General features: G+C 42.6%; 2 protein-coding genes and 1 long non-coding RNA gene across 3 annotated transcripts; 1 reads left to right on the top strand and 2 right to left on the bottom strand.

The window, feature by feature from the left end:
* Positions 1-12,379: 12,379 nt before the first annotated feature.
* Positions 12,380-35,875, bottom strand: LOC117885971 (protein-glutamine gamma-glutamyltransferase E-like). Its single transcript, XM_034787572.1, has 13 exons — positions 35,869-35,875; positions 34,720-34,893; positions 34,239-34,478; positions 25,973-26,091; positions 23,465-23,593; positions 23,112-23,292; positions 22,432-22,567; positions 19,999-20,102; positions 19,666-19,908; positions 17,055-17,372; positions 16,068-16,231; positions 14,853-14,977; positions 12,380-13,534 (listed from the first exon to the last, which is right to left on the bottom strand). Exons 1-13 carry the CDS (start codon positions 35,873-35,875, stop codon positions 13,381-13,383), a joined length of 2,094 nt encoding a protein of 697 aa, XP_034643463.1. The 3' UTR covers positions 12,380-13,380.
* Positions 35,876-46,000: 10,125 nt separating this feature from the next.
* LOC117885657 (protein-glutamine gamma-glutamyltransferase E-like) lies at positions 46,001-61,102 on the bottom strand. The gene is made up of 13 exons (XM_034787005.1): positions 60,954-61,102; positions 57,672-57,845; positions 57,081-57,323; positions 56,288-56,406; positions 55,515-55,643; positions 54,096-54,273; positions 53,749-53,884; positions 51,541-51,644; positions 51,134-51,379; positions 49,803-50,108; positions 48,601-48,758; positions 48,192-48,325; positions 46,001-46,588 (listed from the first exon to the last, which is right to left on the bottom strand). Exons 1-13 carry the CDS (start codon positions 60,958-60,960, stop codon positions 46,441-46,443), a joined length of 2,082 nt encoding a protein of 693 aa, XP_034642896.1. The 5' UTR covers positions 60,961-61,102; the 3' UTR covers positions 46,001-46,440.
* Positions 57,164-71,183, top strand: LOC117885659. Its single transcript, XR_004647806.1, has 3 exons — positions 57,164-57,173; positions 57,437-57,439; positions 71,024-71,183. It is a non-coding gene; the product is annotated as an uncharacterized LOC117885659 (long non-coding RNA).
* Positions 71,184-71,837: the final 654 nt, after the last annotated feature.

The following is a 71,837-nucleotide window of genomic DNA, read 5'->3' as shown; positions in this document are numbered from 1 at the left end:
TTAGTCCTTTTGGTATGATGTCCATTTGCTTGCATTTGACACAGCTGCTACTCTGAAACTTAGCAGTTACAGAGTTTCTGAAACACTATTCACACTAGACCATTTCTGCGTAACAGAGACAAGATAGTACTTTCCTTCCTACCTAGATGTTTGTACTGTGCTTGTGAGCATGATAGCTGGGTGCCTGAATCAGGAGAGACAAGTGTGTGTGGCCCCGGAAGGGTCACATGGCCCTCCTCAATTGCCTGGGGCAGGCAAGGGCCCAGCAGGAACCAGAGCTTGAGTGTGGAATGTGATGAGTTCTGTGCTGCTAAGAGGCAGGGTGATTAAGATAACAAAAGGCTTGTCATTAAATTAAGGATCATTAAATGATCCTGAAAGCCTTCCCAGGCACTTCAGTTAAAAGACAGGAAACAAAGAATAGGAATAAGTGGCCCATTTTCAGAATGGAGAGAAGTAAATAGAGGTGTCCCCAGGGATCTGTACTAATCTGGGATCAATGCTGTTCAACAGATTCATAAATGATCTGCAAAAAGGGGTAAAGATTGAGATGGCAAAGTTTGCAGCTGATACAAAATTACTCAAGACAGTAAAGTCAAAAACAGACTGCAAAGAGTTACAGAAGGTTTGCACAAAATCGGGTGACTTGGCAACAAAATGGCAGATGAAATTCAATGTTAAATGCAAAGTAGTGCACATGGCAAAATATAATCCCAACAATACATACAAAACGATGGTTCCTAAATTAGCTGTTACCCATCAAAAAAGAGATCTTGGACTCATTTTCAGTAGGCTGGAAGCACTATGTTTCCAGAGTACTGCAAATGTATAAGAATCCTTCTCTTTGTGCCTGTATCATCCTGAACTCATTCTCCAGCTTCAGAAGACTTAAAAATTATCTCCAGTCATCAATGGGACAGAGACAACTGAATAATGTAGCTGTCCTTAACATGCAAATCAAGTGTGTGTGTGTGTGTGTGTGTGTGTGTGAACACTTGCCCCCGTTTGTATTCCTCCAACATGGTGCCTGTAAAATTACTGCACTTCCTATCTCTCTTCCACGTATGGCCTCTGCAGAGCAACATTCTATAGATCGGGGTGGCCAAATTTACTGACTCTCCAAGCCGCATATGACAATTTCCAGAAGTTCAAGAGTGGGGATGCGCCTGTTTGGGGCTCAGGGCTTCATACCCATGAGAGGCACCTGCAGGAACAAGAGGCTTCAGCCATGCTCCTGCTGAAGCCCCGAGTCCTGGCAGGTGTGCCTGGGTCTGAAGCCCCAAGATCCCTCTTCCCACTGGGCAGAAGCCAGAGGCGATGCATGGGGGGAATGTGGAGACACACACAATTTTTGCCAGGGTTTTCTGGCCCCACTCAGTCACATGGTGCCGCCTGGCCCCCTTTCTGCATGGCAGCTGCAGGAGCTGGCAAGCTGGGAGCTGCAGCCATGAGGAGAGACAGCAGCAAACAGGAGCAGCAGGGAGAGCTGCTACCTCTCCCCATAGAGCTGAAGCAGCAGCCCCTCCCTGCAGCTCCTAGCTGTTTGCCACTGTCCTGGGAGCTGCAGGGAGGAGCTGCTGAGGGTAAGAAGGGGGGCATGCCTGGTCGGACATGACTCATTCTGTTGGGTGGGGCCCGAACCGTTAAATTGTGCTCCCCCATTCTCAGCAGGCACCAGTCATCCCTGGCAGAAGTCCCTACCCCTACCATCCCGCTGCAGGGCAGAAGCCATGAGCTCTCCTCCCCCCAGTCTGGTAGGCAACCACCTTTGAAACCATATTTGGGCACTGCATTATGATATGTTTGATGGTTTGGATGTTCTCATTGCAGTCTCATAAAAGTGTCTCTGATTTTCCACTTGACTGCACGTCCTATAAAGTGTGGCCAGTAGAAAGATTAATTCACCTGCATGAGCTGGGGGAACTGCGGTCTCCTCTGAACAGGGGAAACCAGTTCAATCTGTCTCTCACAAAACTCAGCCCACACAACTCCCCAGCAAAGATATTACTGTACATTATGATAGTTACATCAGCAGATTATTGCAATTGGCTGATCCGAGCCCCAGAGGATGGAATGCTGTTACCTAATAATTATTCAAAGCTGGTTTTAAATTAACTCTTTGATGAATGTCGCAAACACCATGCTTAACCCTGATGTGCTGACTAGATATTGTAAATTGGCATTGGACATTTTGAAAATTCATCATAATTCTGCTCCATCTGAAGCAGAGTATCTAAATCAATGATCATCCAATAAAGTCTTATTCTTTTGGGCCTGTGACTGACCGTGGCAAGAGAACTGGGATAGAGAGTTTACCTTCTAGATACTTGTAATGGTTAGTGACATCCAACTGGGAATTGCTGCCCACAGCCTTGGGTGCTGATAGTTTTTCAGACCTCCTGGGGTCAGAGTATATTCTTTCCTTTTTTGTTGTTATGGTAAGCATTCACCTCTGCCAACACAAAGGAGCTGTTGTATTCCAGGTCCATGTCACCTTCTTTGCTGGCTCTGACAGAGGCAAGAGTGCACCAAAATATACCTAGATTACAAGAGAAATTAAGTGACTGCCTAGGGCACCAGGAACCTAGTGAGATGGACCTGATTTAGGAGAAGGAATGTTGGGTGTTACCTTTGCTTCTCTTCTGGGGAGTTGCATCCAGAACCTGTCATCCACTGTAAAATGAGCACAGGTCTTTTCTGATGAATCAGCTTCTATTCTAGACACAGAAATTCGTGTAGGGGAGGGAGAAGAGGGAGCCTGACTAATCACATTTATGTTGTGCTGGAAGATTATTTGTTATGTACATGGTGCAATAGCCTGTGTGATCCTTGCGAAGTGACTGATCCCTTCTCTGTGGAGCTTGGAGCCCAAGGGCACAAGTGGGTGTGATACTGTATAGTTCTCAGAGTGGCAGATGCTCCTAGCCAGAATGCTTCATGAAACAGGTTCATATGGGAGGATCCCCTCTGTGTGGGAAATACATGTGAGTGTACAGGAAGGCAGTTGATTCTCCTGAACCACATTTATGCCTGTGCATGCATTCCTTTGATAGTGGCAGCAGGAGAGACCACAGCATAGAAACTCCAGAGATTGAATTTACAATGATTACCCGTAACTTAGTGCCAATGAAATCTAGACATCCCATAAAATAGCTAGATCCACATTGTTCTTCAAACCTCAGATCAGTGAAATGCAGCTTTGCATTTGAGATACTATATGACTGTAGTACATTTTGCACTGCCTGCATCTACACTGACATCAGGAGAGGAGAAGACAAGACTGTCCCTAGCATATATGATTTTTTAAAAAAAAGGCGAGACACACCCACCCACTATCAATGCAACAAGAAGAGAGAACAGTATCTGGGGCCACGAGAAGATGCAATGAAATCCTGTACCCACAACTGATATCTGAAAAGCATCAGTCACTCTGCAGATCAAAGAAAGGAAGAGCAGCCAGTATTCAGACAGATAGGATCCTTATGACCTATGTAGGAGAAGTGCACTTTCTAAGTAAACTGTAACAGTTTCCCAACAGAGTTTTCTTATGGACTTATTTATTAAGCAAAAATTAAGATTAGGAGTCTGATTTAAATTATGTAAATTTTCAGTTTTAGTTAACTGTGGAACTATTGCAGCTACTTTTATTTTACTCCTGCCTTCATAAAAAGCTACAGAGTTATAACAGATAATTAAAAAGACTAAAGTACATGCTTTAATATAATTAGGACCGGGCCACCCAAGATGAGAACTACACCATGGAAGAGTCCTACAACCAGGTATTTGAGGTCAATCCCTTTATCAATGGAATCCTCAACCAAAATGTGAGGAAGGAGAAGAGTACACCCTCTAACTTTTGACAATAATTCAAGGTCAGCCAGCCACCAAGATGACCAGCACCATTCATATTCTGGTTTTGGATAAAACGCCTGATCTTGCCTACATCGTAGAAACCTTCCTCCCTCCAAGCCTACACCCCACTACCCCCTTTAGCAATAAAGTAACCATTAAACAAGTTCTGAATCAGTAGTCTTTCTTCCCAATTTAGTTTTAACAAAAAAAGCTGCAACATAAGTAGCTATGGGAGATAACAGTGCAACTACTAGGTATTGGGGGGGGAAAGGTGTGCTAGTAATGTCCTGGATATACTGGTCTATTAAGTGTTATTGCTTTTAATATGCTAATGCAAACACTGTAATAGAGTATTAATGTCCTAATGTACTGTAGCTTGTTTTAACTTACCATAATACTAGAAGTGGTACATGTGAAGCTCTCTTAGAAGCTGACACTACTGCAGTGATATTCGCAAGCCAGCATGCATAGGGCTGGGGGTGGGGAAGGGGAGTGCATCTAGGTATAAGTAACATCTCTCACACCAAACAGGAACTTTTCCACAGTTCATTGCAATTTGGAAGTGTGATTATTATACCTTGTCTTACAAACACCAAACACCATTACATATGCACAAGGTCAATAATTCCCCCCCCCCCATACAGAGTTGTGCTTCTGCATATAGGGTGCTTCTCGGCGAGCTGAGGGGTGAAAACATTATCTACTGTCTATCTGAGATGAATATTAAGCTCCCAGCTCTTCAGGAAGCAGTAAAGAGTCAGCAGCCAAGCCACATGTTGAATCCTATTGCAAACAGTATGGGTGATGCATGAGGCATTCTGAAGCAAGAGGAGATTACTGGAAAACTTTAAATAAGACACAGAAAGAATAAAGTTTTCCTAGGTTTTGTTTCTGTTGGATTTATTGTATTATGTATAGTAAGTGTTTAATATAAAATCAGGTAGTAGGGTTTACAATGTTATAACAAGAGATTATGCTATTACCATTATCCAGTCAACTTGCACACTACTATTTTGAATTAGTGATAATTCACAGAGAGAGAAAGACGAAAGCTGAATTTAGAGAACAATTATTAACCAGATTCCTGGTTATTCACCAGCCACTTTGCTCCAGTCCATAGCACAAAGCACCATAAACCCAGTAGAATCTGGCCAAGAGACTATTCACCTCAAATTGGCATCTGCTACACTTCCCCCCCGCCCATTCCCAGTCACCACTATTCAGGATATAGCTAAGTGAAAAGGTGGCATGGCTGAAGCATTTAGCAGGCAATTGAAAACTAGTATAGAGTCTGTACAGTCCCTGAGAACACTGTTTAATTCTGAGCACTGGGTCTGCAGCTAGTCAGCAGTGAGACTGAGGAGACATAACTGGCACCTTAAAGCACATTTACCCCTCCTTCCTTCACAAGCTGCACTAAGCACAGTTTCACTGCCCCGGGCGCAGCACTGGGGGGGTAAGTACGGGACGGGGGGCAATAACCCAAAAGCGCTCCTTTGCCTCCTGGTTCTATTGCTCCCTCAGCCCCCTCCGCTGAAGAAAGACCACGAGAAAGAAACATCCCCCCCCCCCGCCAAAAAAAAAAAAAAAAAAAAAAAAAAAAAAAAAAAAAAAAAAAAAAAAGCCACCTTCCCCACTGCGCAGCCGCCTCACTCTGCATGGGGTACCGGGGGTCAACGGGGCTGCTGCCTCTCATGCCCCCCCCCCGGCTTCCCCTTTCCCTCCCGGCAGAGCCCACCTCAGCTTAGGGAGCTGGGCAGCTGCGGGCGGGCGGGAGCCTCCTCCTCATCCCCATGGAGCCCAGCAACCAGCCAACGCTGCTTGCAGCCCCAGAGTGAGCAAGCAGGGCTGGGGATGCGGGAGGGCGGTGCAGAGCCGAGAGCCAGCCTGCGGCTGCACGCAAAACCCAGCTCCGGACTTCGAGTCCGGAGCCCAGTGCTGGCTGCGTGGAAAGGCGCCGCTTTTGGAAAATGTGCTCAGGGGGGAGTGGCTGCTCCCCCATAGCTACGCTACTGCTCCTCGTTCTTTTTTCATAGTATACCAGTAATTCACAAATATTCTTGAATGTATTTTCACAGCTCCTGTGAGACAGGTAAAGGGTATTGTTCCCCTATGGGGAGCCAAGGAACAATAGTGTTAGCTAATTTTGGATATCTATCTCATGACAGGTAGGCCTGATTTTTTTTCAGAGCACTTTTAATAGTGCTTTATATGCTCTAATAATTAGTTGTCACAACACCTCTAAGGGAGCAAAGAGTTGTTAGACTCATCTTACTGTGGGGGACATGGAGATAAAAAGGTGAAATGACTTCCTAAATGCTATGTAGTGTGGCAAAGAAGAGGGGAGCGGGGAAGGAACCCACATCTGCCCCCTTACTCCAGGTCCCAGCCCCTTCAGCTTCATGGGCTTCTTACCCTCTTTTCCCTTGGGTAGGGTTTCTCCTCAGTCCTTTGTGCCAGGGAGTGCCTCTGCTTGGGCAGGGTTTCCCTTCCCCTGGTACTCTGGTTAACAAACTCTAATCAGCTCTCCTTCCCTCTCTCTGTCTGACTGAAGCAGGTTTTTTTTTTGGGCGGGCCATAATTGACTACAATTACCCTGTAGTACCCTTTCCCTAGTCCACAGGGAATAAGGCCTTGATCATCCTAGGGTTTATATATCTCCCATCTACCACTCTCCTGCTTAGCCATCTACAACACCAGGGAGAGGAGGTTGGCCGACGGGATTTCCTGTGACTGTGGGGCCTATTTCCGCTCCTCCATCCGTTCACGCATCCGGGCAGAGTTCCTCTGGGCGGCGTCTGCTGGCTCCCTTGATGCCTTCGAGGAGCAGTGAGCGCTGTCCGGGGTTCTCTGCTCGGTGTCCCCATCAGGTTCCCTTTGTTTAGCCCTATGACCTCACTCCCGTTCCTGTTTTTTTCATTAGTTGTTCCCCGTATTTATTTGGTATCACGGACCTGTGGATTCTCCCCTTAGGCTGGGGGGAGGTCCTTTCACAGTGGGAGGGCTTCGCCCGCCCACTTCCTGGATACCAACAGGACCACTCTCCAGCTGATCTCTGGCTCTGCTGTATCATGTAACGTGGGGGTAAGCTGTGAAAGGGCCTTGAAAGTGAAGATTAGTTTGATTGATAGAGAAAAGAGGGCACCAGAGGAGGGATGGTATGGTGAAAGCAATGGGCTAGGAAGATATTGTGGTTTGAGCATTGGCCTGCTAAAGCCAGGGTTGTGAGTTCAATCCTTGAGGGGGCCATTTAGGGATCTGGGGCAAAAAAAAAAAAATGTTAGGGATAGTACTTGGTCCTATTAGTGAAGGCAGGGGACTGAACTCAATGACCTTTCAAGGTCCCTTCCAGTTCTATGAGATAGGTATATCTCCATATATTATTTTATGTTATTTACTAGCATTCTGAATGGAGATGATCAGGGCAGGAGTGCATTTGTCAAGGCCAGTAAAAAGAATGTTGCAGTCATTGAGATACAGATTATGAGAGCCTGATGTCGTTGGATAGGAAAAGCCGGATCTGAGCGATGTCGTATACAAAGAATCTGCAAGACTTAAACATAGGACCTAGAGAGAGGTTATAGCTGAAGATAGTATCCAGGTTAAGGGCCTCAGTGACAGGTATAGTCATTTGCAGAGTTGTTGTAGCCATGTTGGTCCAAGAATATAAAAGAAACAAGGTGGGTTAGGTGATACCTTTTATTGGACTAACTTCCGTCAGTGGAAGGTACAAGCTTTGGAGCTAAACAGAGCTCTTCTTCAAGTCTGGGAACAGAAGCAGAGTGTCTGAGCTTAAACTGGGACAGATTTGAAATGAGCACTTCTAATTCTTTATGCATAACAGTCTAATCCCCAATTGCCCGCTTCATTTCAAGTCACTGCCTCCTTCTGCTTAACACTCTGTCTCAACTTGTATTTAGCTTTATTTTAAACCTGATCCTGACCAACAAGGAGGAATTGGTTGTGAATGGGAAGGTGGAAGGTAATTTGGGGCAAGTGATCATGAAATGATTGATTTCATGATTCTAAGAAAAGAAAGCAGTGAGAGTAGCAGAATAAAGACCGTGGACTTCAAAAAAGCAGACTTTAACAAACTCAGAGAATTGGTAGGTAAGGAGTTATGGGGAGAAAATCCAAGTGATAAGAGTTCAAGAGAGATGGCAGTTTCTTAGGGAGACAATGTTAAATACACAACTACCAACTATTCCGATGTGAAGGAAAGATAGTAAGAATAGTAAGAAGCCAATATGGCTCCATCAGGAACCCTTTAATGATTTGGAAATCAAAAAGAAATCCTATAAAAAGTAGAAACATGGACAAATTGGTAAGGAGGAATGAAAAGAATTGCACAAGTATTAGGGACAAAATCAGAAAGGCTAAGGCACAAAAGGAATAAGAGTTTCTTTAAATACATCAGAAACAAGATAAAGACAAAAGAAAGTATAGGTCTTCTGTTTATCAGGGAAAGAAAGCTAATAAGTGATAACATCAAGACAGCTGAGGTGTTCAATGCCTATTTTTTTCAGTCTTCACTAAAAAGATTTATGGTGGTCAGATACTCAACACAATTAGTATTAACAACAAGGAAAAAGTAACACAAGCCAAAATAGGGAAATAACAAGTTAAAGAATAACAAGTTGGGAGAGAGGGTTAAGCAGAATGAGAATAAGTGGTCAGTTTTAACTGTGGAGAGAGGTAAATGGTGCCCCCTTTCCCACAGATCTATATGGGAACCAGTGTTCATCATTTTCATAAATGATCTGGAAAAAGGGTGAACAGTGAGGTGGCAAAATTTGCAGATGATACAAAATTACTCAAGATAGTTAAATCCAAAGCTACTTACCAAGAGTTGCAAAGGGATCTCACAAAACTGGGTGACTGGGCAACAAAATGGCAGATGAAATTCAATGTTGATAAATGCACAGTAATTCATATTGGGAAATATAATCCCAACTGTAGATGCAAAATGATGGGGTCTAACTTAGGTGTTACCACTCAAGAAAGAGATCTTGGAGTCATCATGCATAGCTCTCTGAAAACATCTGTTCAAGATACAGCGGCAGTCAAAAAGGTTAATGTTAGGAACCATTAGGAAAGGGATAGATAATACAGTAAATAGCATAATCCTACTATATAAATCTCTGCTACACTCCAGACTCCATACAGTTCTGGCTGCCCCATCTCAAAAAAGGTATATTAGAATTGGAAAAGGTACAGAAAAGGGCAACAAAAATGATTAAGGGAGTGGAACAGCTTCCATGTGAGGAGAGATTAAAAAGATTGAGACTGTTCATTTTAGAAAAGAGATGACTAAGGTAGGATATGATCAAGGTCTATAAAATCATGAATGGTGTGGAGAATGGGACTAAGGAAGTGTTATTTACCCCTTCACATAACACAAGAACCAGGGGTCACCGAATGAAATTAATATGCAGTAAGTTTAAAACAAACATAAGGAAGTACTTTATCCCACAATGCACAGTCAATCTCTTGTTGCCAGGAGATGTTGTGAAGGCCAAAACTGTAACTGGATACTAAAAACAATTAGATAAATTCATGGAGGATAGGTCCATCAATGGCTGTTAGTCAAGATGGTAAGGGATGCAACCCCAGGCTCTGTTTGTCCCTAAACAGCTGACTGCCAGAAGCTGTGACTGGATGACAAGGGATGCATCACTTGATAATTGCCCCATTCTGTTCATTTCCTCTGAAATATCTGGCACCAGCCACAGTCGGAAAACAGGATACTGGGCTACATGGACAACTGGTCTGACCCAGTGTGGCCGTTTTTATGTTCCAAACCCATAAATTAGTGCTCTAAACTACCTAGTTAATGAATTGACAATACAATCTATTCAATCTCTTCAGACAAATGTAATTTAAAGAAACCATATACGAAAGCTTATGCTCAAATAAATTTGTTAGTCTCTAAGGTGCCACAAGTACTCCTGTTCTTTTTGCGGATACAGACTAACACAGCTGCTACTCTGAAACCTGTCATATAAGAGGAGTGATGCACTGAGTAATCAAATTAGGCATTTAACTCATCAGCCATGAGATTTCTTCCTTCTCTTCCATATTTCTGAATAGCTCATTGTATGGATGTAAGACTGTCAAAGTGTATCCTGTCCTATCAACATTAACAATAAAGGGCTTAGGGTTCTCTTGCTACACTCAAGACAGCTAAAATTTAAACAAGGAGGGTGTGAAATGGTGTTTCTTCGTCTCTCATATACTTTACCTGTGTCATATAATAGTCTAGTCTCCTGAGGGGTGCAATACTTTGGTCTAATTTTGATTATTGGGTTTAGTATGCATGTGCTTGGTGCTATTGGTAGCCTGTGATATGCAGGAGGTCAGACTAGCTGATCTGGTGGTCCTGTCTGGCCTTAAACTCTGTCTGTGTGTGACCTGTGGTTCTTAATTAGGATCAGTTGTAAACATCCTTGTAAGCGTCCTACTTAAAACATGTTTTGTTACACAATCTGAAGATTAATTACACTTACCTAAGACTGGCACATGCCCAAGGAAAGAAAGTGCTTCCCCAAGCTTTTATTAACATTTAACACTGAGAGTGATTATCCATTGGAACAATTTACCAAGGGTCATGGTGGATTCTCCATCATGGGCAATTTTTAAACCAAGACTGGATGTTTTTCTGACGGATCTGCTCTAGTTCAAAAGGAATTATTTTGAGTAAGTTCTATGGGCCTGTGTTATACAGGAGGTCAGACAAGATGATCACAATTGTCCCTTCTGACTTTGGAATCTCTGAATACTCATGGACCAAGATTTCCTAGGTGGGATGTAATGGGGGAAACATGGTCCATAAGAAGGAAAAAGCAACTTCATGTTTGGCCAGTGTAACTTTGGGTTTTGGACACTAGAGGCAGGAGTCTTGGAAGTAAATGGCAAATATCATGCATCTGGTCTACAACTTGGTTTTATGGAAGAGAAGAGGGTAGGCCCTGTTAGCAGACCTGTAACCCATATTATTATGTTTTTATTTCTATAGTATCATAATTCTGTAGGTCACAGGCCAAATAAACATAGAAGACGTGTCCCTGCCCAACCAACTTACAAGGCCTTCTCCCCTGGAAACATTGCTGAAATGTGGAATTCTAATTTTATGTAAATTACATGACCGCCTGCCTTTAACAGGTAATTCTCGGGTAAATGCCACAATACAGTAGTCTGAGCTACATGCAGGCATTGTTGGCAGTGTGCTCTGGTGTTGAATTGTGCCTGTGCACATACTGGACATCCGGGTTTCCCTTTAAAAAGTTCATAGGTTTGTTTAGTTTCTGTCTCCACTGTACTCGTTAATTGTTTGTTAATAGTTTGGGCGTTAATGATATGTAGACATTTAGTTCCAGTTTGTTTGGCCCTTTGCCCTGGAGAAAGCTTTTGAAAGCAGAGCTGTTTTTCCTGAGTGAGTAAGACCTGCCTACACTAATAACCCTTGTCTTTCTCTTCTCTGATTTTTTCATCTTCCCCGTCTCAAGAGTTAACTAGAAACAAAAGCTGGCAACTCATCCTGGAATGAGGCTGTTATGAGATTTCAGTACAATGTGATCAAATTCAAAGGGAAAGAACTAGGGGAGCTTCCTATCCCACTGTTCTAGGTATCATGTATCTTTGTATTGGGTTTTTCTTGTCTTCAATATTTCAAGGGTGCTTATAAATGACAAAAAAAGTCTGTGTCCTTTTGCTGCTTTGATGTCTTATTTTTCACACACACAAATGTAGATCTTGTCTATGCTAACCCATTTTTTTCCCTGAAAAACACTGACCAACTGAAGAAACAGTGGGATTATATCACATCAGATAACAAGCAACTGAAACTTGATTAATCTACTCAAACTTGTTACAACTCTTTGGTTCAGCTTTTTGGCTCTGTTAAGGCTTCTTTGCAATGTCCCAGTGACAATGCAGCTTTAAATGGATGGTTACTTGAACTGGTTGGGTTGGCATAGCAGTTCCTATTGCACCTTCTTTCACACCTTGATGTAGGGAGAGCAATCAGACAGCAGCTATGTCCACCTCATGATACCCCAGTTGCCAAATGGGCCCATAAGGAGCCACTGTCCCTTGTGCAATTTAGAGAACCCCTGAGGCTGCCCTTAAATTGTGCCTCAGGACTTGACTCTGTGTTTGGCAGTGCCAGGATCAGGGTGCTGTAAAGGTGGCTTTAAACTGAGGTTTGTGAATGCAAACACCCTCATTGAAGTGTGCAGTGGTGATTACATATGCAAGTCAGGTCTGAGCAAAAGTATAAATTTGAAGTTTTGGCCTGGCTGTACAGTGTGCTGCTTGTGTAACTGTGATCACCTTGTTGGGGGACGGGGAAATAACAATGGATTTTGCATGTAAATACAAGACATTAATTTTTAAACTCCAAGACACTTCTTGGTCACAGCATGCTGCCCTAAACTTAGATAGTGTCAAATGTGTATGGGTCATACCCCCAACTCTGTTCTATGAGTGGGACGATACTGACATGCACAAGAATCCTCAGTTTGTGGTGGTGATGTCTTTGGTTTCTTTCCCCAAATGCTTCTGAGGCTGACTGGGAACATGTGATAGGTGTATTGCATGGATTATGGAAATGCTTAGTGTCCTGAATTTGCTTTTCCAGGTCCCCAGAATTAGTTTTCCAGCCTCAAGGTGATTGCAATGTTTGTCTTTCTCATTCTTAGAGGTCAGACAGGAAGCTTGAAGAAAATACTAATTTACATTTTGTTTTGCTTGACAAAGTTTAGCATGGTACAGTAACTTATTATGCAGATATAGAGGTAGTAACATAGCACAAAAGTACAGAAATGAAATGGGCACTGGCAAAAATATTCCATTACTGATTAATTTGTACAATCTGGAAAAAGCATCCTCAACACTTTGAATTTCCCATGCTATTTCTGTGGGATACATAATTCACAATATCACTGGCATTATAAGGAAAGTATACTGAATTGAAACCATTCTTTGAAAGTTTTATTAATTGCTAACAAACTGGGATTAGATCACAACCAGACCATAACTGTAATTAAACACCTATGAGAAAAACCAATGTTCTGACCAATCTGAACGCCAAGAGTCAATATATAAAGTCAGTAAAACACTGAAGCAAATACAACCCGCATCCCCTTAGGAATATTGTAATAGTCTCGTTGTTTAACTCTGTCACTCTCAATTCACCTGAGGCAGGAGAATATCCTACAGGCTGTACTTTATGTTGTTGCATTTGTTCTAGGACAAGAGTTGCACAGTAGAGAGGTGAAAAAGAAACACAAATACAGATATTTGAGATTAGACAAGGAAATATTGTGGAAGCAAGAGAAGTCATCCTGTTGTTGTAATGCAGAGAGATGAGCTATTTTCCTGCATTGCACTTCACAAGGACATTCAGAATGAAAATGTACTAATTTACAGTCATCACTATCATTGTGCAGGGAAAAATGCTTTTTAATGCTAGTGTAGAAATAGGGAATTGGCTCCGTGATCAGAGCCATTACAACTATTGCAACTGACTCACTGACCAAGGGCCACATCGATGGTCTCAAAGCCCTTAACATAGGCAAACTTGTCACAAGAGAAGTCCACCTGCAGCTGCATCGCACCGCTTCTGTGGGGTGTGAATTCAAAGTAAATCTTTGATCGCTCCCTGGGTGCCAGTGCTGCCACACTAAAACAAAGAAAACATCAGTGAGTTCAGGCTCAGATAGGAAACTCTCCTATTATGTATCCCAGAGAGGCCCAAGGAACAAGCTAAATTGGAAAGGAAAAGCAAAGCCACCTAGAACTGTCACACCAAAGAGACAATTTGAAGTATCTGAGGGCCAGCCCTGTTTCCTGGGAATTAGTTGGGACTCGAGGCACCTGTGTGAATCAGGAAGCAATAAGAAATGCTAGATTTATAAAGGGAAAGAGATGATAGGACGGACAGTGCTACTGCACATCTCCATATTTAGATGCAATACAGAGCTGTCAACTGTCCAGTTTTGAGAATGTTGATTTGGGTCCTCAAAATGGGCAAAAACTCATATTGTCAAGAGCCCCTTCCTCCCCCCCCCCAGTTGCCAGGCACCTGTGTTACTGACACCCCATCATCATCGCCTAGGGGCAGACGTGTGGAAGGGTTTGTTTTCTTTCCCCTGAACTGGGCTGGTAATTCAGAGGCAAGAGCTTCCAGGGACCCTCTGTGGAATTTCATTTTGCAGATCCCTGTGGATTACTAAGGGGACTTTTATAGTTCCCACAGGAAGCATAAGCCAGACCAGCTCATGGTAAAACATGCTGTTAGTCCCAGTATGGAATATTGAACATTGTGGATTCCTCACTGAAGAGCTCAAAAAGTCAATGCCCAGCAAAACAATCATTAATGGGGCATTCTGCTCACATGCTTTGCAAAGGCACCGTTTTCCCCCAGGTTCCCATTCACCAATATTTATTTATTTTAAGGGAAGTCAAAGCAACCCTGCTTGCTTATGCTGGGAGGAAGAAAGCTATGGCAGGCTTTTATCTATCTGCTGTATCTTGGACTCATCACTGTACTATCTGAGTAGCTCCCATGCATTTAAAAGCAGAAATACAAAGCCCTGCTCTAGGTGCCGCACTGAAGACTTGCCCACCTGTTCCACCACACTTCCTCTTCAATTTTTTTAAACGAAAAGTCAAGAATAACAAATAAATTTCACCTGAAAATGGGAAATCTCCAAAAGTTTTACTTCTGTTTCGTGTGTTGCACTAAAGATTCCTGATGGACTGAAAACCGCAAAGTCACATGTTCAAGACCTGATGGCACACTGAGAAGAACACACCCAGCAGATCTGGGCATTGTTCTTCATATGTATTTCCTAAGACTTGCAGTTTCATACTTAGTTTAAAATGCACGTTGAAGATGGAATGTAAGTGTTCTAAATCTTGCTCACCAAGAAACCAAGGTCAGGACTCTGTCAGTCTTTTATCAAAAGTGATGGACAGATGACGCCCCTTTTACTTACTCTATCTTGACCTCTTGATTCATCAGTTTCACCAGCACCACACAGTCCTTCACTGGCTCAGGGAGAGGATTGGCATACGAGATCTCTACAGTAACAGGCTTGTTCACCACAACCTGTGCAGGAATCTAAATGGGGGGACAAACATTTCTGATGATTCACAGTTCTTATGCTCTCTCCTCCCCACCTTGCAGGACATTTACTTGTGAACAGCCAAAGGTGTTAATCTTTTCAGGAGGTGTCAGACACTCTCCCAGGAATGGAGTGGCAGACATAATGCTGATGTGGGCAGAGCATATTTCTCCTTCAGGGGATGGATGGGCTATAGGTAGAACTATGGAATTTAGCTTCTGGTTGATGTGCATCTCCCCTTTCCTGCCTTTCCTTGGTGCTGAAGCTGGGCTGTATTAGCTGTGCAGTTGAGTGGAGGCAGGGAAATGTATATATTTTAAAAGATTCAAGGCTCAGATTTACTCAGACATGTCTTTTTAAATCAGTTTGTCCTTTAGTTTGCTGCCTGATTTTCTGAAGTACAATGAGCACTGAACATGCTCTTGATAGTGATTAAAGATGCAAAGCAGTATAAATCAGACTTCATGTTAGTGTGAATCCAGGCCACAAGTCTATTTCAGGACAGGGCAATGTCATTTGAGAACAGCTAGAAAACTACAATAATTAAAGTAAGAATGGAAAATTTATAACTAATCCAAAACAAATGATCTGATGGCACTTGACTTGGAAGGTGACTTGGTAGGGAAAGTGCCTGACTACATTTGTACTACAGAAGAGAAAACACAAGTGGTAAATAAACACGGAGAGTCAGGGCAAAGTTTCAAAAGTGGCCTCTGATTTTTTCATTCCCAGCTTGACATCATAAGGGTTCTCAAACTGAGCAACAAGAACTCAGTAGCCACTTTTGGAAAACTTGGTCTGGATTTTCACACTTGATCCTAGAATTCCCATAAGAACATAAGAATGGCCATACTGGGTCAGACCAAAGATCCATCTAGCCCAGTATCCTGTCTTCTGACCATGGCCAATGCCAGGTGCCCCAGAGGGAATGAACTGAACAGGTAATTATCAAGTGATCCATCCCCCGTCACCTGTTCCCAGCTTCTGGCAAACAGCCCATCTTCTGAGCTGAGCTCCAGCCACAGGACTCTGTGAGAACTCTTCCATTTGCTTTCCAATATGGTCAGCAGGGAGACAGCTCTTTACCTTGATGAAGATGGTTGGAGTCTCTAAAGTGATGGTCTTCTCCACCAACATCTTTGCCTCCTGTGTGTGCATGACTTCACACAAGGCAGTCACTAAGATCTTTTTATCATCAGTCAGGGACTTTTCATACTGGGCATAAGAGATCTTTAACTGAATTTGTTTCTCTGAAATGCAAACATATTTGGAAAGTATCAGACTCCAGTAATTTCACAGATGCCCCGGATGACTTTGTTTTTAGTCTTCTCTGTAGTATGTGTTTACAGGCTGGCACAGACAGAGGATGTTTGGTTCCATATGAATTTCTTGTCTGCAAGCCCCTGCTCTGCATCACTCCTTGCTGGCTGCTGCAGATAGTTCTGCTATCTGGTACAAATTCTATTTTGCTTCCTCAATCTAACCCTACTCTCTTCAATAGAGAGTACACTGGTGAAACTGAAAGCAGAATTTGGCCCTCCACATTTAATTGTATACCTGTCCTTATATTACTGACAACTGGCTGGGTAAGACATTTGGTTTATCCCTCCATGCATCCTTTTCTAGATTTTACCTCTGCTGACTGGGTGAAACATTGGTCCAATTATCACAAGGTCCCTTGTAGAGTAGCCCAATCCCCTTCCTCATTGTCTCATTCCTTACAGTTTTTCTGCTATGTATGGAAAAAGAATAGCTTCTCCCTCTGCAGCCCTCTGGGGTGAAGAAGTTCTGTATATCTTGCACTTGTTTTATTAACCCTAACCTTGTTAAGGAGACATGGAGCTTTGTTGAAACTTTTACTGTATCCTAATTTGTTTTTACTGCATGTACACCCTCCTCCGTTAAATTCTCTTCAGTGATCCCTGTTGACTGAGAAAGAGAGAGAACATAGCCTAGTCTTACAACGCTCTTACCCATTAGCCCACCACAGAGAGAAATTCTTTTATGGATATCATTTTTTTTTAACACTATAATCATCATGCTAGTAAAGGATGGACAAGCAGATTTTGTTACCTTCTTTAGAACCAAGATCAATAGATGTGGCTGCCTGCAAGATCTCTGCCACTGCTCTCCTTGTGTACAGGATGGTTGATGCACTCAGGTTCACCTTTACAGGTTTATATTCAGAGGACAGGTTGGTGAGAATTAAGATTAGGTTGATATCTTTGCCAAACACAGGGGGTTCAACTAGCTTGAATACCCCAGAGACCTCAGGTTTTCTAACTGTTTCTGATGATCCCTCATTAGGAGCTTCTGAGAGTCTTTCTGTGAGGTTTGATCCACGTGCCTTAGCACAGGCCTTTTTATACACCTCTCTTTCCTCGTGAGAGCCTGGGTGAAAGGGAAACATCAGTAAATTTCATAGCCATGTCTCCATTACACAGTCCCTAGGTTAAGGTTATAAAGAGAGTCCAATATATCAGCTCTGCACTACCCACCAACCTGAGGTACCTGCAGATACACTTGTATAGTAGCTCCCTGGATCTGGGATTTGCACATCTACGTATTTGTGATACAGTGAAATGATAACAGTCACTAAAATGAAGCACATTGTCTTCCTGCTAATTGCTGGTTCATAGGGCTCCTATTGTCTCCTGTCTTTCACCACAGTATGCAATAGGATTTTTCTCTGTAACTCTGCAGGCCCTTCTGATAACTAACTTCTACACTATTTATAGTAGCATTAAAAACATCCTGAGCAAATTTCCAGAAGTGGCCACTGATTTTAGGTGCTCAATTCAGGACGCTTTCATCTGAGCATCTCCAGCTCCCATTAACTTCAGTTCATGCTTTAAGTGCTCAGCACTTGTGAAAAATCAGATTCCAGGTGTTTGAAGTCAGGTATCCAAACATTAAAGCACCCAATATCAGTGGCCACTTCAGAAAATGTGTCTGTAAATCACTGATGTCATAGCATTAGCATGATTTAAAACCACAAAAGCCAGGAAGCTAGCCATTTAGCAGAAAAAAGTTGCCCCCACTTAGCTCAGCACAGCATTTCTTGACAGTCTGATTGCTCATCCTATGAGCATTTCGTGCCATGAATAAACTGAACTGTATTTTGTGACAAATAAACTTCTAATTGCAGTATTCCAGAGCTATCATGCAGACAAATGACAACATTTATGATACAAGCTATGTGGGGGATGATACACGTGCTCAGCTTTTAAACCTGCTTCCATTTAGTTTAATACAGTTTTAATCCTTAAAAATCATTCCTCGGATGAAAATGCTTGACTGTTTTCTGTGGGTTTATTACTCTGAGAGGGGTTGTTGCTGCTGGAAGTCAAGGAAGTTCACAGCAGCATGGAGCACAGAAAGGCTCAGACTCTTGTCGGTTGTAGGCTTGACTCCATCTCTCCACTGGGGGAAACCATGCTGGTGTCCTGCCTGTGCTCTATTATTGTTTGTTATGTATATTGTAGTAGTCCCCAGAGGCCTCTGTCAGGATCAGGGCCCCACTGTGCCATAGAAACATATTGTTAAGACAGTCCCTGACCTGAATCACTTAACAATTGTATTTAAGACAAGATGAAACAAGTGGGTGTAACAAACATTTGGAGGGAGGATCAGGGTATAAGTGATATGAACGTGTGGTTACACAGGCCACAATTAGAAGACAGTGTTTTGTGGGGGACTGGGGATGTTAAAATATAAATAAATGCAACTTGACGCCCATTACTACTTCTCCATCCATCTATAAGGCCAGAACCACAAGGTGGAGACAGGGCAGCCAAAAGTGAATGTGCACAGGAGTGTCTGGGAGTCAGAGGGGGAAATGAGCCTGTGGCTACAGGTAGGCAGGCAAGGAGAAAGAGGGATGATTCACTTTGAGGAAGGGTGAGGTGTCGGGGAGTGGTGGTGACATCTTTCTGATGAGGAAAGGGAGAAAAGGGGCTAGTGGGGAGGATCTGGTGAAGTTATAGGGTAGAAGGGTGACTGAGGAACTGAAACAAGTATTTACCCATCTGAATCTCCTCATATCACAGTTGTTAACGTGTTAAACTTTGCTCATTCAAAGTGAAACCATGGAATTGTCCCAGTTGTAAAGCAGAATTAATGACCGATGGAAACAAGCAGAATGATGTTCCTGTGGAACCCTCAGAATTTCAGGATGTAGTTAGTGCATGAGTCTGCCTGTGAGGATCCAGTTCCTGTCATAGCTAATATTATGGGTGGAACCTGGACATAGCCAGTGCCTTGGTGGCACAGAGAGGTCTAGAGATCTCTTATGTAGCTGGTGGTGTAGATGGGTCTCAGTTTCAATGGTATTAGTGGTGTCTTCTACAGTCATTTTTTTGACTTCAGTTTTCAGGAAATTTTAATTGCTGGTTTGCTTTGGATGGCAACATGTATCTGTCAACTCTATGAAACAATTTATTGCGGAATATTGGCCAGTGCATTTCCTGCTAAAGATTCTATCCAGCGCACAACATCATGAATGTGTTACCCATTATTTTATGAAGCAAGACTGAAAACAGTATTGCCAGGAATATTGTTCAAAATGAAGTAGAGAAGTGATTAAAGCAAAATATGCAACCAGTCCTAACCCTCCAGTGAATTAGAATTTTTTTTCAGTGCCAAGAACCCCAAGGGGAAATTAATTGTGATAGTTTTCCTTTACCTTCTGGATATTTATAATTGTTAGTGACATCCACACGGGAATTGCTGCCCACAGCTTTGGTGCTGATGGCCTTGCCAATTCTCTCAGTGTCACAATACACTTTTTTCCTGGTTCCATCTTTGTAGACAATCCATTGGTTGCAGTCAGCATTCACCTCCGTAAACACAAATAGGGTGTCATAGTCCAAGTCTACATCACCTTCTTTGATGGCTCTGACAGAAGCAGGACCGCACTGAAATATCCCTAGGGCATGAAGAAAAATCAGCAACCTTATTAGGCACTTTGAGTCTCAGCAAAGGGACATAATTTCATAAGAAGAACTTTATCTGTTACCTTTGCTTTGCTCTTGCGGAGTTGAATCTAGAACCTGCCATCCACTGTATGGTGTTCCCAAGTCTCTTCGAATGAACCAAACTTCGTTCCAGACATGATAATCCCTGAAGGTGAGAATGAACAGAGGTGCAGTTCAAAAGAAAGGCAAAATCCAGCCAATCAGTCTAATGATGGGACTATGAAGAGATCCTTTGGAGGACCTACATATTACCACCCTGGGCACAAGAATGGAGTACGAGGCTTTTAAGGTGTTGCTGAGATGTAATATTGAGTCTCTTGGGATTGTAACAGAACATGATGGCTTCCCTAAGGGAAAATGATACTATCTGGGTATTACCGGGGTTCAGCCTTTAAGAAAGAGCATCCTGGGAGGGACAGTGACCCAGAGGAGTCGTGTGACTACTAGGACTATATAAGAAAGCATCTGTAACTCAGTTAGGGAGTCTCCAGGTGGAAACATGACCTGGAGGGTGGCTCTCAATTAAGGAAGCTGGGTAAACACTGGCCGAAGAGGGGCTGTAAGGGAAACCTGCAGGGAGGAGGAGGCACCCACAGAACTAGAAGGTGAAACCTGGGGAAGGGGTTCTCTGTTGAGAGAGTGAGAGAAATGGGGCTGTAGTCTGTGAGAGACAGGTCACAAAAAGGACCCTGAAAGGTGTGTGAGCAAAAAGGAAAGACCGGAGGCAATATAGCACTGGTAGGGGCTTGACAGCTCAGCTAAGAACATAGAATATAAGAATGGCCATATTGGGTCATCTAGCTCACTGTCATGTCTTCTGGCAGTGGCCAGTGCCAGGTACTTCAGATGGAATGAATAGAACAGGCAATTATAGAGTTATCCATCCCCCTGTTAGAGGCTTAGGACACCCAGAGCATGGGGTTGTGTCCCTGACCATCTTGGCTAATAGCCATTGTTGGATCTATCCTCCATGAACTTATCTAATTATTTTTTGAACCAAGTTATAGTTTTGGCCCTCGCAACATCCCTTGGCAATGAGGCCCCAGGTTGACTGTGCATTGTGTGAAAAAGTACTTTTTATGTTTGTTTTTACACCTGGTGTCTATTAATTTCATTGAGTGACCCATGGTTCTTGTGTTATGTGAAGGGATAAATATCACTTTCTTCACATCATTCATGATTTTATAGACTTCTATCATATCCCCTCTTAGTTGTCTCCCTTCCAAGCTGAACAGTCTCAATCTTTTTAATCTCTCTTCATAGGGAAACTGTTCAATACTCCTAATAATTTTTGTTGCCTTTCTCTGTACCTTTTCCAATTCTGATTTTATTCAGGGGCCTCAGGATGGGGAATTTCAGAAGGGAAGGAAAGAGGAAGACCCAATCCCCTTCAATCCTGTATTATCAGGGTAAGGAACGAATTAGTCCTGGTGAGAACAAAAGGACACTGACTGAATCCAGGGAGGGCAAAAGACTACTGCATTATGCCCTCCATCAATAAATGGACTACTGGTGCAAGGAATAAGCCAAGAAATGTTGCCAACTCTTAAAATTTTATGGTGAGTCTTGTGATATCTGTGTTTTTCTTAACGCCCCACATGATGGAGTCAAGTGGTTGTGTGAGAATCTTGAGAATCTCCTCTTTCATTAAAAAACAAACTAGCCCAACTAGTTGTAGAGAGAAGCTGGAAAACATGAAGTGAGTAGTCTAAAGGCTCAGAAACCAGAAGGCAGTTGAAAATGAATCCAAAATGTATTTTTTTAAAACCAACAACACAACATGATTTTTAAACTAGTGTCATGACTTTTTGGGCCTGGACTCATTATTTTTGAACACTTAGCTATTGGTAATTCTGGGCATGAGCTGATATTTTAGCAACAAGACAGAACTACTGAACGTGGGGAGGGTTGGAAGATAGTTGTTTGTTTTTTGGACTGGTTTTTGTGTTGTTTATTCCCGTACAGGGAACGCCTAATTTTAAGGTTGGGCAACAAACTTTGGTCACCTACTCACCGGAGGAGACCCAAGAGTCCAGTGAAGGAGACTGAAGCATAAATGTGTGATGACATTACAGCAGTAAACTGGTTAAGAGCATGAGGGAAACAGAAACGTGACTGCATGGGCAGGAATAAGATTTTTTTTTTTTTTTTAGAGATTGGTGGGTGAGAGATTTGGTGCATGAAATCTTAAACTTTTTAAATTATTGCTAATTTTCAAGTCATATGGGTGTTTCGCCAAAGGAAAACCAGATACTGTTAAATCAAGAGCAAAGTAGCTCAGTGTACAGTTTCCTTCCAATCTGGAAGCTGTTTTATCAGGTTATTTTTTTTATATGAAGATTCTCTGATTTCCTTCAGCTCTGTGCTGCTGTTGTGCTGTGTTTACTAGTGCAGAGGCCAGAGCAGCATTGCTTTTATGGTAACTGATGCCCTATCCCTAAGTGTTGCTGAGATACAGAAGCTTTTATATTTACCATGAAGAGTCTCTGCCGATGTTAAGGCTCTTTCCAGCACTGTCATAGTATTTATCAATACTCAGATTTCCATCCGCATCATGGGCAGAATTAAAGTTTGAAATCAAACGAGTTGGAATCCCCAAACATCTCATGACTGAAACACACAAATATACAGAAATGCTCCAACTGTTTTATTGCAAATGTTTAAATGCTAAACACCCTGTTTCTCAGCCACTCCAGACTGACTAGATTCACTGGCTGTGACTAATCAGCATTTTCACAGTGTTTGAAGTGCTGTTTCTGAGTGTTGAGTGAGTCATTTTGTGTTTCGTAGGGTATGTCTACACTGGAGCTAGAAAGTGCAAATTGCAGCTCAAGGAGGCATACCCATGCTAGCTCTGATCAAGCTAGCATGCCAAAGGAAGTGTAGATGCAGTGGTGTGAGGGGCTACTCACCCTAAGTACGTATCTAGTGTATCAGATGGGATTGTACTTAGGGTGGCTAGCCCCTTCCTGATGCTTGCACTTCCAGGGTTCAACTTCTATTTTTAACGCACTAGCTTGGTCAGAGCTGGCGTGGGTATGTCTCCCCAAGCTGAAATTTACCCCTTCCAGCTCTAGTTTACGCATATGCTCATGAAGTGATGGAGGTTACAGGACACCTCCATTTCAGTAGCATTATTTGTTCTAAGATGTACCTGTGCACATCACGCCTGCAAAAACCCAGCATTGGCCGTACTGGACAGGCTTGTAATTCTCTTGACGCCACTTCCTGAGGATCACCACACTACCATTCCATCTGGATGGGTTTTCATGCTCAGCGAAACTGTCATTCCAGCTTCCCTCCAGCACCCCGTTATCATTATCATTCCCGTTGATCTAAAATATGAGAGACATAGAATTAATAAAAGGAGGAGTCCTGTGTCAAGTTCTTCAGTCACATTATTCAGACACAGATGGTTCTGTTGGACTTTGCTGAGTTCCACTACGCAGCAACTGCTTTTTGCTGGTAGACATGTTTGAAACCAAGAGCAAATAACCCATTCCTTACCATTGAACTGATCACCCGCCCCACATATTTAGGATCTCCTCTGCGGAACACATCAGTGACTGGGTCTTGACGACAGTACAGGCTCAGATCCAGCATAGTAAGGCAGATATTTAGAATGTCATCTTGGAACTGTAACCAGAAGAGACAAAGCCTTGTAAAGAGAGAGTTAATTTTTCTAACAGAATTCGAAGATAAACTCCCCAGCAGCTTCCTCTTTCTGAGAAATCCAAACACAAAGATGGTACTGAAGTGGGCTGTAGTCCACGAAAGCTTATGCTCTAATAAATTTGTTAGTCTCTAAGGTGCCACAAGTACTCCTGTTCTTCTTTTTGCGGATACAGACTAACACGGCTGCTACTCTGAAAGATGGTACTGGGACTGTAGGTACACAAAGCCCTCTGGCTGGAGTGCAGCACACACAGCTGCTGTGCTGGCTAAGTGAAGGGACATAATGGAAGGCTTGCACATGGACACCAGACTGGAGAAGTATGGTATAATCAAAATAAGCCAAATTCATCCTGGTAACTGTTTGTTTCAATGGAGTTACACCAGGGATGAACTGGTACAGTAGAACTGTATTGCTCCAAAGGTAATTCAAGCAAGGCAAATTATTGTATTGATTAGATTTGTATTTGTATCCTACGGGCTCTAATCTGGATCAGGGCACCTTGGTGCTTGGCACTACATAAACATATAACACAGAGAAAGTCCTTGCCTCAAAGACTTTACAAACTAAGTCAAGCAAACTGATAAAGCCCAAGGAAATAGAATATTAGGAAGAACCTGTCTCTTCCTGCAAGTTCTTGTGTGGTGCACTGCAGGGAGGGCAACATTATTGTCCTCCAGTGAAAGCGTGAGCTGAGGCTACTCAGAGTTTTAAACTCAGGATGTAATCCTCTGCAATGAATGCAAGGTTTAATTCCCCACCACACCAGCTTCCTGTACACCTGCTGACTTACACTCCATCCCTTTTTCACCCTGCTCTCTTGAGTGAGTGAAGAATGGATGTCTAATAAGATACGTGTATAAGTATCATCCTCAGTTTGCTAATGAGGTGCTTAGCTATGTACCTTCCTCTCAGGCAAAACTTCTGCCTGTGCTTGATGCTAAGCGCACTCATTAACATTGGATTGGGTTCCTTTGTCCTCCTTATAGCTGCACTGAACAGCAGAATTGTCATACATAAAATCATGGTCAGAAGCATAAGCTATTCTTGGAAATAAAGCAAATATCCTGACTCCCCTCATACTGCCCTAAATAAACAGGTACAGATACTAAAGAGACAAATGTGCATGAGAGAACATGAAATCAAAGGTGGGATAAGGACCTGAGTTCCCAAGTTCATCTCCTACAGTTGATACAATTGCAGAACTACTAACTGTGGTATGTAACCTATCACTTAAATCAGCTTCTGTACCAGATGACTGAAGGATAGCTAATGTGACGCCAATTTTTAAAAAAGGCTCCAGAGGGTATCCTGCAGATGATAAAAAAATTACTCAAAATAGTTAAATCCAAAGAAAACTGTGAAGAGTTATAAAGGGATCTCTCAAAACTAGGTGACTCGGCAACAAAATGGCAGATGAAATTCAATGTTGATAAGTGCAGAGTAATGCATATTGGAAAACATAATCCCAACTATAATACAAAATGATGGGGTCTAAATTAGGTGTTACCATTCAAGAAAGAGATATTGGAGTCATTGTGGATAGTTCTCTGAAAACATCCACTCAATGTATAGTGGCCATCAAAAAAATCTAACAATGTTAGGAACCATTCGGAAAAGGATAAATAATAAAATAGTAAATATCATAATGCCACTGTATAAATCTATGTTATGCCCACACCTTGAATACTGCATGCAGTTCTTGTTGTCCCATCTCAAAAAAGATATATTAGAATTGGAAAAGGTACAGAGAAGGGCAAAAAAATGATTAAGGGTATGGAACAGGTGCCATGTGAGGCGAGATTAAAAAGCCTGGAACTGTTCATCTTGGAAAAGAGATGATGGGTGGGAGGGAATATGATAGAGGTCTATAAAATCATGAATGATGTGGAGACCATGAATAAGGAAGTCTTGTTTACCCCTTAACATAAGACAGCAACTAGCGGTCACCTGATTAAATTAATAGGCAGGAGATCTAAAACAAACAAAAGGAAGTACTTCATTACCCAGCACGCTGTCAGCTTGTGGAACTCATTGCCAGGGGATGTTGTGAAGGCCAAACGTATAACAGGGTTCAAAAAAGAATTAGATACTTTCATGGAAGATAGGTCCATCAATGGCTATTAGCCACAATGGTCAGGGATGCAACCCCATGCTGTTGCCGTCCATAAGCCTTGGACTGCCAGATGCTGGGACTGGACAAAAGGGATTGGATTGCTTGAAGATTGCTCTGTTCTGTTCATTCCCTGTGAACCATCTGATATCATTTGCTGTCAGATGAGTGGATGCTGGGCTAGATGGACCATTGTTCTGTCCCAGTATGGACATTCTTATGTTCTTACCTGTCCATAGTACCATCCTCTAGCTTCAATATAGTTGGCATTTCCGATAAAGATGATTCCATTTTCATCCAGAACATATTCCTGTCTTGCATCTTCGTTAGCTATGTGGACATCATCACCTGAAAGCACAAAGTTAGATGTGCTGTTGCACCTATAATTGAGGACATTGTAAGAGGATTCAGTGTAGCTTATTGATTGAGAGTTCACATAACCAAGCTCAATCAATTTATTAATCAATGATTATACATCAAAGATTAATCAGTACTCTCTACAAAAAGGGTTAATACTTGACCAAGTCCAGGGAGAGAGGTTGCAGCTCACTTATGTTCCAACTTTCTCTCTCTTGATCCTGGATTTTTATATCTTGCTTGTTTACAGTATTTTACTTGCCCATTACATTTTGCAGTTGGTTACATATTTACATTATCCAGTCACATGTTAATGTCATTTCTGTGGTTAACATTTCCTGTACACCTGCAAGATTCATGTTTCTCCTCCCTCTCCCCCATACATTTCCAATCTATGGGCAGTATAAAGCTCATCTGTGAGTCATTTTCCATTATTTCTCTTTGCATAAGTATGCAAAGCTTCACTCCATCATGTCTACCTATTTTTCAGTCAGAAGTGGGATGCTCTGGAACTACTCATACAAAGCCAGTCAGGACTCTGGGGGAGCATACCTCCTCCCTGTGAGCATACTGTCTCCAGGGCAAGAAGCTTACACAGCTTCGACCTTCCAGGGTCTGACCTCGGAGCATTCAGCATGCCCTTCTCACACCGTGCGCTTCCTACAGTGAGTCTGCACAGGTGGGGTTCCTGGGGAAGCCAAAGGGCCCTGCACCCCACCTCCGCAGTCAGACGTGACTCTCAGCCAGCCAGTAAAACAGAAAGTTTATTAGACAAGAACACAGTCCAAAACAGATCTTGTAGATACAGAAACTGGACCTCTAAGTCAGGTCCATCTTGGGGCCAGGGAGGCCAGACGCTGGGTCTGGGCCTCCCTCTCTTTCCCCAGCCAGCTCCAAACTGAAACCCCCTCCAGCCCCTCCTCTGGCCTTTGTCTCTTTCCTGGGCCAGGAGGCCACCTGATCTCTTTGTTCTCCAACACCTTCAATTGCCACCTTTGCAGGGGAGGGGCCCAGGCCATCAGTTGCCAGGAGACAGGGTGTCGGCCATTCTCTGTGCAGACAGCATCACACTGGCCCTCTAAGGCTCTGCAACAATCACACACCCTTATCCCACCACGTAGATACTTAAGAAAGGCATAGGGGAGACTGAAGCACCCACACAGTATTCAGAGAAAACATTAAGAACATTCCCACTTCGTCACACCATCATGTCTACCTATTTCTTTCTTTCTTTCTTTCTTTCTTTCTGTTTTAGGTATAGTTTCATAACTTGCTATTCAAATAGCAGAGTCAATCACATTTTATCTAACAAGCACATTTCTTATTTGCTATATCGGCTAGCAAGTATGTGGTTAAAAACTACTTTAGACAACAATAAAAACTGGTTATGAAAATAGGTCAGACCTAGAGAGATTTCCATTCCTTTCAAGAGGGCACATTCTAAATTAGTTCAATAAGCTCAAACCCAGGTAAACCTTTTTCATTCCCTTGATGTAACCTGTGTGGCATTCTGTGAGCTCTAGGCCTCTTTGGCAACAACACTGATGATAAACTTCAGCCAAAGCCATGGTTGTTTTCTGGCCTCTCTGAGTAAGTGGATCTATTAGTAGGAAGAGCACATCTCATTGTTATGTATCCCTGAATCTGGACAGCTCAGTGTGAGTGTGTTGTCCAGTATATGGCGGGAGAAAATTAATAAAAATAACTAAAGTTGATTGGGACTATCCCAGATTTCTATGTTGCACCTTAGAGTTCACTGTACATTGCAGCAGTGAAGATGCAGAAAAAGAGCCCAAGTTGCTTCTTTGGATTCGTCTGCCTTGTTGTAGAAATTAGGGATGGAAAAGACCTGATAAATAATTCACCCTGTATTATTTTCAGGGCAGGATTGTTCCCTATTGTACATTTCCTAGTGATTTGTCCAGTCGAATTTTAAAAATCCCAGCACTGGGACTCCCCCCACCAGAGACACGTCAGTGTCAGAATTGTTTTACTCTGATATCCAGTCTGAGAGTAAGGCTACACTACCAGTGCTACAGTGCCTCCGCTGCAGCTACACAACTATAGTATGGACACTGACTACGGTGACAGGGGTTTCCTGTCACTATGGTAAATCCACTCCCTTGAGAGGTGGTAGTTAGACTGACAGAGGAATTCTTCTGTCTGCCTGGTGTGTCTACAGTGGGAGTTAGGCCAACTTAACTACATTGCACAGGGCATGAAATTTTTCATAGCAATGTAGCTAGGACAACCTAAATGTTAGGTGTAGACCCAGCCTCAATGTTTCTTCTGTTAATTTCACTTCATGGCTCCTTGGTTATATCCTTGCATACCACATTAAGGTTGCCAGGCATCCAGTTTTCGACCGGAATGCCCGGTCAACAAGGGACCCTGGCTGCTCCGGTCAGCAGTGCTGACCGGGCTGCTAAACGTACAGTCAGCAGTGCCGTGGGGCTAAGGCAGGTTCCATGCAGCTCCTGGAAGCAGCTGGCATGTCCAGCTCCTAGACACATGAGTGGCCACAAGGGCTTTGAATGCTGATGCTGCCCCTGCCCTGAGTGCCAGCTCCGCAGCTCCCATTGGCCGAGAATCACAGCCAATGGGAGCTGCGGCAGTGGCGTGCAGAGCCCCTGGCCTCCCTGCCTAGGAGCTGGACCTGCCGGCCGCTTCTGGGAGCTGCCTGAGGTAAGTACCACCACCCAGACCCTGCACCTCAAACCCCCTCCCACACCCCAACCCCCTGCCCCAACCCTGAGCCTCCTCCTGCACTGCAAACCCCTGCCCGAGGTCGGAACCCCCTCCAGCACCCAAACTCCCTCCCAGAGCCTGCACCCCAACCCCCTTCCCAGCCCTGAGCTCCCGCCCACACCCAAACTCCTTCCCAGAGCCTGCATCCCCTCCTGCACCCCAACCCCCTGTCCCAGCCCTCTCTCGCATTCCAGCTATAATTACACTAGACTTGGTCAAGTATTAACCCTTTTTGTAGAGAGTGCTGATTAATCTTTGATGTATAATCATGCAGAGGTGTGCTAACAATCTACATGCAGAGTGATGATGACCTTTCTGTGATGTGATATCTCTGCACGTGGGGAGAGGATGGGGAAAGGGTGTGTGTGCATGCACATATTTAGGGTTGTATTTTTATTTTGCAGCCAAAGTGCAACAATTCATATCTCATTTGACGTCTACTATCAACCTGAGGTCTTTTTTCATCATTACTGCTTCCCAACTTTTTCCTCCCTGTTGAGCATATGCACAGTGTAAATCTCCCTGTCTTTTTGCAGTCACCCAGATAATTAGTGAACATTTTGTGTCTAATATTTTGCTGCCATATATGACTGTTATAAAGCCAGCCCTCCACATATTGATTTATTTAAATTTATGCAAATATAAAGACCATCTTTCCATTCATTAGAAGTATCCTTAACATAACTTAAAACCCATATAAAAATTCCCTTCTCTTCATTATGACTAAGCAGCAATCCCTTCTCCCTTGACCCTCAGCAAACCGTTAAAATAGACTACAAGAATCCTCACCTTTTCCAATTCTTTCCCACCCTCATGATTCTCCCCACCTTTATCAAATAGGTGTGAGCTTTGAAGCATGTCCTGAAAGTCTGGGGCTGTTTTAGGACCAGGAGGGGGAACAATTTGAAAAGTTGAGGGGGCTTCACAAAGAACACCTTGCCAGCTCTTTTCATTTATACCAAGGGGCTCCAACTTGTGAGTCTCTGTTGATTGCAACTGCAGCAGTATAGCCTGGGAGAGGCATCTCTAAGGTAGTGTTTAAGCTATTTGTGGATGTATAGATTGATTCCAACACCTTTACTTCCACCACAAAAACAGTAGACAACCAGAACAGATCACAGAGCACTGGAGTACTGTGCTTCACTGCATGATACTCTGCTTTAATGACTGAGCTGCTGAATTCTACACTGGCCTGTTTCCAAGTGGGTTTAAGGTATAACCCATATAGGCTATGTCTATACTAGCACTTTTGTCAGTAAAACTTTTGTTGGTCAGGGTGTGAAAAACACACACCCCTGCCTGACATAAGTTACACCGACAGATGCGCCAATATGGACAGCGCTATGTCAGTGGGCAAGCAGGTAACGCCGCTTATTGGGGGTGGCTTAATTGTGCTGACAGGAGAGCTCTCTGCTGTTGGCATAGAGAGGCTACATGGGAAACCTTACAGCAGAGCAGCTGCAACCATACAGCTGTACCACTGTAAGGTCTGTAGTGTAGACATAGCCATAGTGTGTGGGGAGGTAGTCTAACCTCAAGGTGACAAAGGCCTGGATGACAGCTGCAAGATCTACATTCAGAGAAATAGTCTCCTGGCCATATGTAAATGTAAAAGTCCTTGCTATTGCCTGATGGCTGTTGCCTTGCTACTACCTGACCTTCTGGTAACACTTAATCTAATCAGACCCCTACATTGCAAATTTGAACTAATGATGGACACACATTTCATGAAGAAGCAGAAATTATATCCCTCAGTTACTTCCTCAGACAACCAACAACACCTCAGTCCTGTTTGGACAGAACCTCAGCCATGCCCCAGTCTCAGCCAAAGGGGGTATGCTTGTCTACTCTCATATTACCATGGCTCCTCGGCAGTGGCATGGCAGTTGGAGAGTTCTTCCACTGAGGCTTCAAGAGCCACAGGATGGCTAATGTACATTTTTAATAGGCAATATAGGTTAGTGTGTTCACGCTCACTAAAATAGCACTCAATGATGGGGCAATTAGGGATGGGCAAATGGTATGAACTTTTCTTGTGTGTGAATACTTAGTCAAATTCTGAAGTGTCTGCGGCCCTTGTGGCTTGCTTTTCCGTGAGCATTGGTACAATGGTTTTCTGTTTACAAATATTTGAGGAATAGTTTACATAAATGCACATATGTAAACAGGCATGTTTGCCTCATCAGTGTTGGCATTGGTATCATGTTTTTGTTGTTTTTGTAGGGGAGTGAGGGTGGTAGAAGGTGAAGAGAGACTAATGTGAAAAAGCAAGTGATGTAAAAAATAAAACTGATCTGTAGGAGCAGCTAAGCTCCCACCCCCTGATTTCAGCCTGTGCTGTACACTGCGCTGTGGCTGCTGCTGGTTGCCAATATGGAGCTCTAAAGTTAGCACCATAGGAATCTCCAGCCCTTCTACAGCTCCCTGTGGCCTTCTGCACTAGTGCCCTCTCCTTCCACCTCCAACCTGTCACCAAACAATCACGTAAAAACCAGTACCATTTGACCTTGCAGACCAGTCGCCCACACTGACTATCAAATACACCCAGAGGCCAAAGTATGCTGGAAAAAATTTGATATGCAGAATTGTTTTGTAAAGGGGTTTGTAGCTGCTGGAGCAAAGTTCATTGCACATACTAGAGGCTCGTTGCACCCCTCCATTCTACTGCCACAAGCTCCCTGTGAGCCACCATCCCACACTCCTCTATTTCAGGGACTCCCTGCAACTCCCCGAATAGCCCCTCTGGTGGGGTTGTGTGTACCCCTCAATTCCTTCCTGTCAGTGGCTCTATGCCACCCATTTCCACTCCATTCTCCCTACTCCCTAAGCCAGGGGCTCTCTATGCACCACTTTCTCCATACCATGGTCCCTCACTCCCATTTGCTAGGGTTTCAGTGTGCCCTCTTCTACAGCAGGATCCCCCTTCTCCCTTGCAGGTGTCCACCTCTGTTCCCCATTCTCCCATATTCCCACTTTTGCCCAGGGAGTTGTCCCCCTGTTACCTCTTCCCCCATGTAGCCTTTATGCTAGGGGCTCTATATGTCCACCTTTTCCCATTCTTCTCATCACCCCACCATTCAGGGGTTTCACATATTCACCACTATTGGGAGGCTGGGTAGAGCAGAGTTAGGGGTATTGTTCTGCTGGCAGATGTTAATGGGCACCATCAACCAGCTCTTCCATGAACAGACAGTTACAGAGGTGCTTGAGTCCGTGTCTGTGATAAACAGATTGCAGGGATGGCGTGTCTCCCATCTCCCCCCTTTCCCCAACCCCGAATCAATAGGATTCTGCCCACTGATACCTAGAACATTCCCAGAAATTTTGAAATTGATCAGATATGAGGTCCAACAGTTCTCACGTTGTAGATCAGGGATAGGCAACCTATGGCACGCGTGCCGAAGGTGGCACGCAAGCTGATTTTCAGTGGCACTCACACTGCCTGGGTCCCGGCCACTGGTCCGGGGGGCTCTGCATTTTAATTTAATTTTAAATGAAGCTTCTTAAACATTTTAAAAACCTTATTTACTTTACATACAACAATAGGTTAGTTATATATTATAGACTTCTAGAATGAGACCTTCTAAAAACGTTAAAATGTATTACTGGCATGCGAAACTTTAAATTAGAGTGAATAAATGGAGACTCGGCACACCACTTCTGAAAGGTTGCCGACCCCTGTTGTAGATAAACACAAATGCCATCAAGGTGGGTGTAAGGCCTTGCAAGCTGTGCCAAGGAGTGATCTATTCATCACAAACTGAAATGGGCTGTGTTTGCTGGGGATAAATTGTTCACATAGAGTGGCTGAGACCGCTCTTGTGCTTAGGGCAGGGATTTTGTGAGCACCTGCCTGGAGTGTGACTGTTAGTTACTCATTTCCATTGTGCCTCTCTTCCTGACATCTCAGCACTTCAGTTACAGAGACTAAAACAAGAATAAACAAAATCTGTTTTGAATTTTGAGGCTCTTCCTTTTCCACTTCCTCTCAGTAGTGGTACTTGCTTCAGTGGTATCGCCCAGCCACAGGCAGAAGCCCTTCTCTGTGTTGGCATCAGGGAGTTGTTGTTACACCCGGTAGAATATTAGGTAGCCAGATAATAGTCATGCTGCCTGATGTTAGGGCTCTCTCCCTTATCTGGCCATTGCCTCAGAATCCTCTGATACCCTGATTTGGGGAGCTGATCTTCCAAACCCCAGAGTTTAAACTGGGACAACAGAAATGGGAGAGCCACATTTTTTTCCTCACCATATTTCCATTTTCAACCAGCAAAAATGAGACTTGACCTGCCACCACCAGTGCTGTCCCAGTGCCACACTTTGAGCAGTGGCTCACCACAGTGTCTGCACTGCAGGCAAACGGGTTGTTCTGTACCTGCAGATTTATTTCCACCAGTCCAGATGCTTACCTAGCAGGTAGTGTTTCAGGTAGCTGTGCAGAAGCCATTTCCCTGGGAAATTCTGCATAGACACAGCCTCTGTGTCCTAAGTATTATTCATTAATTATTATTATGGTGCCTTGCAAGGCATTCTGAGCTAATTAGTAGGTTTTTTGATCTTGACTCATTCATTGGGGTGGCCTCTGACTCAGATCCCTAATTACTGATATGATGGCTGCTGCTCTGTAATTAGAGGAGGAAGCGGTTGCTAGTTCTGCAGTCATTTCTTTTGTTCCTCTCCCTTTACACTGGGGGTTAGTGGCTTGGGTGGTTAGGGATAATTCCCTTAAAATTAGGAGCCTAACTCAAGCCTTAAATTTTACAGTTCCATCATCACTTATTTGCCAAGACCTGATCTCAGGGCTCTTCATTTCTACAGAGGTGCAAAATGGGAGAAGCAGAGCTGTACCCTTCCCAATCCACTGTGAAAGAAGTGAGGAAGCACAGGACCCTGGCCTCCTTCATGTCACACACCTTCCAGGGATATGGGAATTCTGTCTGGCCCAGCCTTCACCTGGCCAGTACCGTCTGTGAAGGATGTAGGAGGAAGTGCTGGGCTCTTTACTTAGATTTAGGAGTATGTGAGAGTATTAACTTCTACAAGAAATCACAGTGCCTCTAACTCAGGCCTTGGCAGGTACAAGCATTTTTTCAGTAGATTTTAACCATTCTCTTGGCTGTGGAAATCAGGTGTTCTGGATCCCCTAGAAACATCCTACAGGGCCACCTGGCACAGCTGGATATTTCACTAGTACAGTTAGAACTTTGCCACCCATGCAGAGGTTGGATATTTTTTGTAGTCAAAAGAAATATTTAAAAATTTAAAAATAGCTGAATTTGCTACCTGCGATAACTCTAAATGAGCAGGGCTGAGGCATGAGCTCATTGTGCATGCTGTGAAAGCAATAACATTTAATTAATACCTTGAAGAGCAAATATCTCAGTTCCTACCTGAACACCAAGGGTTAAAGAGCAGTACAAAGTGCCCCAGGAACTTGGAGGAGACCTTGTTGCCAGAGGTGATCTGGAGGCTCAGTTTGTAACGTCCAATGACTGCATTAGCTGGGCTGGATATTGAGAAATTCATGTAGCCGGACTCACTGGGTCCTTGAACTGCAGTCCAGCCACTAGCCCCCGCCTCAGAGAGGTTAAAGATGGCCTTGGTGTGATGTGCCTGTGAAGGCGCTGGCCCTGGCAGAGAGAACAACAGACAGCAGTGTTTACTAAGAATGGGTATTTGTTTGTGGGTCATAGACAGAGGTCCGCACTGATACAGATCTCACACTTACAATGAGCATATTAGAGACACACTGTTACATAAGTGAAATGAGTGAGGGGAAATAACTTTTCTGAGTGGGATGAGAGGGGAGCTGAAATGGGGAAAGATTAGTCCTCTGTGAGGGGGGATTAGTGGGGTATCTGTAGGAATTACCTATTTCTGTGACGAATGCTAAGTTGTCCCCCGTCTGCCATGGCCTGTTGAACCACAGGGTGATAGTGAAGACCTGCCCTCTCCTCACAGTCAGCTCTGCGTGGGCATATCTGTCAGTATGGTGTGCGCTAGTGTTGGCTTTAGGATGCCAGCTGATTTGTGTTGGTGTGAGATCTGTAAAATAAGAGAGAAGAGCTGAAGAAATAGCCAGTATATTTAATTCCCAGAGGCAGAAGTCAGTCACTGGCAGCAGGGACCTCCCTGAGGCTGGAGAAGTCACAGGTGCAGGGATTTTGCTGCTGAACTGAAGGGAAGACTGTTTAGTACCTTACCTAAACCCAATGGTTAATGAGGGCTTGAAGAGCTTGTTGTGTTGGGTTCTGTTACATTCATCTCACATGATATAATGAACTTCCACATTTCATATAATGAAGTCATTAAAAGAAAAGTATTGCTGTGTCATTATCACACTTTACAAGGATGGGCAGGTGGCATTTCAGACAACGCAGCAGAAATTAGAGTGGACACTAGTCTCTGAAGAGCTAGGAATCTGTCTAACTGGGGTAAAAAGGGGGACAGGATGATGGACCGTCAATATTAAAAATGAAGGAAGGGTTAGTGGGGTATAACAAGGAGTAATCGGATTACATAAAGAGGTTGAATTTAGAACATAATTTAGGCTGAATAGCTGGGAAAACTTGACAGGCTGCAGAATAGTCTCCTGAGGGAAACCTAGGATTTTTTAAAACTGGGTTGGACAGATTTCTTTCATCTCGCTAATTAGAAGATGAAGTCTTCTTCTTAGGACCCAATTCACTATTGCCCTCCACCTTGAATAGTCATTTACATTAGTGCAAAGTAGGTATAAAATTCTACTATTCAGATTTGTAGTATTTTACACACACTTTGCACTTGTATAAATGATTACACAAGGTGGATGGCAGCAGTAAGCTGAAACCCTAGTTTCTACATACAATCTACAGGATCACAAATACAGCTGACAGTAATAACAAAACAACATTAAAATGCAAAACTGCCCTCTGAAATAAGCAATCTATGCAGACACTTCCAATAAATGCCTCTTAAGAAAACACTTTTAAGGACATGATTAATATGCTGATGAGCACTCAGATTACACATTGAACTCACCTGCCATTCTGTGTGTGTGTATGTACTGTATATATCTTCTACTTAATTCCTCAGGGAAATCTCATCCACATTAATAATAAAGATCAAAGTCTGCTTCTGTCATCTGAAATTCAAGAGAGATGGGTGAGGTACTTGGCAGTTGTAATTGATCCCTGTAGACTTGTCAAATACAATTAGCCAGTTCCTATAATTTATGTCAGTTTAATGCCAATTTTCCTGCTTAACATGGGGTGTAACTGTGGGAAGAGATGCTGAATTTGTTTACTCAGAAGAAGTACATTTGCTTAGATACCCATGACAAGTAGGACTTCTTACCGGGAATCCTAGGTATGCCATGAATAAATCACATTTAGGGATGAGGAAATAGTGAGTGGGAGTATATGAGCCATATGGAACTCAGGGTCACTTCTTGTTTGAAGAGTGACTTCTTTTTTTTGGTTTGTTTAGCAGCAGCAGCAATATATATATTGTTTGCAAAAAGCTACTTTCTCTGTACAATGCTGAATTTTCACCTAGAGCAAGTTTATAGCTATTTGCTACTCTGTCTGTGTGTTTGTATCTGCTCTGGGAATAATTAGAAATGTCACTCCAATTTTCTGTCTCGTATTTGGATAGCACCCATCACTGCAATATGCAACCCCTTCTAGAGACAAGGAATAAAGTATTTTTTGTGGGGAAATGGCTCCTGTCAGCTCCAACAGCCTTTTCTCAGCTCTCATTAAAGACTTAACAAGAAAGCTGTCTGGTTTTTAGTTTCAAAAAGTAAAACCTAGGAAAAAACAGAACAAACCCCAGTAGTTATTTTCCTGGCAAAGGTCATAACTAAATGACTAGGTTAGACCTTATTAAAATGATTTCCCAAAACTGTTTTTAGAAATCTCCTTGTTTAAATATCTCCATGGTTAAGAATCTCCCTTAGTGGAAGGTGCTAACTTCATATTTCCCAGTGGGAGCCCCAACCTGATGATGTAGATTAGAACTCAGAAAATGCAGAACCATTTGAATATGGAGGAAACCAGGAGGCTTCAAAAGTTGAGGGCAGTTTTCTTTATTTATCAGTACTGTAGCCCTTAGATCAATAAAAATTAATATTCCTATAATTTCAACTACTGTTTGAAACTTTCTACTTCATCCTCCAAAAAGGAACCAAGTTTCAGCATTCAGGGTAGCCCTCTGGATTTGATTCAGAAAGAGGAACATTGCCCACTTTCCACATCAGGAAGCATGGCTCTGTTGTGACTATTCTGTATCTCCACTGACATTTTGATTTCAAAGATTGCTCCCTTTTTTGTAAGTGGTCAGAGCCAGGCTGTTCAGACTCTCAGAACTCCCGCTGGGAACTCCCTTGAGCTCATTTGATTGCTGCTCATGGAGTTCAGTCATTTCCCCCCCTCCTCACCTTAGATTCACCCTTCTTTGTATCCACCAGGGCCACAGACTCTGACATTTACCTGGACCCAACACCTAGCCCTAATGACAAACAGCCATCAACCAGTTCTGACTTTGAGGCACTCATTACTTGAAGTGTAGTGCCTTCACCAGTTTCCATACTGTTTCTGGAATATGGCTCTTATTTTTCAATCTTTCTGTTTGTTATTCACATTGTTCATTAAGTCACATAACATTTTTCTGCCTCAGCTCCATCCACCTCATTGACAACTGTAGAACACCAACTGTGGTGTTCACCAAGACACTAAAAAAAATTTAAACAAAAAAGAACAGCAGCAACCCAGCCCCAATCAGAAACAGACAACAGCCATCCCGTGCCTTTAGTCACTCACCACTCTAAAGCATCGGTAGTTGCTTTCTGTAATCCCTCTGGAACACGACTGTCTTCCTACTCAGAGTGTTCATTAAGTTACAGTCATTTTTCTTACCTCAGCTCCACCCTCTTATTATCAACAATGGTTCAGAGTGTTTTGTTCCTGCTTTCCTCCAGTTGTTGGGCTCTGAAGATGCTGTTCTATGTACCTCTTTCCTTGTTTCGTAACTCAAAGAATTTCACCACAACGCTTTACTGCTGCCATTGTAAATTCCATCCAGTCCATCTCCTCTCCCTTTCTGTCTCTCTCCTCTCTCTATCCCTAGATGTTCCAGTAATGAGAATCATGATGTTTCAATCTTTCTCCTTATTTATTTCCCATACTCTTTGCATTTGTGTAAAGACACTCAAGTATGTTAACACTTGTGAAACAGAAGATTAAAAATAAAACAACCCAACTTCTGCTTTACTTTGTGTCTTGGAAGTACATAAGACACAAAGACAAAAGCTCTCCCTTTCTCCCCCATCTTGCCTTTAAACAAATCTTGCCAGCTGTGAATCCAAGAGACAAATGCTATGTCTACACTAGAGACCTTACAGCAGCACAGAGAGCTCTCCTGTTGGCACAATTAAACCACCCGCAATGAGCGGTGATAGCTGTGTCGATGGGAGAGTGTCTTCTGCTGACATAGCGCTGTCCACACCAGCACTTCTGTCAGTGTAACTTATGTCACTTGGGGGTGCATTTTTCACACCCCTGACTGATGTAAGTTATACCAACAAAAGTGTTAGTGTAAACATAACCAAACTGATCTGTAGAGTCATTTGTGTATCACAGGAGTCTCCACTACTTCATGAATCTCCAACTCTCCTCCACAAATGAGTGCACGCTTTCTCCAGTATCAACTCCCCCTTCCCAGTTGCTATTTAAAGTCTCTCTGAATATTCCCTCCATTTTCCCAGGTTCTGTCCAGACTGTCTAATCAATCTAGGTATTTATATCACTCCTCGTGGTGGTGCCTCTGTGCCTGATCTTAATCTTATCCAGTCCTCCTTTACTTTAGTCACTTGTTCCTATAAAGTACAGTGGGCATTCTGAAGGATATATCCCACCATTTTTCTCCCCCAACCTGGTCTGCAGAAAGCAGCATGCTATATTGTGCTGTGCTGTTAATCTGCGTCACAGATATCTTGGGTCAGGATCTTGACTATGGAGTGCACAGCCAGAAGTGCCTGAGCAGCTCTTCTTCTCAAGGGCATAAAATCTATTGTGGTCAATGCTTCTGCTATTATTTTGCACTGCTTTAACCTCTTCCATCCAAGGTTCTGAAACCAATTCAGAATAATTAATTAGTCCTCACAATTGTCTAGTGAGGTAAGGAAGCATTATAATATTTACAGAATAGGGAAACTGAGACATGGAGAGGCTAAATGACTTGCCCAGGGTTACACAGTGAATCGGTGGCAGAGCTGGGAATAGAGTAGAGGCCTCCTGACTTCCAGACTTGTGCTTTTAAGCATAAAATAATCTATCCCTGATAAGGTTGGAAGTCGGTATTAATGGCTTTTGCATTTACTGTTCTTCCTGGTTGCCATTATGTCTTTCTCCTCCTCCGTAACTGAGTCACGTGAACTCATCCTGAAGGGTCCTGGTTGTGTCTTCTTTCAAATTCTGTCTGGTTTGACTTTGATTTTTTTTCCCACAGTGATTTCATCTATCGTTCAAGTTCCTCCACCCTCTCTTTCATTAAGATACCCAGGTTGCACCTCTTTTTAGTGTAACCTTGTTACTCATCATTACAAAGAGGAAAGTCATGTGATTTCCACTGCAGATGCCACTCAATTCTTTGGGGCCATTCAGTATCCCAAATTGAATTTTTAATTTAAAAACTAATCTCTTAATTTGTTGGTTGTGGTAAGTGTCCAGCTCTTTGGCTTCTCACTCTCCCTTGGAACTTCCATTACAGCTCATAAAGGACACGATTCTCCTCTCACTTATGTAAGTGCAACTTAATTGATTTCTGGGTTACACTGGTGTAAGGTGAGTCAGAGCCTTGACAGCTGCCTCTGATTCACTCACTCATTACTGCTCATGGCTATGGCAACACAGCAATAAAAACCCCCCACAGATGGCCAAGTCAGCTAACTTGGGCTCATGCTCTGTGACTGAAAAATCATGGTATAGACATTTGGGCTCGGACTGGAGCCCAAGCTCTGGGACCCTGCAAAGGCAGAAGGTCTCAAAGCTTGGGTTCCAGCCTGAGCCCAAATATCTACACAGCAATTTTTTGGTCCTGGAGCCCAAACCTTGTGAGCCCAAGTCAGCTGATGCGGGCCAGCCATGGGTTTTTTATTCCTGTATAGACAGACCCTAACTCTGCTGTTCACCTAGTATACACAGAAGGAGTCCTAGAAATGTACAGTCATCCAGCCCTTCTTTTCTTAAATCACCAGGCTAGATAGAGTATCAGAAGCTGGTCTGGCTTTTACATTTGTTTCCACACACTACTTTGTTAGCTAACAGTTAAGGTTGCTAAATGCTAATTCAAAGAACATCTGCCATTGTACACGCTATTTAGAAACAAATATTAAAGACATGGAAATCAAGAGCTAAGATTAATTATGCCATTTTTTTGACCTCAAGCTTAACACAAGCTTCATTAAAAACACGCCTCAGATTGGAATTTTCTGTCTGAAGAGCACCTGAACAAGCTTAGCGCCACCCTCTGTTCTTCCCTCCCTAGTTTCTTTTGTACCCAGCTGACAGAGGTCTCCCAAAAAGGGATTTAAGTAGTCTGATTTCTGCCTCAGAGCTCTGTACAGCTCTGGAAGTTGATGGGTTTCCATATTTAATACGTTGCTGATAATCTTTCAATATTGGTGTCCCTAGCACTGATCCAGTCCGTAATGATGAAGATTCCAAAATCATTCTCACCTAGAAAATGCTCTGTGATTTACAGGGATCCCTTACATGATTCCTAAAGAGCTGTGTCAATGTTCTGAGAGTGATCAGATAGGGTGAAAAATCATGACACATCAGAAAACAATTAAAACATCATTTTTGAATAAATAGCATAGCTACATCTTCAGCTGGACACCTGCCAAATTCGCTGAAAAATATTATTTTCATGCCCTAGTTCAGGCATCCCAATTTGCCCATCAGTCACCCCAGTCTAAAGTTAGGATTGTGTTGCCCTTTTAGGCTGAGTGTGACCCTACTAGGTTAAAGATGCACATGCTTGATCATCTTCTCAGTTATTTCCCACATTGCTGTCAGGGACCAGGATGTGGGTGGCGGGGGCTACATTTCAGATTTGGGATGGGGGTGGAAACTGTAACTGTAATTCCAGGGGCTACTTAGACACTTGAAAACTTTTTTTTTTTTTTTTTTTTTTTTGTAGATAACTTAGAAATTAGCTGACAGGAATATTGTATCTAATTCCTATATAAAAAAGAATTAAATATTAGTCCCACTCAGCTCTAAGAGTAACATGTTCTCACATCCTGTGTCAAGTCCCTTAAGGGTTTAAAATTTTAATGTATATTCACCCACGAAAGCTTATGCTCCAATACATCTGTTAGTCTTAAAGGTGCCACAGGACTCTCTGTTCTCAGTGTGTATTCTGACTTTTTTACTATCTCTTGAATACAATTGAAACAAGTGTAGAAAAATCTAGACTACTTTCTATCACTTTTTTGCAGTTGACCAAGCTTGGAATAGATCATTTAACTTTTGGAAACATCCTACTAGGGCAAGGCCCCTGTAAGTTTACACTGCTCCTGCCTGGGGCCCTAGGGGTGTTACCCCACTACAAATAATAGAAGTGAAACCAACACTTTCAAGTCACTGTCACAGTATTGACAACCCCAAATGTTCAAAAATTATGAATCAGGCTCACCAAAAATAATGAGATTGGCTTTAAAATAATGATTATGTAAAAATAATAGATTTGGTTATCTTTTTATTTGCCTTCTGCTTTTTGAGCCTTTAGGGTGTACTGGGGTCTCATTGTGAAGCTTTCTCCACAACCATGAGGGCTAGTAACATCATTTTTCTTTAAGAATGAGGGCTGAAATCATCACATATCCACTTGACGCCAGGAGCTGGGGCTTTAAGGAAAACAATAATTATAATGAGACTCATGACAAAATTGTGAGAGTTGACAACACTGCTTTCACTTCTGTTTAGAGGCTAGATACTTTCAAGAAGGCTCTTAAACACATCACTACAGTGATTGAACTGCAGTTCTCACAGGAGAATATTTAAAACCAAACACCAAGAAAATTCTAGATTTTGAAGTTGAGAAAAAAAAAGAGAGACTTCTGAGGTCTATCAGGCCACCTGCAGACAAGAAAGGAAAATAAACAGGAATGGTAGCTCTGGGCAGCTCTTCCTCTTGAAAGAAAGTTGGAGGGTTAAATCTTCTAGTCTTTAATCAAGTAAAACTTCTATTGCTATCAGTGCTTCCACTCACAGATATTAACAAGCGCTCAGTAACTATACACTTCATACTTATGTATCTGAACCATCTTATCCCGGGCTACGTATTTTATACACATTGGCTCAGGGACTACATTTTCTGGCATATTCTGAACACTGCTGAGCACATAGGTGGTGCCCAGGGAATAATACAAATCATGACAATCCTTGACTTTTTGGACTCTGTGGATGCAATTTCTGTTCTTTGTTCTGGAATTGGCCTGAATATAGCTGAAACCCTAAGAATTTGAGGCATAAACACATCAGATACTCATATGATACTTTCTCATTCCTTCCTTTTCCCAAACTCACAACAAAAAATGACTGAAGAAAATGTTTTTAGTTAAAGTGTAAAATTGCACATCGGCCATTGCTCTACAGCCCAGCATGGGGCAGAACCTGCCATACCTGGGAGTTAAGTGATCTCCTCTCATCTGTCTCTCTTTCTTTCTTCATGCTTCCTGACCTCTGTACTGCTTTTTATGCTGTTAACTTTGACATCCTTCCCAGCTGCCTGGGATTGTTTGCTGGCATCTCAGAGAACTGGCCTTCTTGATTTTGCTCCCCTCTATCAGGATCCTCTTTCCCCCCCAGCATGCAGCAGAGAGGCTGGTCCAGTGGATAGGAGCCCCCATAAACTGCCTGTGTAACCTCAGGCTAGTGCCTTAGGGACAAAGTTTCAAATGTTTTTAGGCACCCAAAGATGCAGCTAGGCATCTAGTGGGATTTACAAAGCACCTAACCTTCTAGGTGCTTTTGAAAATCCCATTAGGTGCTTTAAATACCATTGAAAATCTGGCCCTTAGTCTCTCTATGCCTCAGTGCCCCATCTGTACAAAATACCGACTCTCTGCCCCAGGGGCACCTCTTCTCTGCAGAACTCACATTCCACACTAAGGCTCGGTCTACACTATGCACCTTCTAGGACACAGCTGTGTTATTACAGCCATGTCATTAAAGTAGCTGTTGTTTGTCCACAGGATAGAGCTCTCCTGCTGACACAAAACTCCCCTCCCCTCCATGAGTGGCAGCAGCTCACACAGGTGCTTTTCATCAATAAAACTTTTGTTGTTGGGGGGGATTTAAGAAAAAGAAAAAAAAAAACACAACACACCCCTGAACAACAAAAGTTTTGCCAACAAAGTTCCAGCATAGACAAAGCCTAAGGCTGTGCTGTATTTAAGAGCTCTGCCTGGGACCACACCTCCTGTATGAAACTTGGGCAGGGGAGGCACAGCCCCAATGACACCCCTGTGGTCTGGCCTCAGGAGAGCCAGGAACAAGGAGTCAGAGCCAGATTCAGGAACCAGGCAAGTGAGCAGGTCTGAAGCAAGGCAGGTACAGAAACAATCTGCTTCAGGTATGAGCATTGCTGCTGAGCTTAAATGCAGACCTGTTGGTTCCTTGCAGCCAATTGTGTAGGCTGGCCAATCAGGTGATTCTGCTGCAGTCTAGCTGGGTACGTTGACTGGCCTGAGGGATGAGCCCCAGACTCAGCTGAGGGAACTCAAGCCCATAGTTCTTGACAGCATCTGTGCATTAGTGTCGTGGCATGTAGATACTAAGGTGGGGCAGTAGATGGATGTGAGACTGAGGGGGAGCAGGTTTTTTTCAGCCAAGGGAAGTTGTACTATGTTTTTGAGTGGAAACTAGAAGGCAGAAAGATAAAATTACTGCAGCTGAATCTGGGAATTGGTGGGGGGAACATAGGAACTGTGTGGTGGAGGGAGAGGAATTTCATTAAAAAAAAAAAACAACCCAGCCTGTGGTGTCTCATCCCCTTGATCATTCTGAGTATGGCTGCCGCCTGCTGGGAGGGATCTGCACTGCTCCGGTCGGCTGGGAGGGAAGGACGTGGGCTGCCCTGCCAGGCTTGCTGCAGGGTGCTCCTGTCCTCTGCGCCGCCACACCCTACAGGGCGGCCGGAGCGGAACACCACCACCACCACCACCAAAAAAAGCGGCCATTCCGCCCTAGGATTGGGTGGAATGCCGCCTTCTACAAGCTGCTGCCCCAAGCACCAGCTTGCTCGGCTGGTGCCTGGAGCCGGCCCTGCTGGTGTAACCCCATTGGGGTTTAGAGAGCATAGCCCCTTTAAATCTTTTTCCTAAAGGAGGAGGGGGAGCAGTGAGAGAAAGGAGGGAAACTCCAGGGGGTGGCTTTGGAGCTCCAGAGAGAGAAGGACTGTAGCCCGCAGGCCCTCACAAAGTGAAGCAGCAGAGAAAATGCCTGAAGCCTGGGAAGGACAGGGCGGCCAATCGGGGACACCCCAGGACAGGAGCCAGGAGGAGCAGTGTGCCAGGAAGGAATCACCCAAGCAGGACAGGCTGGAGCTGGACCTAGTATCACTGCTACCTAGAGCTGCATTGGACTGTGAGTACTGGGGCTTGTGACTCTGCATTGGGAATAAGGAGAGAGGCTGCTAGCTAGTTAAGTGGGGAGGTAGTCGCTTTGTGTGGCTTTGCAAAGAACGGCAGAAGAGGGTACCGGAGGGGTTTGTTGGGGAAAGTTTACTGGTGCTGAAGACGACTAGGAGCACCCAAGACTCACCACTGGACTGGAACTTTGCTCAGGACTCCTGAACTCTGTGTGTAGACACATTGCTCGGTGCCTGCCCTTTCAGACTGTGCTACCACTGGGCCTGTGGGGTTTTGGTTTGAATGCAACCCTGTTTTACTGCTTACCCCTATATTTCCCCTTGTTGTTTTTCTCCTTTCATCCCAAGGTAAATAAATATTTCCCTTTCTTATATCTAGTGTACTTTTCCTGTGTGTGTGTGTGTGTGTTCACTCTGGGAGGTTTGGAACAAGTGCCCCTAGGATGGAAGGGATTATTCCTGCGCATGCTTTCTCTTGGCCAGAGCTGCCTGCAGAGCAGACTCCATCTCAGCTACGAGGGCGCTAAAGTTACACTGGTTATGTACTTGTGTTGATAGCCTATGCTGGGGTCTATGCCACTGCATCTTCAGTGCTACTTTTAGCCATGCTAGGTAGATAAAAGCTAGTGCAGGTATGTCTACCCAAGCTACAATCACACCGGTATTTGCAGTGTAGATGTACTGTCTGCCTAGAGGTCATATCCCTTTCTGCCACATTTCATCTGTCTTTATCTTTTTAAATTGTTCACTCTTTAGCGTAAGGACTGTGACCTCCTCTGTTTGGAAAGCACCCGGCACAGCGTAGGTCCCACCAACTATCTCAATAGTGAAAAAGTTTTGGGGGAAGGGACAATAATGCTAGAGAAGCTGAGAATCCAAAACAGGATAGGTAAAACAATGTAGGACTGTAGCTCTTTAATAGTTAATATCTTTTAGAAAAACTTACAGAATTTAATAGAAAATTATACGCGTGTGATAGAATTCTGTAGGCTGGTTTAAAAGCCATAAAAAGGATCTTACTATTCTATATATATTTTGAGTAATTTCTATAGAACCCTATTGGTTTCCATCCTTATTAAATTCTATAGAACCTTTTCATAAGGGTGGCTTAAATTGTTGTAATATCCTGTCTTTTCTGCACAGTATAAGTCCTGTTCAATGTTAAAATAATATGAAGTTTTAGTGTTGCAGTACCTGGGGCCACAGGGAATAGTGTCCAAATTAAAAAAAGGCATAAGAAAACCAGACACACAATTGGGAGAGAAGTGCAGATAGTATATTTAAAATTTGGAAATTTACATCAGTACATGAAGAATCCCTGCCTCTCATTGCATATTGAAACATATAACTAGGGCCCTACCAATTTCACGGTCATAGGATTTTAAAAATCTTAAATTTCATGATATAGGATATTTAAATCTGAAATTTCATGGTATTGTAACTATAGGGTTCCTGACCCAACTCTGAAGGCAGCAGCACAGAAGTAAGGGTGGCATGGTATGGTATTGCAACCCTTACTTCTGCGCTGCTGCTGGTGATACACTGCCTTCAGAGCTGGCCAACAGCCACTGCTCTCCAGCCACCCAGCTCTGAAGGGAACGTAGAAGTAAAGGTGGCAATATCACAACCCCCCCCACCAGTAATCTTGCGACTACCCCCACAACCCTCTTTTGGGTTGGGACTCCCAGTTTGAGAAACACTGGTCTCCCCTGTGAAATCTGTATAGTATAGGGTAAAAATACACAAGACCAGATTTCACGATCCATAACACGTTTTTCACAGCCATGAATTTGGTAAAACTATATAACCTGATAATTCCTGTCAGACAGGGTGTGGATTTTGTTTCTGTAGCAGAAATAGATTGATTTACTAATTGTTCACAGAAGACAGGAGCTTTCTTGCACTATTTCACTCAAGGTTATACAGACAGACTGACAACTGCTCATCTTATAATCACTTGGCCACATTTATGGTCTCAAAGGCTTTGACATCTGGAAACTTGTCACAGGAGAAATTAACGAGCAGTTGCTTGGTTCCACTCTTGGTGGGAATGATTTCAATCGGTACTTTGGAACTCTGCCTGGGCTGTAGTGAGGGCATTCTAAAAAACAGAAACAAAAGGAGAAATATCAGTTGAAAACATCCTTGTATTTTATATTTGAGTTTCCCTGCCAGCCATCCTCCCTATGCATTGCTGTCAGTAGGGAGAAGGAGCTATACAATGGGCTTCCAAAAGGGCCTAAAGGAGTTAAATCTCCAATGCTGACTTGAGTACCTAGCTCCTTTCGGCCACTTTGGAGATCCCTACTGTGAGTATGCGATAGATGATTCAGCGTTTTGTTAGCATTTTCACTTCCATTTAAGAATATGCAGGTGTTAGACTAAAGGGCATAGACAAATAGAATTTTTGGCAGGCATCTAGAAGTTTGTGTGTGCAGTTCTGTGAAGGCCAGATGGAGGTCTGGCTGCAAATTTACCCTTCCTGGTTCTAATGTAAGATACTAGCATTACAAGACATTAATGATCCAAATATACAAGAAAAATCAACTGGATAGCATCTATTGTATTCCAGTTCCTTTTAGCTGTCCCATTCCTCATCTATCAGTAGCAAATACACTAGTGCCCCCTAATAAGTAAGGGTTTCAATTTATTGATCTAACCCCTACTGTATTTCTACATCTCCCAAAACAATGACATTTCTTGAATTTCAAAGCCAAGGTTGAAAAATCATATATGCCATTGGTTACTATTTAGGAGAAATAGTCTCTTGTTTTAAAAAAGTATTTATCACAATATTCACCACTCCTTCCATTCTGTCCCTCCATAATTAATATATTTTTATCTGTAAATACACAAATTTTATAGCTTTCAAACTCTTAGCATGGCTGGTTTTCTAAACATTATGATTTAGGTCTGGATTATTAAAACCCAGCCTCTTTGTATCAGTAGTTTTCCCATATACTAGTTGCAGGAGGAATTTTGCACCAGCAGTAGTTGTACATGGAGAGAGATGGGGGTACATTTTTCAGAAGGATGGCCTTCTTTTGAGGGTACAATTTCTGTCTGAAAAATTTGAACTTACTGAAATGTTCACATTTTGAAATGCAGGCACAAATCTGCATACTTGAACCTCTACCTACCTGATATTGGTGAAAATCAGAGAGAGAGACAAATACTCAGATTTGCACACACACACACACACACACAGTTCATTTCAAAAGGTTTTAAGAAGGACCCAACGTTAACAGGTACAGCTTTTTTGCGTGGAAACCATCACTTACTCTGTATCATGCCTTGTATAGTAGGGTGTGACCCGGTTGGCACTGCCAGAATATTCAAGTTTAATAGATTGCACCTGCAGACTGGCTGCCAGGGCCTCAGCTCCACTGAATGTTTACCCCACTTATATCATTTAGACTTTTACCCAACATGTGAGTGCAATCAGGTAAATGGGTGAATAAATAGCACCAACTTGTGCCCACATTATTGGTACCTACAAACTGCAGTGCCAAAAGAAAGGTCAGGTTCAGGCCTCATTAAAAAACAGTTCTTTTTTTCTTTGAGTCTCATTTCCACAGACAGACCTCCGTGGTCACAGCCAGAAAGAAAAAGGTGTCATGCCAACGTTTGCTTCAAAAACACCCAACCCTAAGTCCTGTTGTGCGTATCTTTTGTGTCAAGAAGTTGATGCTTCTTGTACTTACTCTATCTTGAGCTTTCCTTTCAGCAGGTCACTGCCTTCTGCCTGCAGCACGCAGTCTTTCACCTCTTGATCGAGAGGATTGGTAAATACCACTTCCACATTCACTGGTTCATTCACCTTTGCATCACTGAGCACCTGCACAGACCAAACACTTGCATGATCACATTCTGAAGCAGAAAATGATGTTATGATTCATCAAATGTTGGGCACGCTTAAGACACCTCACCATGGTAGGATGAGAACAGAGCATCTCTCTCAATGGTAAAGACAGTCGATGTAGGAAGCAAAAGAGACAATCTAAACCACCTTTCACCTTCCCCTTTCCCCAATGCTAAAGCTGGGCTCAGATTAACTGTGTGAGGCAGCTGAAGCACTCTTTCTCTCCACATGGCAAAGGGACAGATCTTTACCTGCATGACAAGGTCAGGGTTATCCAGACTGATGTTTCTTCCCACCACCACATCAATCCCACTTTCAACTTGACACAAAGCTGTTACTTGAATCATGTTGTCTCTTGTTAAATTTTGCTGGTACTCCGCATACGTTATCTTAATGGGAAACTGTTTCTCTGAAAGGAAAAAATAACATAAAATTTAAAAAATAAATAGGATGAGATGCACTTGTAAAAGTCTAACAAATGTCATTCACCTAAAATGAGTATTTTCCTATCACCCAGTATCTGGTGCTAGACAGGACATGAGCTTTCCCTGCTTTTCTCTCACTTCTTGCTGCATTGCCTGTCTGGGACTGGACTGGGGTTGGTTTCTCTTCTTCAATTCCTTCTGCCTCATTTTCTGCCCCTTTTTTCCTCCCCATTGTTCTTTCTGGACGGTGATGAAGCAGATAACTTGCCACTTTGCATTTCATTAACTAGTTAGTGTCTATTTAATTGTCATGGGAAAGTCCTCTCAGGCCCTATCCAGGACTAATTCCCTAAGGTGCACATCACTTGGACCTGCTTGTGTGTGTGTGTGTGTGTGTGTGTACTTGCATTTTTCTCAAGCTTTCCTCTATCTGCTCTTTATCCAAAGTTATTTTACAGCATTTTCCTTCTGTACTAATAATTCAGGCTTCTTTTTGTTCAAAATATAGTATAAAGAGGGCATTTCAGCCACTTTTGAATGAATAATTTCATTCCCCCCTATGAACCAGCTTTCTTCTTTTTACTGTGCTGCTTCTTCCCATTATAAAAATCCATGTAACTTTTCAGAAGCCCTTTGGCTGCCATTAACTCATCTTGCTTTTTTGTTGTCCTTATCTTTTCCATGCTAGCTTCTGTTAACAGAGTATTCTGGTTTACTTGCCACCACCTCTTCATTTCTGGTATGTTTTCCCCGCCCCTCTGTATCTGAGCAGTGTTTGGGAACCATATGGGAAATGTTTTATTTCTTAGATTTTTCTCTTTTAGAGGAACTTTAACCTGCTTTGGATTAATGATGGTGTCTCTTAGGAATCCTCAGCCTCCTTCCATGCTGGAATTTAAGACCCTCTCCTATTGCACCTTTCTTAATAGATTTCTTCGTTCCCTCAGTTTTGCCACCTTTACGTCTAATTCTCTCATACTGTTATGACAAACTTGTTTCTTTGGTTACACAATTATATGAAAAATTACCTTCTTCAGGAGCAAAAGTATGTGAAAGGGAGTCTTTCCAGACCTCATGAATTGGCTTCCCAGTGTACACGATGGTCCAAGCAGTCATATTTGCCTTTACAGTCTTAGCATCAGAGGTCAAATTTCTGAGAACCAAGATTAGGCTGACATCTTTGCCAATCTCTAAGGAGCCATCCACCTTGAACTTCCCTGAAATGTCAGGCTTTTGATCAATTTCTGGTCGCTTCTCTGATGTGGGACTGAAACCAAATGCTCGACGCAGCTTTGAACGAGCCTTTTCATACACTTCTCTTTCCTTCTGAGAGCCTATGAGAGAGAGAGTGGCCATGAAAATAATAAAAAAAACAGTAAAATATGTCCATTTTTAAATGTTGTATGCAGGGTAGTTGTAGCAGCATTGGTCCTAGGATATTTAGAGAGACAACCATCTTGTCTCTCCACTTCTAACTGACAAGCCTGATGCTTACCCAGCAGGATGTAGGGCCCTGGCAAATCTGCCTCCAGGGGAGACAGAGCAACTGTTTACTGCAGCCACTATTAACCTGTTTGAGTGACAGGCATCCATTCATTTCAGAGTTGCTGTCCTTAAACTTGAGAGCATTAAATCTGTTAATTCCAGAGAGGAACTAAAGCTTAGTTCCCAAACCTTCCCTCATCCAACTTTTCCTAGGGCTGTATAAGTGGTAAATATAAATTTTAACTTTCTTCACTTTATTCTGTAACATGAAGCAGCCCTCTAAACTGATGGGATTGGCAGGCCTGCAGCTTACGTGAACAGGCCCTACTCTATATGAGGGTTTGAATTATCAGCCCTTCCCCCGTTTAGACATTTTGAATAGCACTCTTTGTGTCTTACTCTTGTTTGCACATGCAAACTTAGCTAACAGATGTTTGTGTTCTGTTTTTTGTACTGGCAAAACTGGCAAATTTAGAGGCCAGTTGAGGTCCTTTTAAAAGGATAGCAAACTCCACAAGAAGGGCAATCTGTCTATCTTAGGTTTCAGTACCTGTAAACTATCTAATAACTGTTCAATAGCAAATGCAATTTGAGCAGCCTGTGTTATCATGGACAGGACATGTTTTGCACAATGTAATTAAGAGCAATGTTACCCAGGTCTCATGAGTCAAAACTGACATATCAGAAATGGTATGGCACAATACTATATCTTTTGTCTTCCTCCTTTTCTTAGCGCTGTAGGAGTCAAAAGTGTTACTTTTGCCCTAGCTGTTTGTAGTACTTGCTAAAGTACTGGCTCCTATTACAATGTTTCTACCATTTTAAGAACTAAGCTTTTGTGCTACTATCAAGAAACAGAGGATTTTCTCTTTACCTTCTGCATATTTGTAATTATTAGTGACATCTACACGGGCATAACTGCCTACTGCCTTGGTGCTGGTGAACTGGCCAACTGACGTGGTCTCAGAAGAGATCGGCTTTGCCTCTCTAGTCCTAATGTCGTAAGTCCAGGTGATACGGTCTGCATTCACCTCAGCAAATACGAATGGAGAGTCATAGTCCAGGTCTACATCGCCTTCTTTGATGGCTATAAGTGAAGCAGGACCACACTGAAATATTCCTAGAGTATCAAGGAAAAGAAAATTAATTAGGGCTAGACTAGTCAAAACACTCTAATAGAATGTAAGCAATGCACATTAGACATAAACTGTGTGTCAAGGACCCCTGAATTATACAGGGGTCCCCCTGCTTTAACATTTTCCTGAATTAAAATCCCTGTACCTTCACTTTGCTCCTGGGGAGTTGCATCCAGAATTTGCCATCCATTGTAGGAGGGCCCCAGGTCACTTCGGATAAACCAGCTTTCATTCCAGACATGGAAATTCCTAGAGACAAGAATAAACGTGGTAAACAACTAATGTGTGACAGTTTTGTGTAGCGAGTTTCTGAGGGTCACTGATTGTATCCACTTCTATAACCCCAGATTCTCTCATCTGACCAAATTGTTCAAGCTGAAGGACCAGCCAAACAAACAAAAACAGAAGCTTCATGTTGCCTGTGAGGTTCCTTGAGCCAGGAACCAGTTTGGCCCAGGACACAACTCACTGCAGCTTTAGGGGAGTTCTAAATTATGTTCAGCTGTTTACAGCCCCAAAAGCATATTGTGGCAGCCAGGGATTACAGGAGTACAGCAGTGCTCTGGCCACATCCTGTGAACTGGGAGTTGCCAGTAGAGTGATCCCAAAACTTCCCTTCCCCTAGGGGAACCCTCAGGTTGCTGATGAAGATGGCTTTCTGACTACTCTTTGCTGCTAGCAGAAAGAGCATATGGGAGAATGGGGTCTATAAATACATTAAATGGCTGCACAACTTAATACATTTCCTAGCCACACATTATACCCCCTAACAAAGCATTCTCAGTTAGGCATGGTTTCCCAATGGTTTCTGTATTGGTCTCTAATAGCTAAGAAAATAACAAAATGGTAAATGAAACAGCATAAATATTAATTACTTTATTGCTGTTATAAGCTATGTGAAATAAGAAATTAACCTGATTCTGAATCAGGCATGTCTCAGCAAGTAATGGTCCTCATTAAGGACCCTCAACACTTCCAGCCTCCCACTAATTTACAGGAAATGCACTCCTTGTCTGTCATTTATAGCTTACTATAGCAAATGTAATTCTGTATATGTTCTCTCCTGAGACTGAATATTTCAGACTTGATCCTGAGAATCTCAACCTGAAGTTCTGGATGGGAGTTTCATTGGGAAATGTAAAATCAACAAGAATTTTATGTCTGAGATAACTGAAAACAATCCCAGACGTTTTATAAAAAGCGACAAAGAGTCCTGTGGCACCTTATAGAGTAGCAGACAAAATGGATTTTCACCCATGAAAGCTTATGCTCCAATACATCTGTTAGTCTATAAGGTGCCACAGGACTCTTTGTCGCTTTTTACAGATCCAGAATAACACAGCTACCCCTCTGATACTAGACATTTTATAGTTGTACAGGAAGCCTTGGACCTGATTTTGAAAGGTTCTGAGCACTCTGAGCTTTCACTGGGTTCAACAGTGTGCCCTGGAGCACGAGGACTGAAATGATGCCTGGTCCTTGCACCCAGGATGCTCTCCCTTCCTGAGCACCTCTACAGTTGTACAGCATAATCTCACGCTAAATTTGTATCTTAATTTATGCATCTACCATTTAATTGTGGGCATAATTCTGAGGATTTTCACCCCAGTGACCTGATATGGGGACAAGTTATACCTGTATAAAGGAAGCCTGTGTCCTGGTCATGTGAAAGTTCACATCTTAATGTACACCCATAGGTGCTGGAACTAAGGATGCTGGGGGTGCTGCCACGCCCCCTGGCTTGAAGTGGTTTCCATTATATCCAAGTTTACAGTTTGGTTCAATGGCTCTCGGCACCCCCCCTATAAAAATTGTTCCAGCAGCACTGTGTGCACCCTTTTAAAAATCTAGACCCAAACTAATCAAGTCCCATTTTGTGATATTTTCAGGTTGATACCTTAGATTTTTGTATCCACTTTGGTCCTGTAGCTGTAATACTGTTATAACTCTTTCTAACTTAGCTTCAAGTGACTGTCGTAACTCTTTGTTAAATTACACTCTGTATTAAATGAGGTACATGTAGATTAAATAGTATTGATCATTGAGAATTGTTCTGCTCTTTGGAGAGAGAGAGACACCATAATTTGGGTGTGAAGATTGGGGTAATCCTAGCTGGTGGTTTCCATAGTTTTTATCGTTTTGTTATTTATTTAATGATGTGTGTCTTGTTTTGAGTTGCAGCTTTAACTATACGTTAACAATATGTTTAGTGTGGGAATCTATGCACTTTGGTTGAGGAGTCTGTATCTATCCCGTCAATGCAAGGGACCAAATCATGCCTTTGACTTGCATCTATAAGTCACGGTGATGTCAATGCTTAATACTGCAGATATTTAGAAGAGTAGTTGGTTACCAGATGCTGTCCTCCCCTATTTTCAGAGGATTTCCAGACTCATCATAATATTCATCCACACTCAGGTTTCTATCTGTGTCATGGGCGGAGTTGAAATTTGAAATCATACGAGTAGGAATCCCCAGACACCTGAGTGCTAAAGAAACCAAAACAAACAATTAAAAACCTGCATTTCTGAGATACAAAGTTTCTGTGCTACTATCCTCAGCTAATATTTCTGGATAGTGATCCTGGCCAAACCAGGCTCTGACATTGTCAGTGCTTTGAAACAGGCCTCAGTATATAGTGTTTAGCATTTCCCATAATGGAGCCTGTGCAACAAACACATCTGTGTTAATGAAACATACCTGTGGTCAGCACTGATGCAAAAACCCAGCATTGTCCAAATTTAACAGGTTTAAATCCTGAATCCTTCCACTTTCGCAGGATTTCAACGCTTCCATTCCAACTGCTTGGACTTGTTCCACCAGAATAATTTCCACTCCAGTTTCCCCATATCACCCCATTATCATTATTACCATTGACCTGGAAAAAAAATATACCCTAGATTAACACATAGCATGGTTTGCAGTAGAAGAAGGAAAGGAGGGAGAAACAGCCCTGTGTGGCATATAGTACTATTTAATACTTCTTATAACTGTTATGTAAGTGCTTTTTCATCAGTAGATCTCAAAGTGCAACACAGTCTTTACTATATTGATCCCTCTTGTGTCATAGGACACTACTATAACTCCATTTTACAGATGGGGAACTGGGGCACAGAGAGGCTGAGTGACTTGCCCAAGGTCACACAGGGAGACTGTGGCAGAGGAAGGAACCGAACCTGGGTCTCCCAAGTCTTAGGCTAGTGCCCTAATCATTGGACAAGGGACAAAGCTACTGCTTCAGGGAACTGGCTTGCCACAAAGAAGGCATCTTATTTTAAGGGAAGTAGGAGATGTATTTAATCAAGAAATTAAAATATGTAGCCCCCTCTGCTCCTCCCACCCAAAAATAACAGCAGTAGGTCAAAGCACTTTACAGAACTGTAAGTGCATCATATCCAGATCCATGTGCCAGCTGTAGATGTACTCCCCCAGCTTGAAACACGCTTAAGTTTCAGCACCAACAAGCCCTTATGTGGGGAGATGTATATCACAACTTGGAGCAGCTTCATGGTTTTAAACTGAAAGTACTAGAAAAAAATTCTTGGCTGGATGCAAAAATCTTAATGCTATTTTGTCTCCTGCTTTTATTGCTACCTTTTATAAACTTTTAAGTCAATTTAGTGCTCGTGGAAGGAATGTTAGCCTTGGAGAATAAAATCATCTACTGCAGGGGCAGAGCAACTGGAAAGATCAGGAGTAACATCTAGGATGCTGTGGAAGAGCCTTCTCAATTTAAAAAAAAAAAAAATCCCTTGCCTATAGAACTCCTTACCAGAAGTGATCAAATAAGCCAAAATGTAAGACTACCAGGAATGACCTCTGTAAATACCACCAGACCCACTCTCACTCTCTGTTTAAGGGGGAGGAAATTGAGTTATGAACTCTTTATTTTGTCTGACAGCTGGATACCAAAGTGACACAGATGTCTCAGAAATACCATAGACTAAGAAGAACTTGCAGGCACAAATCGCGCAGTTATCCGTCACTGTGGTTTCTGAGCCACACAAACAGTGGATTTACCCTCACAGGGAAGTATCTTCCATCTGCTTTTAAAGAAACTATTAGTGGATTTGGCTTTTGCAATGTTTCTAATGCTGAGTAAATCAACCCTTTTCTTACCATGGCACTGAGCACACGGCCCACGTATTTGGGATCATTTCTGCGAGACGCATCAGTGGCAGGGTCTTTACGGTAGTTTAGGCTTCTATCCAGTATGGAAAGGCAGATATTCAGAATGTCTCCTTGAAACTGTGTTTTAAAACAAAGTTAATATCTAGGTGATGCAAATTGTTCTTCCTTATAAATCTTAAGGGTACAATAGTCTAAATCAGTATTTGAAATAATAGTCTACATATTTCTTAACGAGCCATTCTAGCTCCAACATAAATTATGGGCTTGGTGCAGGAGTTACTGGATACAAATATCTGGCCTGTGTCATTCAGAAGGTCAAACTAGATGATCACAATGGTCCTTTCAGACCTCAACATTTATGACTGTGTAATAAGAGTTGGGATAGTGCTGCCCAGCATCACAGCAGTTATGTCTGTGTACAGTGTTATCCAGCAGAGACTTTAAAACATTTACAGCTGAACTAAGGGAGTCCTGGTTTATGAGAAATGCCCAGTTATTGATACTAACCTTTATGTGAATTGATATAAAGTGGGGCATGAGATGAGGCCTGATGCCTGTGACCAGGCTCCTGTTGTCCAGATAAGTCACTGGAAGGTGCAGAGGAACATGGCTAGTGGCTGCCAGTGCCCCAGAAGGTGTCTCAAAGATAGTGCAGTATATAATGCAACACAAAGTATGAACTAGAAAGAGCAGGCAAGGTACTGATCTAGCTTGTGAGAAGAAAGGAGGCCAAAACACCAAGTTCTTCACTTTGCATTTACCTGGCCATAATTCCAGCCCATCTTGCTAATATGGTTTATGTTGCCCACAAAGACAATTCCAAACTCTTCCAGCACGTACTCCTTGCGCTCAGTGCTGTCAGGCATAAACACATCATCTCCTGAAAATCCAAAACAGAGGTGCTGTAAAACCATAATGAGGCAGGGGTTTGAAAGCCTCAGATGAGCTCCTGTAAACACCCATCTGCTCTGCTTTCAATGTTATCAATAGATTTTAGAAATTCAACCCTTTTGCAGTTGTGGGGTGAAGAAAGAGAGATGGGGGATAGTGAAGACACACCCGTGGCTAAGTCTCTGTCCTGCAGGGGAAAGTTAGTGTGGGATAGATTCAGGGCCTTGTCTTTTTTTCCTCATGGATAGTACAGTGCCTAGTAGTGCCCAGTCTCTGCTCTTCTATGGTGGTGCTGAGCTGTGGGAGAGACAGGGCTCAGTCTATGCTTTTCAGGGTAAGGCCTCTCTGGTAGGACTCCATAATCACACACAAGCTACAGAGTGAACATGATGAGTTTGTAGCTTCCCCGTTGGGAATCTCCCAGGACCTTGACTCTGCACAGAGAGGAGGTGGGGTGCACTCCCTACTGTGCTATATAGTGTAAATCTAAGACATTCAGCTGTTTTTTTTTTTGTCACTGGAAGGTATTAGGACACTCTTAATTCCCACTCTTGGCGCTCAGTGTTAGGGTACATATTGTTACTGTTCAGTACATCAGATGGGCAAGCTACACATATTAAAGCTGCAGTGAGTTACTTAGAAAGCAACCCAAGGTGTCTGTACCTGAAGACCAAGGGTTAAAGAGCAGAACGAATGTTCCGAGGGCCCTACGGGAGGCACTACCACCTGAGGCAGGCTGCACGCTCAGTTTGTAGCGTCCGATGGCAGCATTAGCTGGGCTGGAAATAGAGATGCTGACGGAGCTGGAGTTGGTGGATTGTTGGACTGCACTCCAGGTACTATTGCTCGCTGTGCTGGAGATGTCAAATACAGCCTGGGTCTTCGCTTGCAGTGATGGTTTTGGCCCTTTCAAAGAGGATTAAGAACATTGAGATTTCTCCTGCACTCTGAAACCACATACAATTTCTATTCAACCCAGCAGAGGCAACCCGTGATGAGTGAGATTGTACATATGTCAGCATGTTATAGACAAATTGATGCCAAATACCATTAGCTTAAGTGAGTCATACATTTAACAACCTGCACAATTACCTGGATAGGTACAATTGTGTTAACAATGGCTCTGAGGGGATAAGTTCGTGTGGGCATTATTACCTCCTTCTGACAGGCCGAGTGGGCATCTGCGGGGGGAGGACATCACCAGTCTATGGGGCAACAACCCGTTTGTGTGAGGGACTGAAGTGGGGGCATTACCTGTTTCTGCAATGAATGTTAAGCTCTCTCCAGTCTGCAGTGCTCTGTTGAAGGTCAGGGTGATAGCGAAGGCCTGTCCTCTCCTCACAATCAGCTCTGTGCTGGAGTATTTATCAGTATGGTGTGCACTCGCATTTGCTTCAAGCTGCCAGTTGATATTTGTCAATGTCAGAGCTGTGAGAAGAAGGGGGGGAAAAAAGTGAAGAGAATCCCAAGGCCTTGTGGGGGCAGAGGAGTCTCTAGGGATGGACAGAAAAAAATCTCCGGCATCTTCTTTGGAGTTGTCACCTGTACTTAAAACAGGTACTTGGGGCAATGGGAGGCAATTTGATGGAGGAGGTTCTTCCTGTGTTTGTGTCTCCATCACACAGAGGAACCAATTGTTCATTTTGAAAGCATTTTATCTAGCTTCTTGGGAGATGGCATCTCTCAAAGCAGAGACTGTTGTAGCTAGTGCTGACTAAAATAGAACAAGAGTTGGTTAATGCAGTACTAGAGGGAGGCTGGGAAAGCATCTGAGAGGAGAGAGATGGTGGAGTTGAGAGTGAGTTGCTTGAATAAAGAATGCAGTTTTAATTCTACTGACTGCTTCTTTCAGTCAAAATACAACATACTGGCTGTGATGTGAGGCTGAAAATTTGAGGTATAAAGCAGGGTCATACAGGGGGAATCCTCTTGGCCTCTGGGAAGGAAGCAGGGGATTCCAAAAATCTATAGAGCTGAGCCATGTTGCTGTATTTTAAACAGTGATGTGACTCGCTTCTGCAGCAAACTCAGCCCCTGTGGCTCCAAAGAGCAGGAAGTCAGCTCAGGTCTCTGACACATCAAGACAAGGCACCTGTTTAGACCTTGGGGTCAGATTTAACATGGTCATCCAGGACCCTTCAGAATTAGATCTGATTTTTGTTTAGGCATTTGTCTCCATCTCTCTCCCGTGCATATCACTTACAATATCAATTGCACAAGTGCAGTGTAGATAATATACAGAAGATGCGACCTCCAGCTAATACTGCATACCCTACTTACAAGTGAGAAGTGTCTCTTGTAATCACCATTCTACATGGCAGTGAATGTTTTCTCTAGGGTTTGGATCCAATATCTGCTTTGCATTTCTTTGAGCCCCTGCTTTATGGTTCTAGTGTCCACACAAGATATTCTGAGTATGACTCATACCTTAATTGTTTGTTATGCTACTAGGGCTGAAGGCTGAACAATGTCAGCCTATGACTGAGAGGAGATTGTGAAACAAGCAGCTGAATCCTTGACCGTTGGGACGTAGTAGGGGCTCCATGAACCCCCTTCTGGACACTACTAAATTAGCCCTGCCAGAAATGATTTATCTGGGTTCATTTGGATCTGCTGACGAGCAAAATATTTGCTTTAAAATAGCCCTGATAGCACCAAGTGGCAGGTCCTGCATTTAAACAGCACCATGGGGAGGATCCCCCACACTTTTTCCCCAGGTCTACACCCCTTCCTCAGATCCCACAAATGTAACACTGGTCTGGGCTGTGAATGTGCTCTGAGTGTTTCACAAAAAGTCTGACCACATCCACCAAGTGCTAGCTTGTTTGTCAGGTGGGGCTGTCTCTTCCTCCAGTTAGGATTATGAGAATGAGTTTTGTTTAAATGGAGAAAATCACAAATGGACAGATTCCCTTTTCTCCCCTGCTTCCTTCTCTGAGCATATGCCCTGGAGGTTTAGTGGAAAATATTTGTGAAGCCACTTGTTAAAATATTGGTGTGGAAGCAGAGAAAGAACTGACAGGAAGGGGATGCAATGCATGACAATTCTTTCTCTGCTTCCACTTGGCTATGATGTTGGTACATCATTGTGCAAGTGTTACACTGAGGAAATTGTGGATTTGTGGTTATTTCCCTGTTGCTGCAATCTGTGGTTGTTTTTACTGTCCAGTTTTAACACATACTCCTTCTGTTAACAAAGAGCTCTCTTAAACCGCCCAGTAGCATTTTTCATGGCTGTTTACTTAAGCAATATTTAATGGTGGAGATTTTTTGGTACCTGCCCATAATACACATCTGATCCCTTTCCAACCCTCCTGCTTCTCAGTTCATTTCTTAGAGGTGAACATTTAGATGAATGGAATGTCAGAACCCACCTGTACATTTAGAAATTCTTCAAGTGGGCACTGGCAGGCCACACACTGCACTTTCACCAACAAGTTAGGAAGCATTGGCAGAATGAATCCGCGAGGAATATGCCAAGATAGTAAGTGGTTCAAATCACCCCAAGATTTGTGTGTGGTGGTGGTGTTTTTTTTCAACATCTTGTATAGATAAAATGCATGGCTTTTAGAGTCCATGGACCTGATTCTCTTCTCACTTCCCCTGTGTAGCTCCATTGACCTCAGTGGATTTACTCTTCATTTACATCTGAGAGGAAAATCAAGCTCTTTGTTTCTGCTCTTTGGACACTGTTCTCTGTGTCTCTTATCAGTTTCACCAAGTGATGGTTCCGATTCACCTTATGCCTGCAGAGCCCAGGCTCCAAACTCTGGCAAAGAGGGTATGCCAAGAGAGAGGCACAATCTCTCTCCAGGCTAGACTTCACTGCTGGGGCTCATATGAAGCCCTGTCTAGATTTAAAGGTGCTGTCCCCATTAGGTACAGTTGCTCCTGCAAGTACAAGGGGTGCAATGTACACTCCCTGCACCAAAAGGATGGTATTTAGCCCTGTATATGTGCTCAACACACAAACACTTACTTCTATAAGCACAGGCTCTGTTAACACACAAACTCCATCCTAAAAGCTAGTTTTCAGTAAGTATTTGTAGACATGAGACTGAGTCCACAGAAGTATATTATTAATGCTCACAAAATACGTCTACCATAAATGCCTATATTAGTAATAGTTAGCTTTGATTCATAGCTCTAGCTTGCCTTCTAAATTCCTAATATTTAACCTGACCAGCATAAAATAGTAACATTCTGTACACTTTGGTAAATTCTTGGGTGATACATCTAATGGTGGTTCTAGTGGTTCTCCTCAACCCATTGTGCTCTGCATCTGTTTTGTAATACTGTACTCTAGTATTACAATTATGGAATATTTATTTTCTCTGTTGTATTAAAAATTTAGGAAAATAAATGTTTAAAATATGTTACCAGTTATACAACTTATTCCAAATCCCAGAATATAGAGTATGCAATACTTAGAGTCCTTTGCAACAAACCCCCACTAAATAAACCATCCTGATAAGGGAACATAACCTTATTCAGTTGCTTGCAGGTTATTTATTGAGAGACTTGTTTTTTACTCACCAGCCATGGTTTCTTGCTATTCTGCGACTCGTGTTCTGTGTTCCTCTGAGCAGTTATGGTGCTGTATGATAAGGCTTCAAGCTGTGTTTGAAACAGCCTTTATAGAAAAAACCTTGGGCCTGTCCTTCTGTGCAAACCAATTACAATTCAGATGAGGTGGGTGAGGCACTCAGACAATGAGTTTAAATTTTCAGATGACAGTATGCTATCTCATAGGCTCTAAAGTCACTATAGTTATGCAAGACAGGAGGAAAAGCCAGGGTAGTGGAAGCTACAAGTTACTTGTTCATAGGGAACTGACTTAGTAAGAAAGGAGTTTCAGGTATAGTGATGTATCACTTCTAGGGATGAGGAGGAGTAATTCTTGAGTCAGTAAGAATTAATACCTTTTCCCCATATGTTCTATAGGCAATTATATAATTTATAGGTCTTTTTTTCTTGCTGTATGCTCAAAGCAGAGCTTCCAGCTCCTCAGAACTAGGGACTTGACTTCTCTCATGGATTAATCACTGGAGCCTGTTGAATTATGTTTTTCCCTCAGTTCAAAGTAGACTGGTTTGCTAGTGGTCACCAATCCCCTTTACTGGCTCATATCCCTAGAGAGTAAAGTTCTCATATGGTAATAAACACCTACACAAAAGAGAATCACATTTTTAAAAGGGTGGTCTCCTTTTTTTCAGGCACAAATTACACACACATTTTCCCCTTGAATTGTGGGTGCACAACTTAGTATTTACCCCTCGCCCAAATTTACCTCTGGGCACAAATCAGATGCCTAGAGGTTCAAATATTCTGACTTGCACCTGTAGTTCATTTTATGAACACACAAATACAGGCAGAAATTTTATGGGCACAAATCACGCATGCTGGAGTCTGTTTGTTTAACACACAAACAGAGATTTGTTGTTATGGGGTAATTCATGAATGTTAGGATATACCCTCTGGGCTGTGGTATGGTCTCAGGGGACCACTGGTTTGTTGTTGCTGAATTGTTCTTACCTTTTCCCCTTAAAAAAAAATCAAATTCATAGATTCAAGGACTGGAAGGGACCTCGAGAGGTCATCGAGTCCAGTCCCCTGCCCTCATGGCAGGACCAAATACTGTCTAGACCATCCCTGATACACATTTATCTAACCTACTCTTAAATATCTCCAGAGATGGAGATTCCACAACCTCCCTAGGCAATTTATTCCAGTGTTTAACCACCCTGACAGTTAGGAACTTTTTCCTGATGTCCAACCTAAACCTCCCTTGCTGCAGTTTAAGCCCATTGCTTCTTGTTCTATCCTTAGAGGCTAAGGTGAACAAGTTTTCTCCCTCCTCCTTATGACACCCTTTTAGATACCTGAAAACTGCTATCATGTCCCCTCTCAGTCTTCTCTTTTCCAAACTAAACAAACCCAATTCTTTCAGCTTTCCTTCATAGGTCATGTTCTCAAGACCTTTAATCATTCTTGTTGCTCTTCTCTGGACCCGCTCCAATTTCTCCACATCTTTCTTGAAATGCGGTGCCCAGAACTGGACACAATACTCCAGCTGAGGCCTAACCAGCGCAGAGTAGAGCGGAAGAATGACTTCTCGTGTCTTGCTCACAACATACCTGTTAATGCATCCCAGAATCATGTTTGCTTTTTTTGCAACAGCATCACACTGTTGACTCATATTTAGCTTGTGGTCCACTATAACCACTAGATCCCTTTCTGCCGTATTCCTTCCTAGACATTCTCTTCCCATTCTGTATGTGTGAAACTGATTGTTCCTTCCTAAGTGGAGCACTTTGCATTTGTCTTTGTTAAACTTCATCCTGTCTACCTCAGACCATTTCTCCAATTTGTCCAGATCATTTTGAATTATGACCCTATCCTCCAAAGCAGTTGCAATCCTTCCCAGTTTGGTATCATCTGCAAACTTAATAAGCGTACTTTCTATGCCAATATCTAAGTCTTTGATGAAGATATTGAACAGAGCCGGTCCCAAAACAGACCCCTGCGGAACCCCACTTGTTATACCTTTCCAGCAGGATTGGGAACCATTAATAACTACTCTCACTTTATGTTGAGAGACTGCTGCAAATGAAGTTCTGCATGGACATTGCAAGCAGAATTAAAACAAGGCAGGTGAAATTTTCAGCTTCACAGTGGCCTCTCCCTGTTTTGTTAGTGCTTGAAATTGAGCTGCGTAACAGAATTTTGTTTTTTAATTTTCTATCTTTAAAACCAGCAAGGCATGAAAGAAAAGTTTAGTATGTGTACATTCTGAATAAACTGACTCAACATTATTCCTTATAGGAAGATTGTTTCCACGCCAAATGTTGATTCAACAATGAGTCTTAGCTGTGACTTATAAACTTACATTATGTCGTAATACCAGGTCAAATATTTTTAAATTCATAAGTGCTGTCACACATGCACACATACATCTGATGGATTTCCTGCAGCTCTATGACGAGTTCTAGATCTTTGGAAACAGAGCCTTGTTTTGTAAGAAGCAATTTAATGTTTTGCATAGGAAGACAGGAACAGCAATACTGGATCAGACCAGTAAGCCATCTAGTCAAGAATCCTGTCTCTGACAGTACCAGCTGCTTCGGAGGAAACTGCATGAACCCTTATTTTGAAATAAGCAGTACGGGGAAGGTTCTTCCTATCCCTGTCATTTAGGAGCTTACCACCTGAAGCAGGAAGTGTAATAGTCCTTCTCCTTTATGTAAATGCCTCCACCTTTTTTAATCCTCTAAATTAATTAGCTTATGCTATTTTGTGACTGAGTTTCACAAGCTGTGCTGTGTTTTAAAAAAATTGTCTTTTTTTATTTCTGAACTTGTCTTTAATTGAACATCCCTTTGTTCTTGTGTTATGAGTAAAGGTAAATAAGTGCCCATAACTTTCCCATACCAATCAGTATTTTGTTTATCTCTTTAATATCACCTTTTAATTGTTTCCTCCCTAAAGTAAATTAATAAGTTCTAATCTTTTCTGTCTCTCTTTTCATACCCCGAAGTCTGTCCTTGGTCATATTTGTCACTTCCATTTCAGAGACTCTTTATTTCTCCTGTATCTTTTTTGAGATTGGAGGGTGGGGAATGGAACAAAAAATGAAGGTACCACGCCAGAGATATATATGATGACATTATACTGATTTCAGTATTTTTTCCTCTTCTATTTCTTATGAATACTAGCATTTTGATCAAAGCTGCACACTAAGCAGAAAGTGCATGTGCCTCTCCTTTCCTTTTATCAACGTTCTTACATGGTAGATTTTGGTTTGTCTTTTTTTGCTCTTCATGATCAGCAAGACGTGTTTGTATTGCTTTTTCTCTGAACAACAATGCACAAGTAATTTGAACATAAGTATTTAGGAGGAAGCTGGGGCAGCAGTTGGAGCAACAAGGTGACAGAAGACGTTAAGTTAATCGCTTAGTAATGAAAACAACTTCAGTTGCTGGTGGAAATCCATTCCAACAAAGTATATTAATAAATTGTTTTAAATTCAACATTCTAATAACCTGTGCATGAAGAGGTCCAAAAATCTACTTATGTTTGAACTGTGGACTTCATAGAGTATTGTGTTTAAAGGCAGGGCTGGCTGAACTCATCAGTGTGGGTTGTTGTTTTGTTCTTCTTCTTCTTTTCCACCGCTGCGCCCCTCCCCCCACCTCAATAGAGGCACTTTCAAGGCATCTTCTGGCCATTCAAGAAGACTTTTATATTGGCCTTCTGAAACTCTCCAAAGAACAAAGAAACAAAACCCCAACTTGTGTGGATTAATCACAAATATTTTCATTCATGACTCTCAAAAGCCTTTCAACTATGAAATGGTGACAGCCACCTGTATAATAAATTATGCATGTGTATGAATACACTGCTTCAATTTTCTGTGTTGAAATCAGCCAATTGTCTAGCACAGCACTTCTCAAACTGTGGGTCAGGCCCCCAAAGTGGGTTGTGACTCTGTTTTAATGGGGTTACCAGTGCTGGTGTTAAATTGCTGGGGCTCAGGGCCGAAGCCTGGGCCAAAACCCCAGAGCTTCAGCCCTGGGCGGCAGGACTCTAACTTAGGCTCCCTCGCATGCCTGGAGCGATCTCAGGTTTCCCCCCCCGCCCACCACTTGGGGTCACAGCGTAATTTTTGTTGTCAGAAGGGGGTCACGGTGCAATGAAGTTTGAGAACCCCTGGTCTAACATAAGGATGGCATTTTTAGGGTTCTGGTCACTGTTTTCAGTGTGAAAATTGTCCTAAGAATTTTAATCAGCTCTTTTGGCTGGAATTGAAGCATGTTTGTCCCTCTATCCATCTAGCTTTGGCACAGAGCAGTAATTTTCTTCTTTCAATATTTGACCATCCAAACTTGAACACTAAAATTGGGAGTTATTTAATAAACATTTATTAGATGTCTAAAAGAGCCATGATTCCATGATGGGAAAAAGAGAACAACTGGGCTGAAAGCTCAGCCCAGTTCAGTGGCAACATGAAAGCAACAATTAGAAATATAAAGCAATATATAACAATAGAGAAAAAGAGGAAAGAGGGAGCAATCAGTATAAATTAGAATCTATGAACTGTTGAAAATTTGGAAAGCTAAAGACATCAGGGAAAAGTCCATTGCTGGCAGGGCTAAGGACAATAGGGACTTTATAAATGTATATTAGGCACAAAAAGAAATCCTAGCAATGGCACAGGCCCTTTAGCAGATGGAGATGGTGAAATTGTTCATTATGATGCAGAAAAGGCAGAAGTGATCAATAAACATTTCTATCCCATAGGTGGAAAGAAGCAGAGTGATGTGCTTTTATCCCTTAAGGATGACAAAGTGCTTTCCCATCCATTTAGTAACCAGTGAGGATGTTCAAGAACATCTGTTGGGGTAAACATTTTCAAATTAGCAGTTTTTAATAACTTGCACCGAGCTGTACTACAAAAACTGGGTAAGGTGGTCTCTAGCCTACTGATGTTAATTTTTAAAAAACTTGGAATAGCAGGGAAATTCTCGGATACTGGAGGAATCCTAATGTTGTGGCAATACTAAAAGAGGGCAAGCAGAATGATCAGGGTAACTATAGGTTGATAAGCCTGACATCAGTCCTGGACAAAAGAATTAAAAAGTTGCTATGGGAGTCAATTAATACAGAATTAAAGGACAGGAATATAACTAATGCCAGTCTGTATAGTTTTTATGGAAAATAGGTCTTGTCAAAAAAAACCAAACACCTGATTTCATTCTTTGAAAAGATTACAAGTTTGGATGATAAAGGTAACTGTTCAGATGTAATGGACTTCTCTAAAATGTTTGACTTTAGTACTGCATGACATTCTGATTTTAAAAATTAGCATTATACAGTATGGCTAAAAGCACACATTAAATGGATTAAGAATTGGCTGTCAGACCTTGTTGTCAGTAGCTACTGGTGTGGTGCTCTACTCTTGTTTGATGATGAGAACAGTCGGCTGCGTGCGTGTTCCCTCTGTGTGCTGCCCCAGCTCTGCGAAGATAACTGACACAGCAAACCCAGAGAGAACCCCCAATGACCACAGACCAAGTACGAAGGAACCCGAGCCAGGTTTATTGTCAAACGAAGCACAGTAATAGTTTCCTATAGACTCTACAGGACATACTATGAATATGTGCCCCCTGGCAATCGACACAGCTCAGTCAGTGGCGGGACACTCCACTGCCCCCTAAGCTGGACAAAGATGCGCACTCCGGGATCTACTTTTATACAGTTACAGGACAGATTACTCATCCCTACTGACGCATTGAAGTACAGCCCCCAATGAATCAAGGGGCTGTCTCCTCCTTTGATCATGTTGTTTCAAACAGATCTATCCATCATGCTGTCCTTTTGACCCTGTCTTTAAGATGCACCTGCTTCTAGCAGCCCTCTTCTTGCCAATTTCTGTGAGTGGGGCCTGCCTCTGGCTCACAACCCAGCTTTTGCTTAGCAATGCCTGGAAGTACTTTGGTTCAGGCTTCAGGCCTCAGACTGGGCCTCTGACACAAGAAGTTATGTTTCAGGGCCTCATCTTACTACATTCCTTCACTTTTTGTCTTTTTAAGGGGAGGATGTTTACCCATCATCCCAGAAAAGCATAATGCATGGACTAAAGATATAACAGTGTTTAGCTTACTGTGTTGTGGTTATCTTATTTTACCATCCATACACTCATGCCCCATCCGTTTTTTTAGTCTGCATATTCCCATGCACAACTGATAGATACATTTTAGTCCCTTATCGTGGGCCTGGGAATGTTAGGCCCAGGACCTCGACTGAGGAATGTAGTTTTATAATTGAGTCTTAGAGGCAGTCCCAAATCCTTAATATATATTGGTAATATGGATATGGTGTATATATTTGTAGTGTATATGGGCATACATGTATAGTATGTATACATATAACAACACTTTATATGCAAGCATACCAATTCTTTTCCAATTTGTTGTTGTAGTTTGGCCCTTGTGGTACTGCAAGTGGCAACCCACTTTTATTAGGGCAATTACAGTTACCATCTGTATTAGTAGTAGTAGGCTGAGCATTTTGAAATACTGGGATAGGGATTGTGATAATGTGTCCCACAGTGCTATGTATGTGAGAAGTAAAACAGAAATTTGGAGTAATGGCACTACCACTGAGGCCTGTCATATATAACTATATTGTGATTAGTTACTACACAGTACTGTCCATCCATGTTATAAATTACCCCTACTGCTGGTTGTCACCCTCTAGTAAGCTTCACTGGGCAGGAAACAGAAGTGGCTAGCTTCTCTGTTCCATTGGTTGAACTGCTCTGTGATACACCAGTTGTTTCTTATGGATGCTATCTTCCAGATAACCTACTGAATGGACAGTAACCAATTTATCAAATATTGCTATGTCAGGATTGGTATCCAGACACTGAATAAGATTGTTTTGAATAACGTGTGCCTCAGTTAGGATGCAGTGTCACTGACCTGACCCAAATTGTGACTGGTACTAACAGGCAATTTGTTTACCCAATTTGTAGTTACTATGTAACTTTGTTTGTTTACCACTTTGTTTTTTCCTTTCCTTACCTTCACGTTGTTTGCTGCCATTTGTTAATTTTTACCTATTTGTTGGTTAAACAGTTTAGCAAGGTTATGCACATTGTAAATGTTGTACAGCAATAAGACAGCAGTACAGCAATAATACAGTTGTTTTTACACAGTAACCAAGTTGAAATTAAATGACGGCTTATCCTGGTCCAGCTAGTGGTTTTTAGCTGATTGTTAACTTAATTTTCCATATATGGTAGATAAAAGTATATTTGACCAGTCTCTTATAAAGCACTTCCCTTTTCTTTTCTTGATGCTTGGGGGTTTCTTCACTGTATACAGATATCTTCTGGTGTCTTTGTGGTGGGATATCTTCTGGTGTCTTAAGTTAGTTAATATAATAAAGTTTTTGTTTTTTCCTTTTTGTTTTTGTTTTCAGTAACCCAAACTTAACACAAAGTTTAACTTAGTTTGTTGATAATGTAATAGGGACAATGTAATATGGACCGAGTCTTTTATAACACAAGCTATACTTTTTGCAGTTGTTGTATAGACATTCATTTTCATTTGAGGTGCATTACTAATATTTCATAGTAAACGTAATGCTTAACGGCTAAAATAGATGCTCACAATCTCCCATGAGAAGGTGTATTGCTTTCCCTTGCTGAACACTTTGTTTCAGCAAAAGGGTTAGTAACATAATTTTAACAAGCTTTTTAGAGTTAATTTGCTTGTGATATCAACTTCACTTTTGTTAACTGTTTAGAAGCACAAACTTTAACAACCATTGCTTCCTATTAACATAACATAACATAAAATAAAAGTGTATAAGATTAAACAAACTATAAAATTATCCCAAAATAAATTTTAAATACAGGTTCATGCAAATACTTTGAGGGTATTAAACTTTGATGATGCTTTGTTGTGTTTGGGAGCCAAAAGTGGAAACTTGTTGAAAACATGGAGACCTGTTGACATTGTTTGGTTAGCTTTATGAATAAATTTTTTGCTATCACAGTCTTATAGCTATATTTAAAAGTACAAACAAGTTTATAAAAAGCCCAAACAAGAAATTGACATTTTGTTAATATTATCTTTACCTTAATGTTGTTTCACCATACCTTTTTTCTTTGAATAACAATAAAAAATATTTAAAAAACAAAACTGTTTTCAAAAGAGAATTCTTTTTGTTTGCAATTGCATTATTTGTTGAGGCATAAATATATGTACGTATATTTGTAACTGAAACCTTTTTGAACTTTGCACAAAAAATTGGTGCTAATAATACTATGATTATACCCCCAACCATGATCTTTTACCCCAATTGACTTTTGTTGCAACAAAATAAAAATAATAAAAAATAGTCACGTGACACACACAACATACAACACAAGACACACACACATGACATACAGGACAAACTTACAATTAAAAACAAATGGGGCCAGAATTCTATTCATAACTATACAAAATAAGGCAAACAAAAATAAATAAATAAAAAGGGTTAAACATTTGAATAAACAAATTATTACCTTTTTTAAAACTTGTAACATAAATTGATAAAAATATATTAATATTTGCCAAATGTATTGTATTAATTTAGTAACAAGGAATTTTGCATTATTTAAAACTCTGCTATATGAAATTAGCCCATGTTTCAACTATTAGTGCGTGGTTAGGATTAGAAGCAGAGTCTGCATTTCTGTTGTTTGGCAACCATATCTTCAAGAAAGTTAGGAATAATTCCAGCTGTTGCATTCCTGAAGGGTTAAAATAATTAATTCACTGGACTTATTCAGGGCCACCCGGGTGGGGTGGGGTGGGGAGGCAAATGGGGCAATTTGCCCCAGGACCTGCAGGGGCCCCCACGAGAATGTCGGAGGCTCCCCCCCGCCTCCACCTTCCCCCATCCCCGGCGCCTCAGCACGCTGCATCCAGGAGCGGCCCTGGACAGAGCTAAAGTGGCGTGGCTCCAGCGGGGCCTGAGCTCCTCCCGCTCAGAGCTGCATGGTAAGGGGGCGGGGCTGCGAGCTGCGGCGGGAGCTCAGCAGCACTGTCCAGGGCTGCTCCTGGATGTGGTGAGCTGAGGCTCCGGGAGAGGGGGGAGGTGGGGGTAAGCGGCATGATAAGGGGCCGGGAGTCCCGGGACAGGGAGGGGGCAGAGGTTCTGGGGGAACAGGGGGTTGGATCGTGGGCGTTCCGGGGGGTCTGTCAGGACTCAGCAGGGGGGTGGATAGGGGTTGGGGCAGTCAAGGGACAGGGAGCAGTGTGGGTTTGTGGGGGGTGGGGTCCCGGGGTGGTAGTTGGGGTCCCAGGGTGGTGGTTGGGGAGGTCTCGGGGGGCGGTCAGGGGACAAGGAGCAAGATGGGTAGGGGATTCTGAGGGGGGCAGTCAGGGGGCAGGAAGTGGGTGGGGGTCAGATAGGGGGCAGGGCCTGGCTATTTGGGGAGGCACAGCCTTCCCTACCCTAAAGCTCATTCAGCAGTTTGAGGCTTGCAGACAGCTATTTAACACAAAGAGCCAAGCTGTTATTTTTTCCCTTGGGGCTACCATCCCTTTCACTTCTCAAATGCCAAATTATAGTCTACATTTAATTTCAGTGCTATAGGGAGATTCATATCAGGGGAGGGTAGCCCCATTTAAAATTAGCCAAGAGAGCCATGGGGGAGGGATCACATGAGAAGAGCAATATCCTACACCACCTACCTCCTTCCCAACCCTACCAAGGGAGACCCCTCTCCCCTGCATTCCCCGAGGCTCCAGAGGGGTTAATTTAGTGGTTCTCAAACTTTTGTACTGGTGTTGGGATCTACTAGGCATAGCTACCAGGTAACTCGGGAGAGTGGAAAGCCAAAGTGCCGATGAAGCTCTTTTGCTCTGGGCCTATCTGAAACCCCCAGACCAGACTCCATCTTGTGAACTCTCATCTACTTCTGTGCTAACTGCTTACATGTTAAAGCAGAAATGTATTGGTCAGCGTTTCTGGCAGATGGCTGCAGTTTCACTCACACTAGCAGAAATAATAGAGATAAGGAGGAGGGAACAGAGAGAGATAGTTAGTTTCCCATATATCCCCAAGGTATTTAGTGCAAAGGGTCAAGGGATGTACCTTGTTCTCCCTTCAAAATGACAAATGTATCCGCAACAGATGTCTCTTGTATCCCCCTTCCCCAAAATAATATATGTATCCTGTGTAATCTATTATCTATAGGTCAGCATAATGACGTAAAAGAATGAATGCTAAGTTGTTTGTCTCTCTGTATAAAAGAAGCTCAGTTGTGCTTGTAAGGTGTGTCTCTTCTGGCATAAGTCGAGGAGCACCCTCTCAGCTGACTGACAAATAAAGGACCTGGTACCCGTCTTCTTGTCTCTCCGTGCCTCCTTGGTGTAATTAGGTAAGCTCCGGGGGGAAACGGGCCCTATTTGGCCAACACTGGTGACCCCTTTCACATAGCAAACCTCTGAGGGCGACCCCCTTTTATAAATTAAAAACACTTTTTTATATATTTAACACTATTATAAATGCTGGAGGCAAAGCAGGGTTTGAGGTGGAGGCTGACAGCTCGCGACCCCCAGTAATAATCTCGTGACCCCCTGAGGGATCCAGACCCTCAGTTTGAGACCCCCTGGGTTAATTTAATTTTAGCACCCTGTGTCCATTCACATGCATGTGCTATTTTGAGCATTTCAGTTTTCACAACATAGGCTCATTCTGGAACAAACTCAAATGCTCAGTTCGTGGAGTATGTACATAGTCTATACCAAAGACAAACCCACAGTAACCGTCTCCAGTTTGTGAGGGATCCCATGGAGTCAATCTCTAGGAAACAGATACATTCATGGAGGTTAAGTCTATTAATGGCTATTAGCCAGG

This window comes from Trachemys scripta, chromosome 12 (genome assembly GCF_013100865.1).
Source record: "Trachemys scripta elegans isolate TJP31775 chromosome 12, CAS_Tse_1.0, whole genome shotgun sequence".
NCBI classification, from domain to species: domain Eukaryota; kingdom Metazoa; phylum Chordata; order Testudines; family Emydidae; genus Trachemys; species Trachemys scripta.
This window is presented reverse-complemented; position numbering and strand designations above follow the sequence as displayed.

What these genes read in the sequence shown, in the direction of transcription:
- LOC117885971 (XM_034787572.1), bottom strand. An exon ending in AGCATTCGTCACAGAAATAG is followed by an intron (nt 34,479 to 34,719) that starts GTAATTCCTACA and finishes TCTCTCTGCCAG; the next exon opens with GGCCAGCGCCTTCACAGGCA. An exon ending in GAGGATGGTACTATGGACAG is followed by an intron (nt 23,594 to 25,972) that starts GTAAGAACATAA and finishes TTCTGGTTACAG; the next exon opens with TTCCAAGATGACATTCTAAA.
- LOC117885657 (XM_034787005.1), bottom strand. An exon ending in CTTTAACCCTTGGTCTTCAG is followed by an intron (nt 56,407 to 57,080) that starts GTACAGACACCT and finishes TTGGATTTTCAG; the next exon opens with GAGATGATGTGTTTATGCCT. An exon ending in AAAGGAAAGCTCAAGATAGA is followed by an intron (nt 46,589 to 48,191) that starts GTAAGTACAAGA and finishes TCTGTTTTTTAG; the next exon opens with AATGCCCTCACTACAGCCCA.